The following is a 65,149-nucleotide window of genomic DNA, read 5'->3' as shown; positions in this document are numbered from 1 at the left end:
GTGTCTTGCTCATTCAACCTGTACTGAACACACAGCATAGGAAAAGATGTGGGCAGTGTGATTTTCAGTGAGGTCTTGACAAACAGAAATGGTGTTCCTCTTGGTAAGTGGAATTGCTGCAAGGCTGCTGTAGGGTTTGGTTTGCCAGCAATCTGTTTCCCATGCAAAGAAAGAGACATTTTTTTCATGTTTTCTATGTGAGGAAAAAAAGTTGGAGCCAGGGCAGGTGAACCCTTCTAAAATGAGGTTTGCGATGAGGCTTAAAAATCATGCAGTCATAGAATATCCTGAGTTGAAAGGGACCCATAAGGATCATCAAAATTCATCTCCTGGCTCTGCATCAGACAACCCCAAGAATCACACCATGTGACCAAGAATGTTGTCCAAATTCTTCCTGAGCTCCGTCAGGCTGGTGCTGTGACCACTTCTCTGGGGAGTCTGTTCTAGTGTCCAGCCACCCTCTGGGGGAAGAACCTTTTCCTGATATTCAGCCTAAACCTTCCCTGACACAAATTCAGGCCGTTCCCTCAGGTCCTGTCACTGTCACCACAGAGAAGAGATCAGTGCCTGCCCCTCCTCTTCCCCTCAGGAGGAAGCTGTAACTGCAGTGAGATCTCCTCTCAGTCTCCTTCAGCCTGAACAGACCAAGTGACCTCAGCCACTCCTCACACGGCTTTACCTCAAGGCCCTTCACCATCCTCATGGCCCTCCTTTGGACACTCTCTAACAGCTCAATGTCTTTTTGGTGTTGTGGTGCCCAAAATTGCCCCCAGCACTCGAGGTGAGGCCACACCAGTGCACAGCAGAGCAGATCAATCCCCTCTTTCAGGTATGTTTTATTAACTACCAGAATAATCTTCTTTGTAATTTTACTGTCAACTGAAATGAGTCTGACAGACCTGTAGTTACCAGGGTCAGCCCTTCTTGCTTTTCTAGAAACAGCTAACACTCTCCATGACCAAAGCAACATCTATGCAGTTGGGAATAATCAGAGCTGTTATCTTGTGAAATATAATCTGTTGCTATTTAAGCATTTTTAAGAATGAAACTGGCTACTTTAAAACTGATGGAAGTACCTTATATGCAAGGAACATGTACACTGGGAGTGTAGTAGCCTACAGGGTTGCCCTGTGTGGGGACCAGGAAAGCTTTGAAACCTAAAGTCTGTAATGAAGAACTCGCCCTCACTGGGTCAGGCTTTTCAAAAAACATGCAGTAAGGACATGTTATAGTCCACAATGATTCACAGCTGTCTCTGGCAGTCACTGAAATAGATTGGAAGGACAATCTTGACTATCACAGCCCAAGCAGTGGGTGGGAACCAGGGGACATTCCATCAAAACCCCTTTCTCAGCTGTACTGGATCGCAAGAGCTGAACATTGGAGTTGAGACAAGAGCTACAAAGGTCCTCTTTACACTAAATATGCTATTTAAATCCCCTCACTGCCTGATACACGAACTATTCTGAAAAAAACAGCATGGAGGCTTCTACATGGCTTCAGAAAATGTGAGGGGGAGAGAAGGTAGAGATAGTATATCTTTTTTCATTTTCCACTGATAGGTTTCCAGTCCATGGGAAACCATCAGGATATTATTTTGTGCATGTGTGGTGTGAGAATGAAGACATCTTTCTTCACAAAGAAAATGCTTTTTTTTTTTTGGTACTGGCACAGTAATGGATGTGTCCTCCAATTTACCTCAGTGCTGTAATCTTTTCCTCTGGTGATTTGTGTGTTCATCTGGGTTTTGAATTTATGAAAAACTAGTAACATTGTGCATATTCTACTCATTTTATACAGGGAGGTTAATGAATGTATGCAACATGATAACTACGGCAGAGGACCTTTGTGGGCAGTTGCCAGCTCAAACACCAATTGATCCAGACCAAATAAAGTTGTTCTTTAGCATCTTGAATTATATGATGCACTTAGGAAAAAAAAAATTCCCTTGCAGAAAGGAGTTTACAAAGGGTGTGATATTTCTGGGAGCCATTGGGGACCCCTAAGGCATGGCTGCTGCCTGGGTGCTGAAGCATGGCACAGATGAAGACTGAAAACTTCAGAGCAATGGAGTATTTGGGTCCAAGGCTGCAGCCACAGAGGATACGTCTTGCTTCCTCCGTCTCCACTGAGCAGGGAAGTGGTGGGCTTGTGCTGTGGAAAAAGGTCAGGGCTGTCTTTCTGCCTCTCTGCTGTGCATGCACAGCACTAGGCTCTGAGCACTGCTTTTGGCTCCTCTGAGTTCAGTGAGGAGAGCAGTTTTCAGCTAGTCAAGAGATTAGTTTTTTTTCCCCAAGGTCATTATTACCTTTCATTTCAATAAACCAGTTTTCATTTCAATGTAAGACTACAAACATGAATTAAAGACTCTTTGGTGCAGCTTGGTAAGTGCACAGGATGGTTCTTACGCTTAATATAGCAGTCTTGAAACTCTCTCTAAATGTGGCTTGGACTGCTGCTGAGACACCCTTATGTTCATTATTTCAATGGAGAAAATGAGCTGGAAGTAGCTAAACTTATATAATGTTTTTCTTTCCTTTCCCTGCCCCCATTCTCTCCAAACCTTACATTCTTTTGTGTTGTTCAAGTTCCCCAGTGCTTTATATGACGATTCAGAAGTCTGGTTCTCTGGAAACAATTGTTATGTCAGCTGACATTAACACAGCAAGCACTTTAACTATTTTTCCAACATATCCATCAAGTTCAATGGCCAAAACATTAATTCTCATTAAGCTTCAACAAAGTTTCTCATTTTCCTTTAATTCTGTCACCATACTGCCTACATGCAAGACTGCTTTGCAAATATATGCAGTCATTTAACTAAAAGAACTTATGGAAGCTTTATTTTCAGTGACTTTATATAAGTTACTGAAAATAAAGCCCATATTTTTGTGAGTGTTCTAGGCCATTTGTAACACAAATTTGAGCCCCTCCTGTTCTAAGTTTAAAAAAAGCATATATGTTTTATATCAGCCAAAAAAAAGTGAAATTATATATTGTTGTAACTAGCTTGGAAACTAGGCATAGCCCTCCAGAATTATCAGAAAATATGAACAAAAAGTAGAAATTAACTCAACTGCTGAAACATGGATCAAAATTTTCTTGTTGCCTACAAGCTCAAGGACTACCCCTGAAGATTCATCAGCTGGCTGCAGAAGTCTCAGTTTTGGTTTTGTACTCACTGGACAAAAGACATTGTTCAAGGACATTGAGCAAGGACATTGTTCAAGAGAATATAAAAGATGGAGTATTACTCTTCTTTTAGTCATTATTATACAGCTATAGATATGTATCTCTTAATAATGAAGATGTGCTACTCTAATGATTCAGAGTTGTAACTGGGCTGGTCTAAGGCCATAATCTGTATGAAAATCTATTCACTAATAAATAATGGATATCCACTATAAGATGTTGTAGTTTCACAGTGGACAGAGGCTAAAAAAATACTAATAATATTTCAGCTATTAGTATAACAAATTATAAATGTTCCCATTTTAGAACTATAATGCAGTAAATGTATTAAGCAGTGTCTATGTTTTCTTTTTATATGAAGTATGCAGCTCCATCCCACTCACCAAACCACATTTTTACCTTCAAATATCACGCAAAAATGTGTGTAAGAACTATGGCTGGGGGAAGTAAGATACTGGTCCTGCCCCTAGAGAGAAGAATCACAACAGATTAACTCCCATGTCCTTTCTGGGTGTGCTGAAAATTTATAAAATAAATTCCCACCAACATTAAGAGAGGTTAGTATAGGCAATTGACCTTGTAAATCAAGAATAGAATAGGTCCTATAATGTATAATATTTTGAGGTATTTATCACCTTGCTAAGGCAGACAGGAATCAAGCATGTAAATTGTTTTAATGATAACAGTAATTCTACATCCCAGTGCTTGCACATCAGTGAGAGTGCCCCCAGGGCTGCAGGGACAGTTTTCCCTCTACACCCCCTCATATAGCTCCAGCATGGCTCAGACTCAGGGATGATGGTCCAGAGAGACCAACCAAACAGGACAAAGCTGTACATTGAATTGCATCCTCTTTCTCATTACTTCTGCAGGCGCATCTGTAATTCCCTATGCCTTTTGACCTGCTCATCAGTTTTCTCCAGATTTCTTCCCAGCTCTGCAGGATTTTCTTTCCTAAGGAGAAGGTATATTTAGGTTATTCTCAGTTCAATCCCATATCATGATAGAAAAATGACATGATCCATGGCTGAATATATATTCAAAAATTTCAAAACATTTGAAGTGGGATAAAATAAATAATCCTGAGGCAAATGACATCTTGAAGTCTCCAATTCTTCTAATACATTCCAGAAATGCACATGACTTTAAGAATACATTGCAACCTTCAGATAATTGCTAATGCATGTAAATGTTTTGCAGGAAAAACTACATTTAGTGTTATCTGCAAAAAGCCTTTTGAGTAAGAGTCTGTATCTCCAGGTATTTCTTTTAAAGGGAAACAGTTTAATAAAAATAACAAAGCTAGAAACCAAGAACATTAACTTTCACTTTGCCTAGCTATATGCTAGTACTCTTGCTGTAATTATAACACAGAGGTCATTCCAAAGGAATTACCAGCCTTCAAATCATATGAGACAATTATTCTCCAGGGAGTCGGACAAATTCGTAAGACAAATACAGTTGAAATTTCAGACATCAATCTCTTTTTTAACATAGCATGGGAACAAGGGAGCTGTGAAATGTAATTTTACCCTAAGGTCTAACAAATGATCGCATTAAAATGATTTAAAAAAAAGACTTACCATCTATTATACCTCAGAAGTGAATGTAGTGTTAGATTTTTCTAAGGCTTCCTGTGAATAACAGTATTTAATAGAATCTGTAAAAAACCCTTTACAGATGCCTGTGTTTTTAGCTAGTGGAGCTGTCACAGAAGGCAGCCCCACATGCTGTGGTGCAGCACTGGGAAGTGTGATGCCACCAGCATGCTCCCACTCCCTAGGCACCCCCTGGCTGTGGGGAGCTCACACTGGACCCTGCCACACCACCTCCCAGCTGATACCTACTGCTTGGGGTAGCTCTGCACTAGAGGGGATTCCCCAAAGTAGCTCTTTTTATCCTACCCAAATGTTCCCCAAACAGGAGGAAGCTGAGCCGGTCTCATGAACACCTGTGGCAAGAAGCTGTGCTGGATGGGGCCCTCATTTCCCTGGTCCTGACAACCACAAGCGGAAATTTAAAGGGAAAAGTACTTGCAACCATCTCAAAAGCACCTTGAAGAACTTTCAGTGATCACCCATTGTGAACCCCAAGGACACCCAGTAATGGTAAGCATTGCCTGGGAGTGCAGGAGGGGTGATAGAAACCCAAAAGGTGGCAGCTGTGGATCCACTGCTTTTATATACTTCAGTCCATCAGATTTACATCACTTCCCACAAGCTTGGTTTATCTGGAATCCGGTATAGCTTTTGCCCACCTAGAAGATAAATTTGTGACTGGTATGACTCCCAATATTCATGTGCAGAAAGCAGCAAACCCTTATATTCCTGCTTGTGTGGAGTTTCCTGAGGTATCTTCTACATTTGCACAGGGCTGGTCATGCCAGCATGGATTTGAGGGCTGCTTATGTGAGCTGGGCAGGATTTAGCCCAGTGTGTGTGCCACAGTCAAAGTGTTGAAGTGGAAAAGGGATATTAAGGAACTGCTTTTTGGCTAGGGTTTGATTTACAGAAACCTATAACAGTCTCATTCTTCAGATAAGTGCATTTCTCCAAGCGCTATTACTCAAGAAAACAGGCTCCTCAGAAATCTTTACAGCCGACACATTGCAATGTGACCTTGCACAACTTGGCAGTGAAGCTCTGCATGGTTTTATTGTATTTAAATAGCACTATTAGTTTTATTCATATGAGGAAGTTAAAGTTTAGCTTCAGTGACATTCTAGCACTGCACATGCACTGAGTCCATGTGTAGGGGCAGGGTTTCCCAGGAGCAGAGGAAAGAAAGAGTGTGTGAGGAAGAGTGCATAAGTTTGTGCACACACAAATGTGCATGAGTTTTTTCCAAGGATGTATTCCTGTCCCTGTGACACTATGGTCAACAGCTGCCAGAATTATCCTATTAGCCACAGCCTCTGCAAATATTTGTGAAAGAACGCTTTCCAAATGGAAGCTGACAAATTAATGAGAAATGCAAACGTGTCCTGGATTAAATGAATGCAAAAGTAGGGCAGCACCTGTCTGTTTGATGAGGATGGTTGACAGGAGACCTGTGCTGAGCTTCTGTGTTATTTAGGGTGAGGAAAATGATAAAAACTTCACATTTCCATTTACCAGACCAAAACATTTCATTCTACTCCCACAGCAGTTTTCTAAGGTAAACTTTCCCAAGAGATATAGTGAATTTTAAGGAAAAAATTAGAACACTGGTACAATGAGTGATAGACATCTCCAAGCTGCCATATGATGTCTCACCAGCAAACACTTAGTCCACCTTATTGTGGGAACACTTTGAGTGTCTCGGCAAGTTCCCAGAAGAATACAAAGTTATGAGTCCCTTATGCTACATAGTTTCCTAAATTAGCTTTAAACTAACACGGTATTGTATTATTAGTCAGGCAAAAATGAAGGGAGTAACACACGCCAGTTAAAGAAAAAAAAAAAAATCCAGACATTCATATACATATTTCATACATACATATATCTTACCACATGACAAATCCAGGTGGCAAATCCTCCATCATTTGCCTCCTGTCTGCATTTTATTTAAGGGAACAGAAAGTCCAATGTACTGCCAGTATGCCCAGTAGCCTTGAGAGCTGGGAACAAAGAGTACACCTCTTGTCCATGAGAAGGACGAAATGAAAAGTGAATGTCATTGTATTGCAATAGCAGAACACATGGAAACACAAGAGTGACGTATCACATGAGGCCCACAGATGAAAAAAAAACAAAATTATGTGAAGATTTACTTTTATTAAATCCAAAATGGTTAGTTTATCTCCCCAGGTTCTCTTGCCCGTGACAAGTAAACTGCAAGATCTAAATAAAAAAATCTATCATGCCTCCTTACTGCTGATCTGGAGGAATATAGATGACATCTTTGCTCTTTACTCTTCCCATCTTTATCTGATTCCTAAAGTATGTCTCCATTGCACACTCTCATTTGTTTCCATCACCTTTTGCTCTATTCACATCAAATACTTTTTTGCCATGAGAGGGACTGGGGAAGGGGAATTAACTGAAAGCACTGGAGAAACATCAGGGTTACAACAGTCAGAGCCACATATGTCCATAAGGACCCCAGAATTCAATAGAAAGCAAAGCAGTTTAAATTAACAGCTTTTATTATTTAATCTTATAGAAAAAGAGGAAAAACTGGAAAAAAAAAAAAAAAAAAAAAAAAGATTGAAAGACTGATTTCATTGTAAACCAGTACAAACAGATTCAAAAACTGCTGTACTTGGATCAAGGGTGTATCTAACCCATAGTCAACCCAACAGTTTAATTTTCAAAACTTGGCTTTTAACATTGGAGGCATGAGATCAAGCCAAGATACACTGCCAATAAAAGGCTGGAGCTCAAAGCCAGTGTTGAATTACAGAGCCCAGAAGGTTTACGGAAGTGTTTAGTGAAAATTGTTTGCAAATGGGTTTAGAGAAATTTTCTCCCTCCTGCTGGCTGTTTCAGTATCTGACCCTCTCAGACTTACTGAAGAATTCTCTTCCCATCAACCTGGTAGGGATACATAGGATTTGCATATGGGCAGACAGGATGCTTAGTGCCTAAACCCATGTCCTCAAATTAAGCTAGAGAATGTTTCTGGAAGATATGGTTAAGTCAAAGCAAGTGTTCTCCAGCCAAAGGGACCACTGGGCCCTATCCAAGTATATCTAGATTAAATAGAAGGCCCCTTGATAAACAAAAATTAGGTTGCATCATCTAATGGTCCCTTCTGAACTGAAATATTCCACCAAGACTGGAGTATTTAGGACTTTTTTTCCCATTTATCAAATGATTGTTAATTGGAACACAGAATTTTGCCTTGAGCAAAGAAGATTTGTATTCAATTTCACAACTTTGTTTTTGTACCTGATATCCGTTAAAACAAACAAACAAACAAACAAACAAAAAAAGTCATGGGGCCTGCAGAAATTGTCCTAATCAATGGATAGTAAATTTATACTTTTAAACAGCTTTGTTGTCTCTGTACCCAGTGCAGTCATTGCATACATCAGGACTCGCACAGAAATGCATTTGACAGTACCTCTGCTCTAGAAGAGCCATGGAATGAGCTTGCTGTGGTTAAATGCAGAGTCCCAGTTCTTTTTAGGGCAGATGAGAATACAGACACATAGGAAGATAAGCAGCTCCTAGGGGTCACAGGGACACATATTTTCATCTCACTGAGATGCACTGATTTCTTTCCCTTGGTCGGTAGTTCAGGAAGGTGCCTCTTAGTAAAACTAAATATGTTTGGCTTGTGAAAGCACGTACAGATTAATGATTGCTGCCCTCTGGTTTCTAGTGAGTTTTTTGTTCTGTTTTGTGTTTGTTCTGTTGTTTTGGTTGTTTTGATTGTGTGGAGGTTCTTTCACCGGGAATTTTGGTTTGAGATTTCTTGCTCTTTTTGTACTTACTCATCTCATGTATTTAATTGAAACTTGGAGAAATACACTAAAAAACCCAACCTACTTCTAATGAAAGCCCCAAGTTTGGTGCTGTGTCTAATATTCATAAGAGCCCATTCACCGTGCTGTGAAGATAGAGATCTTATTAACCATGGATGAAGTAGCTCCTGCCAAGAATCCTTAGGGAATCTCTCAGAAGTGCTGACATAGCTCAGATCAAGGGTTGTTGATGAGAATTTCTTAAAATAACTCCGGTGACTCTCCGAAATATTTAGCTGGTTGAGGAGGTATTATTGTTTACTGCTTATTTCTCTGTATTTGTTCTGCTAGGACTGTTAAGCACCCATTTGTTTCTCAACATGAATTCCTTAGGATCCAAATTAATAGAGTAGGATGTTGCTGTATTAATAATGCAATAGGATTTCTAGGTTTATCCTATTAAAGCATGGCTGGTCCCAGACATGCAAAATTCATTCTTATTTGTATCCTTAGAAAAGTATAGGGAGGTGTGTTTCAAGCGCTCTGCCAGTGTGAATTATCAGGGTCTGATCTGACTCCTTCCTCATTTTTTCCTGAAATTCTCCACTTGGCACCAAATGATCTAGGAGTGCCTAAGTTACAGATATTTGTACTTCTTAAACCAGACAAAGTGCTATCTAGGCTGGTAGCACTGAGCAGCCAACCTGGCATCTGTCATCAGCCTGGTCTGCATCACACTGAGGGGTGGAAACCACTGAACACCTTGTTTCATTCTTAGCCAGGTGGGCAAAACAACTTCTGTAAATTCTGTGGTTTTCACCAATGGTGTTATCAAAGTATCTTGGGCTTTTCACACTGACTGCAATCTAAAGGGTCCTCATAGGAACTCAAGAGTTTGGAGGGATGAGAGGTGAGCACTAGAGCTGCAAACTTTTGCTGCAATCCAAGAAAAGTCATATGCCTACCAAATCTCACTGTTCTGTCATAAAAACTTCACCCTCCTCTGACCCTGGACAGGATGAAAAATACATCAGAGAGGAATTGTGCATTATCAACAAGCAACAGTAGTAGGCTTTGAAAAACAAACCTCACCTGGAGCCATACTGCTTAAATACATTCTGGTGATCACTGAATGGTGGCAGCTGTCTCACCACATCCTTCACCTTGCCTATGTGACTCTCAGATCACTTTGGCAGCAGGCTCAGCTTTAGCTGAGTTTTTATGAAGATGCAAATAAGTAAAAATTATTCACCTCCTTCTCCAGGAAACCAGTCCTCACTGAAGAGGAAAAATTCAAGTCAAGAACGCTCTTCCAAGTGAGTAATCAGTTCTGAGTTGTGCCAGGCTGAAACCTTTTGGTCTAACAAAGAGTAAATGAGACTGTCCCAACAATCTGTTCAAAGCCAGCTGTGCACCTAAGTACTTTCCTAAATAATGGATCTTAAGGAGGCTGATAGTTGTTGAAAGAGCCACACACTGATCGCAAGCATGTTCTGCTAATGTAGTATTTCTTCTCTTCTTGACTAAAGGAATGCTTGCTATTAAACGAAAGTTATATTTAAACTTCAGTGATGGGCTGAGCAGCTGCCTGCTGTTTTACACTGCATTGCATGCTTACACATTGCATGCTTACCTGCAGTCCTGTTCTCTCTAATTGATTCTTTCCTAAAGGTATTTCCCACTATTCCACCTCCTTCCTTTGCTCTGATTAACAATTGTAGCATGATCTCACCAGGCCTTGACAAGTATTGATGGGCCACAATATCATGAGGCTAATAAAGTGTGTTACCCAGTATTTTCTGGTGACATATAAAAACTCCCTTATGAAAGACACAGGAGACAGAATTTAATATAAATGCTTTTTTAGTATCAGCAGAGTACTGTGGGCTGTGCAGAGCTGGGCATGAGAATGTTTTTTAATAGAGCTCTATGGCAGGGGCAAGGGTAATAGGGACCCCACTTTGATGCAGCCAGGAAGTGAGCTCTGGCAGGACCCAGAAGACTTTGTGGGAAAGAAAAACTCCCAGGCACCCTCCCCGAGTGCTGCCCCAGCACCTGAACAAAGCCTCTGAGGACAGCAAACCTCTATGATGCTGTGTGCACTATCTCCTCTTATGCTCCTGTTTTCTTTCTTGTGTTGCCCTTTTTATCCACATTGCCCTGTTAATAAAAGAACATCACTAGAGCATGGTATTAAACACTTGCTGTGCAAGACCATTCCTTTAAAAAGGAACATACATCAGCAATTTTGTTACTCCTCCTACTTACAATTATTTCCAGAGCATCTGTCAAACATTAAACAATAAGGGTAAAAAAGGCTAAATTATTTTCCTCTCTCTGCCATGTCATGACACAAATGTCAAGCCCAACAAAGCCACATGACATGAGCACAACTTTGTCAGTTCAAGGCCAAAGTCTTATTCTCACCTCTGTCCTCACCTGCTGACCACTCTGGACTCTCAGCTGCACTGGGGCTGGTGGATGCTGGTCCCAGAGTGGGGAAGGGTGATGGGACAGCCCTCCCAAAGACAGGGTGAGTACCCGGCATCTCTACAGATACTGTGTTTGCTCCAGCCTCCCTGGGGCACTGTGCTTGGCAGCGGTGTACCCATGGAGTCCCAAGGAAAACTGGGCTGAGCACTCTCCCCACACTCCCAGTTCAGGATGAGACTCACAGACACACTTTGCAGGTAACTCCCAGACTCAATTCTCCCTTCTTTTCGTTTGCCAGTGAAATGATGGCTTCTTATTTTTAAAAAAGTGTAGATCTTGAAATTCCCATTGTTGAGTGTAAGGCAGAGGAGTGTCACAAGGTTAGCAAATCTGGGGCTTACCAGGGCCATTCTTTTAATGGAAGAAAAGAGAAAGGAAAAAATCCAGCAAGTGGTGCAGCAACAAAGAAAATCCCTTTTTGATCTATCAAGCCTCTTTCTCCAGCCTCTGTGAATGCCTCACCTCCTGCACAGTCTCTGAATATAAACTTTGCCCGGCACACTCAGGGTAATCTTTTCACATCATAAAACTTATAATCCTCTTAAAGTGGTGTCGTAGAGTTTGAGGTATGATGCACTTATCAAATAACTGAAACAAATAAATCAGCTTATTTAGGCTGTGGTCAGTGTGTGTGTAGTTCTGTACGTGCAGGGAGGAAGCCAGTGCCATACCAGCATTTGTATACATTAGCAACAAAGCTGTCTGTGACAAGCTGTCCTCTGCACAACTAAATATTTAGTTGCATATCATAAGTAACTTCTTAAGTGATTAAAGAGAGAGGGTGCTCTCTTTCCGTGCTGGCGCGGGGCGAGCAGCCGGCAGGAGCGGCTTTGCGAAGGGAGGCTGCCCGCGCACACCCCGCGCTCCCTGCCTGCAGGTTTGCCACGTGGGGACAATCCCGGCTCCGGCCAGGGGTGCACGGCCTCAGACACGCTCTTCTGTCACCCTCCTCTGCCCAGAAACTGGCTCTAAACAGGCTCCAAGTTGATTTTTTACATATTTGTAAACAGTTCAAGTTTTCAAATATTTTTTGTTAGCTTTTGTTGGTGTTAGGGCAGTGTTTATATTTAACGTGCCTGTATTTATAGATTCCCATGCTTGCATATTTTTTGCATGTGCAAAATTAAATTAACAAAATGATTTATGTTGAAGAAGTACAGAATAGATGTGTCCTGTTTGATATAAAGACATTGTGGAAAAGACTAATAAATTCAAAACCTATTCCTTGGTACAATTTAATTTCAATCAACAAGCTAGAAAAGCTACCCTAAATTTGGTCCCAGTATGTTTTCCTGTGTGTACAATAAATGCTTTCTTCAGACATCTCAAGCACCATCACAGCAGCCCTCACTTAAAATGTTGTCGTTGTTGGGATATAGACACATGCTTAACATAACATCTTGAATTTGCTATTTCACCTAGGGAAAAAGAGAAGGAAGTCAGCCTGTCATAGGGACAAGGGCTGAGTTTTTTTATGTGGGAGTCCCTCTTCTTCCTGCTGCTTCCTGTCCCTTCTCTGTTTCTCCTCCCCAGAAGATATTCCAACTTCTACACACTCCTCTACACACTCTTCTACACACTCCTGCCTCTGGAGGAAAACTCCAGAGGCAACTTAAACTATTTTTAGGATTTGGATGCCTCTTCTGTTTCAGTATGTGCCATGTGCAAGAAAAAGGCAGACCAGGATCAGACCATTATCACACGTGGATGAAGTTTGGAGAGGTCTGATAGTGGCAGTGGCTCAGGATATGGGAGTGCCTGATGTGCCCAACACATTATCTTGTCTCCAACTGCTCCTTGTTGTCCCATCCCTTCCTCAGGTGCCTGAGCCACAAAGGATGCTCCAGCTCTGCCAGAGCTGTCCTGGGCACTTGGGCTTTGTGCAAGAGCTGCTGCAGGGTTTGGGAGCAGTTCTTATGGGGAGAGCAGTAGCCCAGCCCTCCCTATTTTTTGTAGAGATGTAATCAGATACTGGAAATACAAAACATTTTTAGCTACCAAAAAAACCTACAAGAGTTTGCTCTGCTGTTGATGGCATGGAGGAATTTTTAAGACCTTGTTTCCACAAAACACTTCTCAGAGATTTTGTTACTTTTCTCTGGGAGAGCAGCGCAAGGACAGTAGCACCATCATCTTCTTTTCTAGTACATGTTGGGTTAATAGGAAAATTAAAGCTCAAACAAATATTCACCAGAAAGTAATTTCAGTCTGTCATGAAAATAATCTACATTTATTAGTTATCTAAAGTAAAGTGAGCCATATTAGCCTCCAGCAGCTCTGAAACCATTATGAATTATTGAATAAGTAATCTTTTTTTTTTATAGTTATTAACATAATAAATATATCTGCTTGAAAACATCCGGAGCTGCATAGGCATAGAAGTATTTATGAGCCTGTGCTCTTTACAGCACTGTTTTACAGGTTGCTGTCAACTGTGGAGGGGAAACAGGAGGAAAAAGGTTTCACCTTGGAAGTACTTGTCAGGAGATACGTGTTTCAATCAGCTCCGTTTCTGCAGGCCCTCATCTTCATAGACCACGAAATAAATAAAAATATCTAGGTGAAAATGGTTTGACTTGATTTTCTTTCTTTTTTTTTTTTTTTTTTTTTTTTTTTATGGTTAATTCTTTAGAGTCTGACAAATAGACCTGTAGTCCTGCAATACTGCAAGAGTAACACGGAGAAGCTTAATTTACATTAATTTAGTAACCGAGAGAACTTAAATTAACATTAATTTTGTAACAGAGAGCAGGCTTTAAATTGCCACCAGATCATCTCTGGAGGAAATGAAAAATTTACAGTTTCAGGCCCAAATGCACTGTCAAAGTGATGGGAGATTTGCCAGGCAGAGTTGAAAATCTTTGCTTGCAGCACCTGGGAAGAGGCACAGTGGCTGCAGTCTCATCAGTAGCTGCCACTGGCAAAGACACTTTGACAAGGGTTGGGTGGGACCTACTGTGCCACAGAACACAGAATCTTCCCCGCTGAGGGAGATCTGCTGCAACGATGCTGAGATGCAAAGCAAAAGGTGCTGTGTTGGGCATTGCAGTGTGCCAGAGCGTGCCCACACTCCATGGGAGGTACACCATTCCTGCTGGGGATGTCATGGCTAAGCCCTGCCCTGGAACCTCATGGCTGCTTGGCCACCCCTGGGGCCAAACACTGGCATCTTTTGGAACACTCCAGGGTGAAAAGTATTTGCAGGAAAAATCTCTTTCTGCAGTAAAAGCTGCATTGTATTTTTCGCCTGTCTCCTTTAGGCAGTAAATGTATCATCAGTGGCTCTTAAATTTCCTGAAGTAAAAAAAATTAGCAATTACTAGCCATGAAATCACAGAAAGTGCTTGCTCCTGTGAGAAAAACAAACCAAAAAAACAGCAGCATACTTTAAAGAGCTCTTATCCCTGGAATGCAAGGCCAGCCAAAGATTTAGCCTCTTTTTTTTTTTTTTTTAATTTAAGTCTGGTGGAACATCATGTCAAACCTCAAACACTCACAACAAATCAGTCTTTATTCAAATGTGAAAATTTAGGCATAAATTGCTGGCTGCTTAGCTCTCAAAACAATGTCACATTACAAGAAATGTGATATTTTGAAGAGAAACAGGAAAAAAATTATCAAAAACTTTTGTTATTATTGCATTATCCTCCCACTTGATCTACTAGCTATAGATACTTGGTGTCTGCTTAAGTGCTTTCCATTCTTCCCATAAGCAAATTCTGGTTGAAGACTATATATCATTTTACTCTTGATCACTGCTAGTCTCAGTACTTCATTACAGCAGACCACTTTTTGAAACTGAGCTATAGCCCAGATAAATGATTGTATAAAGTTTTAAATAAACATACAACATTTATGTTATGTTGTTTCTCAGGGATGATTTATAGTAATTTTCTTCATTCAGTCCTGAGCTCTGGACATAAAAGACACTGAGCTCTCTGCTGTTTATCCAAGCTAAATCCTCTGTTTGTTCTGCATAAGCGTTCTTGATTCTATAATATATTGCAGGCTCTATCTTCAGGTTTATTCCCTCTGGGATGGTGGAATTAGATACATTAACTGACAAAGATAAGGTAGGGACATTGTAGCTTAATAGCCATTAAAATAGATACTGTGATAATAAAAATGGAGTTAGAAAAGGGAGTCAAGGTTGTGATATTTTAAAAATATGTATTGATAAGACTTACATGAATAAATGCAAGATTTGAGAAATCTCTGTAAGGAAACCCCCAAATGATGGTTGGATTTGGTTTAGTTGGTTGTTTTTTTTTGTTTTTGTTTTTTTTTTTTTTTTTTTTTTTTTTTTTTTTGTAAGAGGAGAATTAGAATTGGAAGATATCCATGCCAGGGCACTCCGCAACCCTGGAGTGCCCGCTCACGTGGCGGCTACGGCCTTACAGAGGCAGTGCTAGCCGGGGCTTTTCGACTGCTTGAGGTCGTAGCAAGTAGCAGAAGATATTGTGAGCCAGATTACATGTTGCCTCTTGTGTCCCCAAAGAGAATTTTCTTTTCTTACTAAAATGACTTTATGTATTCTGGCGGCTGAGCCATTGAAGTACTCCGCTGTGCTACAGAAGAACATTCAAAAAAGCTCCATGAGATAAAGCAAGTTTCTCTGCCTTAAAAAACCCCACAACCAGCGTGTATGGATTCTTTTTACTATGTTCCTTCTTTTATCAGCATATTTAAACACACGCACACAGAGACACACACACACACACACACACACATATATACACCTTTGTTCAAACCACATAGGGTAGTCCATTTCCTTCATACTGCTATTTTTCATTACAGTCCTCGTTTCTCTATTAAAAAAGCAGACAACACTAAATGCCTGCTTTCTCCTTTTGTGAGCATAGAAAAAATTTTGAACTAAGTCCACTAAAAGTTGCTTTGTATTTTGTCTCAGTATTCTTACATTTTTGTGTAAAAAAAAAGTGTTAGCATTTAAAGAGCTAATGCCTACAACAGTGGGAAGATTTTAAGAATTATAGTCTTTAATGTGACATACTCTTAATCATCTCTTAGCACAGTATAAAAGTTAACTAAGGTTTTAAAGGCCCTAGATGGACTTTCATTTTTTTCTAAGTCAGGATTGACTGGTGTATAAGTAACAGACTAGGTGCTTTCACTGCCAAAAATTATCTAACTTGAAGTTTGAATCTTGTAGTACAAACAGCAGTTCTGCCTGTACTCATACAAGCTTGTTATTTTGTGGTACACAAGTTAGTATGCTGTCTGTGCTCTGTAAAAAATTGCATTCCATAAAGCATGAAAAGCCTTTTTATCTGAGACTTGAGTGGGAAAATAAGCAGCAATCAAATTAAACACATGGGCAGGCTTTTCTCGCTTTCTTGTTGTTGTTGTTTTATTCTACAAGCATTAATTTTTGTTAAGATATTCTACTCTTGGAGTTGTGAGATACTTCCAGGAATAATGGTGCAGATGACATGAATGACTTACTCAATGAGCATAAAAGGAAGGAAAAAGGAAGGAAAAAATGAAACTCCTGAAACGTAAGTTTTGTGAAAACATTAATTAAAAAAAAAAAACAACTTTGTTAAAAGTTTAATTAATCTTTGTGAACAATTGCTTGAGTAAGCATAAAAATTATCTTTAAAAAGCAAACAAACTTATTTTATCCATATACTGCTCTTCAAAAAATAATTATTTGATCAAGGTTGCTTGATCAAATACAATAATAAAGTAGAACATATTTTTTCTGCATGTTTAATTATCAAACTTTTCTATTATTCACCATAAAGAAACAGTTCAATTAACTTGTTTGCTAGTGAATTCTGCTATTCTTATCATCATAATTACATTTGATAATAGGAAAAGGAGAGAGAAAAAAAATGGGTGTGTGTAAAAGTCCACTCTGGCAAAGAAGTGTGAATTTCTTGCCACACAGGGCAAGGCTAAGGTTTTGTGAGTGGTAGTAAAAGTATCTTTTCCATGTGATGGAAAATGAAGTGATGCAAAGTCACCTCCTCCTTCCACTGTGGTCCAATCTGTGGCCCAGCAGCTCCTGAATGTTTGTACTGACCTCCAGATCGGGATAGAGAGTTTGTGACCATCTCATGGGCACAGTCACATTTGGCATGTGGGCAGTGGCCAGCTGTTTTCACAGCATTTGAGAATTACTTAAATAAGAGTTGGCCTCCTACACCTTCAAGATTAATTTCCAGAAGTATATGCCACCTTTGTTAGGATAATAGGGATTTGCTTTTATTAGTATTTCAATACTAATAAGTCATGAAATGATTTTCCTATAAAAGTTTTCACTAAAATCCTTGTAATTACTTATTTACTCAATAGATGGGATATGGCAAAAAATGCTTGACCTTTTCTTTATCAAATAGCTGTAACAACCAAGCATAAACTAGCTATTCATCAAAGCATCAGTATAATGAGGAATCACCTTCATCTTACCAAGAGAGAAATAGAGTAAGTAGTACTACCCCATAGTAATTAAAAAAATCTTGTTTGGGCCAGACCCAAAACTTCAGATATTTTGCCCTTTTTCCTGTCCTCATCAAATAATTTTATTTAATTAATGTCTTAACAAAAAGACTAATCTAGTGTTTTGTGGAAGGCCTCAGCCTTAGACTCCCTTAACTTCCTTAGAAATTAGAGTTATACATAAGAATTGAAGTAATTTTTGCTTTTTTCTAAAGGTTTCAGGTAATTATCAAGAAGAATGAAAGAATGTACTGATCTATCTACTATAAAACAGCAAAGTAAATAGTTCGAACTCATTCGCTGAAGAAGCATCTCAGTAGAAGCCAGTATCTACCCCTTTAAGGGCATTAAGACAACTGCAAACAACACAAATAGCTGGAGTTTAAAGCAGTTTGTGAACCACTTACACAGAAAAGCTTTTCCCACATTATTCTCATTTTGCTGATAGGAAGTGAAAGCCTAGAGCCCTGTTTAAGATCAGTCAACACCCCTATAACCAAGACGGGCAGAGAAACCACAGACTTGGCATCCAGCCTCAGCCTACCAGTGGGATCACCTTGATGAGCAACTCAGGAGAGATTTTGTTATGTTGCACAAAGTACTACAACACAAGTTATTGGTCAGGATGGCAAACCATTGCTAGCCCCTTACACAGTGTTTGAGAGATAATGGCTTTTAAGATGCCCTCCTGCTTAGCATACCTATTTCTAATTAGGCAGTTACAAGCTGTCTGCATTGATGATGTTATAGGTAAATTAAATGGGATCAGTAGCATAAAAATCTGTATCCTCAGGTAAAACTTTAGGACCATTTTTAATGATTTGCTGTATATATGCAGCAAGACAATAGTCAGAGAGCCCCAAAAAAAAAAAAAAAAGAAAAAAAACAAAATAAAACAAAACAAACAAACAAACAAACAAACAAACAAACAAAAAACCCCCCCATGCATTCTGCAAGATGTGTTAGGATGGGACAGGAGGTAAAACTCGCTTAAGGGACACATAATCATGTTGCTGAGGTACGCAACTTTTTCCACAAATAGCAGTACCTTCTTATAGAGCCGTACCTACAAATTCCCTAGGGTAGTGGTGTGTTCTTGCTTCTGATATTCTATGTTTTTTTTGTTTTTTTTTTCTTTTTACTTTGGGTTATTAGCCTCATTTATACAGTCCAATTTTTTATTATCAGAGAGTCAGGATAAATCAAGTTAATTTAAATACTCTAACCAAGATAAGTTAGAGTACTTGAATCTTTGCATCCACATTCAGGAAAACTGCAGTAAACATGCTATGGAAATATTAAAAATGTTATGTAGATTGAGCATGCCCTGTACCTGGCCTGAAGGGCTCCTGGAGCAGCAGGTAGACTCTGTGCTTTACCCCAAAACCACATGGGTATTCATGGCACCATACCCACAGTCCTGTCTTTAACAGAATACTAAACTGTGTTAATTATTCGGATGAGAAGCATCATGTCCACTTTGTATCTGACATGAATGGGACGCAAATTTGGCTGTGTTCACACTTAATTATAAGGCAAATAGTAGCTCATGGTGCTTTCCACCCCTGATTGGGATGATCTATTGTATTAGAGTATTAACCCTTTTGTTAAAAATAGCCTTTTCAGGCAAACATACTGATGGTCTCATGCCTGTACAATGAACATCTCTTAACATGAGATCAATAAAATTATTTTCTGTACCTCCAGACCAGAAAACCAAAACAAAAAATACTCTCAATTATGCTACCAAGCAAATATACAAATGTTGGAGATTTACCATTACTCCTTAAACTTAAATTTTACAAAAAAATGTATTAGCTTGATTGCCTGCTCCTCAAACCCTGGTGATTTAATTTTGCTGCTCTATTTACATTTGCCTTTGTAACCCAAAATATATGATATTCACAGTACATAACAATTTTCAAATTTTAGGGTTTTTCATTGTACATTTAAAGCTATGAGCAATGTACAGTAACTGCTGAAAGAGTATTAGGCTGTGGACTGTTCTCCTAGACTCCATCTGTCCCAGTAAACCTACTGTAATGTTTGATGCCATATTATTTTGTCAATGCAGTTATGTATCAGTAACTACATTAAAACCTTTTGCTCACTTAGTGCCGCCACACTTCCATAACTATCTACTCGCTATGTATGTTGTTAAACAAAGCTTTTTATAGTAATACATAAATTGTTTATAATGCTGTCAAACTACCACAAGTTTTACACTTGGAAAAAAGGGTACTGGACTACAAAGCAAAGGACATCACTTTTCCAGCAGCATTATTAATGGGGACTATTTTGGTCGTCAGTGATGGGGAACGACAGGCTGTAGCATTTTTTCAAGTTCAGAATAGAAAATAACCATACTTGCAAGAATTCAATTATTCTGCATTAAAGCTGCCATGGGGTTACTGTACATTTATACATCAGAAAGTCAGTAAATTATTTTTCTATAAATTAGTCTCTCAAAGATGATTTTTTTTCCTTTTTGCTCTGAATGCCAAACTCCTGACTGCTTCTCCATTACAGGGACTTCATATCTGGATAGCCGACATCTGTAAAAACATTTCTAATGAAAACACTACTAATACAACCCCCTGGAGAAACAAATGAAATGAGATCTAAGTATGCAGCCGCCTTTCTACAGCTCTGTCTTTAACAATAGCAAGGCTAGTGCTTCCCATCCAAGCCCTGACACAGGTCATGATCATTTAGGCACAGTAGTAGCAAAATAAATAATTGTGTAAATATGTAATAACTGGTATAAATACTCCAGTAGCACTTAGAAGATATGATAAAGGACTTCTGTTTTTAGCTGTGCATTATGGTTTATCTCGGTGGATGGAAGGGAGAAGCATTTAAACTGCAATGAAGGAGAAATGCAGATTGAGTACTTGAAAGCTCTGTGCCAGATATAACAATGCTACTTTTCCACAACAGCAGTTTAGAAAGTGTATTAGTGTTAAAAGTGTTGGATCACTGCTGAAATATTAGAGAAACAGTGGTAAGAGATTCACTCCAAAATAAAAAAATACTATAAAGATCAGCAATGTAACTATATACTTAAATAATTCAGATTCAAAGCAAAATTGCACTATTTTTGAAATAATTGGACATATTTTTTCATATATATAGGAATAAGCATTCCACTGCTTTAGTATGTAAATAAGAATTTAGACACAATTTTTCTGCAAAACAGTCTAACAATTATCAGGGAAAAAAGGTTTATTTCTTTTTAAGATTTCCCAAATTTTAGTGAATGCTTCATATCAATCAAATACTACATCCAGGTTTCCAGCCCTACAGTTAAACATGTAGTAAGTAATTTGAGGCAACAACAAGTCCTCGCCACTGGAAGAAAAATTACCACATAAATACACAGGGAGGGATCATCTGCCTGAAGATCATAATGAAAAAACAACAGTGTTTCTAAATGCCCAAATTTCAAAGTGGTCTAGTGCTTTTGCTAGACTAGACTGTAAAAATACAGGCTATAATCAAAGTTTCCTTATGCAAAGTGAACTGTAAGTTCTGGTTCCAAATCCTAAGACAGATGAAGCTGGAGTTGATTTAACATGGAACTGGGTCACAGAAACATATCGGCAAGGGTACTTGGTTTGAAATAATTCCATCAGCTTCCCTAGAGAAATAGGGAGCAATTCTGCACTTTGCCAGAATTCCTCAAGGGTCTAGCAGTTGCTCCTCTTCCCACCATGTTTTCTCTGCCCTTTGGAACCAGGACTGAACTTCTAAACACAGGTCTCACTTCCAGCAGCCTTTATTTATTGGGTAAATTAAAATGGGCTTCTTATTCCATGCACCTGTTTGAAATGACATGTTTCACCATGCAATGAAGAAAGATTAAGATGCAAATTTTGAGACAGTTCTGATTAAAAAATGGTACTTGGTCTTTCCACTTAATAACTCTAAGCTCTAAAATGGCTTTGAGGTAATAAAAAGGCAAATGGAAACCAACATAAAAATTTTCTTTGAAAGACAGTAATATTGAGTTGATGTCTGCTATACATATCTACTACAAACATATATTTTGCTTCTGGACTACTTCAGACTGAAGCAGAGAAAATTGAGCTGGAAAAAATTAAATTGAAACATACAGCTTAGATTGTCCATAATTTCCTCATTCTAATACAAACTATGAACACTAACAGTAATGATTATAAAACAAAACATATTCCATGTAAGTTGTTTTAATAATCACAAAATTTATGCTTTGCACCTTGCAAGCTGTGATCTTTCAGGTGGCTAAATGGACCCAAATAGCTTAAATGATGAGGTTTATAAATGTTTTTAAAAAACAAGCATTCTGTGTTTCATTTTGCTCAGTACTTTGACTTGCGAGAAAGAAAACTCAAGTTTCTTTTTAAAACATACAGCAACATGACTGCAATATTTTTACATGTCACAGAAGAGATTCAATTAATAAATTAATTATTAAAAAAAGGTGAAATTAACTTTCATTAACAAGTTAATTATTTTATAGATTCAAGCACTAAAGACTGTCATGTGACTGGAAATAGTAAACAAAATTATTTGCTCAAATCCATAGTTAAAAAATAAATGTAAAGTTAAAAAATAGATGTGAAGTCCTTAATATTTACTTAAAATTGAATTTTATTTCATAAAATAACACATCTGAAAAGTCATAAAATACCAGTTCAAAAACCAACCAGTTATGAAAATTTAGTTAACACTGTCTTTGCAATATTTAAGTCTCAGGCACCCTCCAGTGTCAAGGGAAGAAACTACACAAGTGAGTAAGCATTTGAAGAAAAAAAGTAATGAACAAGTTTTCCTGTCAAGATAGAAGCTTCCCACATAATTTACAATAATTGCATATAACCCTGCGTCAGTGGTATCATACTGCATGATGTAAGACGTATTTTAAAACAGCATTTCATGGATTTCTATGGGACTTTAGAGGGTGGTATTTTCTTTGCTAGTGGAGAGGGATCTCTAAGCACACTATTTAGAAAAATACGTTTACAAAAGCATTTCTTACAAAGTCTGGTATTGATAAGTATTCAAATATTCCTCAGGAAATATGATCTCAATGTTTATACAGTTTGTTTATAACTTTTCTAAGGAGTCTAAATGATTTAGTAGGATCTTCACTCATGGTAAGGAGGAGGACAAACAATGCATGGAGAGCTAAATACCCCTTCTCCCATTTTATAATTAATACCACACAAAACAGGAAGGTCGCATGTATACAAGCCTCTCTATGAAAGTTCACTGATTTTATTCAAGAAACCCAAACCAGTATTTTTTCCATTGGTATCTTCTTTCATTCTAAATGTAATAAATAATAAGATGATTTTTGTACTTGACATTCAAATGGAAACAGTTGTGACTACAGGATATGCCTGTTGAATGGACAGTGTTGTATGTTACTGTTACTAGGTAAATCCACAGAAACCTAACAGAAATGGAATGAAAGCTGGAAAAGAAAAAATTTTCAATTGTGCTTATGGACAAACTAACATTAATTATGAATTTCTCCCTTGCATGCTGTTTGCACTTCCATAATCAAACAAAACTTTACATACAATTTAAGTGGTAATGAGTTAACATGTTTTGAAACACGTTAAGTAACTTGACTTAGAAAAGATCTTGTTTTATGTTCAGAAATATGGCTTCAGGTATCTTTCCTCATTAGGGATTGATATAAGAATGCATGTATATTTAAGAAGGTCTTCATCCGCCTGGGTATAGCCTTACCAGGACATGTGCAAAACTGCTAGGGTGATCCTGGACAATCAGGCTAGTTAATAAATGATTCTGCTTCAGTTTCATAAGGTTTGATTTTTCTCCCTCACACTTAAAACTGTCTCTTATTTACTACATAACTTAGTTATTTTAGCTGCAGTCAGAGAAGCAAAAAAATGTATTATTTGACATTTAGTAAAAGAACTAACATTGAGTCACTACTTTAGTTTGGTTCAGAATTAAGAGATTTGTCAGAGAAAACAGCTGAGGTTATCTTCCCCTAGTATAGCTGAAGAGATATTTTTAAAAATTGAATGAAATCATAACAACATTGACTAAAAACCTCTTAGAATCAATATTAAAAATATTACAAATAAACCTAGTAAGGGTGATACAAAAAGAGGTAGGAACCATTTCAGAAGAGGGTACACAAGATAAATATATTTGCACACACACACAATTATATATATACATATGAATATAAAAACATTAAAAACTAGTCATTGCCCCCATAAAACTTACAATTGTGCTTAACTTGACATGTTGCAAGCATTTACATTGACTTTAAAGAGAGCTGACCATAATGTGCAAAACAAAGCATGATGTTACATATTTCACAAAGTACTATAGGCTTATAAAAGTCACTTTATTCAGATTTTGGCTCTAAAACTTTTTGCATGCTTTTAAATAGTGATGTTCCTTTTTGCAATAGCTTCTCTGATTTGACGATCAAGTTCACTTACAATATGGTCTTCATGATTATAGACTCCTGTTCTCAGCAGGGTGTCCCTTTCTTCTATCAGACGAGAGAGGTAATCATCTGTATTCTCATTTAGTTTTCTACAATGAAGACCATCCACTCTACCAGCATCCTGCAATTTCTTTCTCTCCTCTTCTTGTTGTTTTAGCCTGATATAGATAAAATAAAATAATTAGATAATATTAATCCCCACTTTGATTATCTTTGTATTAAGTCTTTAGTTTATCAACTGAACTACTAAGTAAAATAAAGAAATCTGTAAAAGGTAAAAAATTATTCTGTCTCTGGGGAAAACAACTACAAGTAAAAAGAAATATAATACTTAAATATTAACAAAACCTTTTGTATGTGCATATGTAACTATATTTGCTATCAAGGCTTCTGCTTGGTAATGTAAACTGTACTCAAATTAAAACAGTTCAACATACAAAACTAGTGCAGACAGCTTTTGGAGGACAACCTTAGATAAATTTAAAATTTCAATGTATTCAAAATAAGAATCAAATGTGCCTTGTTCTTTTCTTAACACAGCAGCTATGCTTAGAACTGAAGATTTAAAATAGGCAAAAAGCTTGGTGCTGTACATCTGTGACCTTAACAAAAAATAAACCATGTGGTGTTAAACATGGATTTTTCTATACTGCTGTACTGCTCCATTTTACAAATATGCAATCTCTACCTAAGGGACACTAAACTGTGTTCTTTCACTGAACTGACAGTCAATTATAATCTTGATTTAATTGAATCTTCACCTGTTTTGAGACTCTTAGCAAGAAAATAGAAGGAAAGGGGACAGTTAGGGAGGAATCTTACAAATACTTTTTATACCTGTTAAGTTCATTTCTGATATCCTCCAGCTCTTGTCGGCCTGTTCTCCCCAGCTCTTTTTCTTCTGCTGCCAAATAGCGCAATCTCATGTGCTCAAGCTCTTGTTGCTGCTTTTTAAGGTGAGCCATTGCATTTTCTTGTTCACGCTTGTGGGAAAGGGTGAAGACATAACTCAGTTGACTGTGTGATTACATGTAGAAGTGCTAATTATAGCGACAGAGCAGAACTTCAGGAATAAAGTCATGACAATTACATCTCCAGAAATGTAGGAGTTAACAGAATGTCTTAGCTAGTGATATCTATAATGCAGTAAGACCTCTGACTATCACCATCACAGTAAACCTGTCCAGGCTGGATCAACTGCAGCCCCATCACAGATATCTTCCCATTAACAAAATAGTAAAATTATTAACAAACCCTCTTACTAACTCTGGCTTAAAACTTACACTTCTGGAACTGCTCAAGCTAATCAGATTTATTTCTTCACTTTATGGTATAAGAAATAAATATTTTTCAGAAAATAAAAGTTAAATAGCTGCAGGAAACTTCCATCATCAGCCCCATAGTGATTAGTATCAAAGCTTCAAGAACTTCTCTTTGAAATTACAACTTGTGGTTAAAACATAGGCCTTGGAAACAAATTTCTGGCAAGGTGTCCTTTTGCATTTGTATAGTATATTTTGTATTGTATAGTACTGCGTAAAATTTTAGATAATTTTTTGGTTTTAATGAAATCAGTTTATCCATTCTAAAAGTTTGCTCGGCTCTAATTTTTAAGCTCTATACAGATACTAAAAAAACTAAGCTTTGAATCCGTGACCACTTAATGACATTAAAGTGGTTTAGTAAACATGGTCCTCTCTCCACTTCTTTTCCTCACTGTCATTTTCCATATGACCTTGTGCACTAACTGAGTACAGTCAGTCTTACACCCAGAATTAGACAGAAGACCTCAGGTAGTTAAAAAATAAGACAGGAGGTTACAAAACCATCCTGGATCTAGGCATATCTAGTGCAAGTTTATCTTTGCAATTCTGACATTGCTTTCATCTGAAGTGTTTGATTATTAATACAGTCTGTATTATATTTATTATGTGGGTTAAAAAAAGGTAATTTCTTTGTTTGATATGTGTAAGCATATTATTTACACAGTCAATCTCATAATATTTGAAAGATTTTAATAAGGTAGTTTCCTGAATTCCAGCTGCCAGCATTTTAAATACTCCCTGTTGATGATCAATAATAGGCAAGAAAAACTGAATTTCAAAAGGAATTAAATCCTTTTTAATTTCAAAAGGAATTTAAAAAAAGACTTCAACTGTTAATGTGAACAGACAACACAATAGAGAAACAACCAAAAAGCAATCAACCCTAAAGACTCTAAAATCTTTGTTTTTATACTAAATTCAATGCACCAGCCAGCCAAATTAAATGTTAAACTTCAGTGAGACAGGTTATAAATCTTGAAGAACATCTTGCTAAAGAGATACATTCTAATAAAAAAAAACAACAGAAGCAGAAATCCTGCCAAAGAGTCTACAGCTGATTGATGACTGAAGCATAGAAAAAGCACTTGGTGAAGATAAGACCACAGTCCTTCCTTCCCCATCAAGAATTCATTGAAGAAGGACATTCCCATGGTAGAGAAACCCTTTTTTTTTATGTGGGAAAGGGCTGAAGAATACTGTAATAAAACCTATTCTGCTTTAGTCTGAGAATAATCTAAAAATACATACAGTATATGCATGTATTTGTAGATTAAACAAATTACTAAAAACAAGTTTCTACAGACTGCTGATATTTAGAATTTTCAAGAGTTATAAGAAATCCAAACAAAAAGTTGTGACACTGACTGGAGGTTAGTCTTAATCCATCACCAATACTGGTGTTTATACCACAGGAATAACTATTTTTCCAGTTTTTATTTTATTCTTTCTTTAAATAGAGGCCTTAGAAATACCCAGAAAGTACCAGCAGAACTTAACTTCCATAGTGGCCAAATTGGTTGAAACCATAACTAAACCCAAACTTAACAGATTGTAGGGGTACACCACAATCTAGCTTTTTAAATCTAGCTTTTCTATAAAAGTCACTCTTCCCACCAGTCTTAAAAAACCCAACCAAACACCACAGTAAAGAAACCTCCTACCAAACACACACCTAAGCAGTCACAGCAAAAAGCACTCCCAGCTGACTCTGGGTTTAGAACACCAGAGAAAGGATAGCAATTGATCACCTCCACAAGAGCAAGAAGGTGAAAGTGGAATTCCACAAGAATCTACCCTTCAACACAGTCAGGAATGAAGAAATCACTATGGACGTTTTCTGCTGATACAATGTAATTCAGCAGGGAAAAGGTGGATGTGTAAGGAGTGGGATATTATGGAGACAAAAATAAAAAGGAAACAGTTTGAAAAGTAAACAGATAAATAAAGAATACATTCACTTATGTCCATTAAAGACATTAAAGCCTGATTGCAACTGCTGGCTCACAATGTACTTAACTGACTGACTGAGGGCTGCTGGAGGTTATTCAGATATCCAACCTGTGTTTCTAGATCTCGTGCATCTACTGCTGGCCTCTGTGTGGACCAGATGGATATTTCACATCATTTCACTAGTTGGGTTTTTCTCACTCAATGAAAAGTATGGCTGAAACTCAAAACTAGTTATATTTCAACTAGAGACATGACTCAAGTTATTAAAAGAATGGAAATTAGTCACTTAAGTAATATACTTGAGCATGCAAGGAACTTCTTGACCACAGAAAGTTTTGAATGAAGATAGCCATTTATGCTTGAAAAAAAATACTACATATAAAGCAGTAGTGTTGAAGTATTTGAAACAAGAGGCAGAGAGTGGGTTTTGTTTGTTTTTTTTTTTTTTTCTCTTAAGTTCCAGCAAATATCCCAATGGTATTCCTTCATTCCCAAATATGTGGATAGGCAACAGTACCCAGACAGTAAAGCCATATTTCAAGTATAAAACAGGCTAAAAAGAAGAATGGAATAAACAAATTATGAGGAAGAATGGAATTATCGTAAGTATTTTGGTAGTTGAAATAATATGGAGTTGTTTATTTTGCTAAATGTAGGTAGTAAGAAAAAACACTGAGCATGGTCTTGTGTTAAGCAGGTTGCTACAAAACCAGCTCAACTTCAGTTAACAGAGCAAGTACATAAATTGACAGTCAATCTGATTACCTCAATTACATAGCATCTAGAAGTATGAGGACAAGCTAATATTTACTTCTTTTTGAGACCATCAATCCCTATTCTCAGTGTCCCCATTCAATTTCCTAAGCTAAATCCTTTACAAAGTTAAACAAATTAAAACACCACTGTTTCAAAAAAAAAAAAAAAAATTGTGACTTACACCTTAACTCAAACATGAGACCTAAAATTTTGAGTGTGCTATATCTCCTTTGTGAGGTCCTATTTAGTCTCAGGGGAGGAGCTGGTGACCTAGAAATTTCTAGTTATCCGTCTTTACAGGTAAAGAATCCAGTAATTCAGCCTGGTGATTAGCTACATCTTCTGATTTGACAACATGTATAAGAAACTTAATACAGATATCAGTAAAGTAGATACAGTACACCCTGCACATCCAAGTTGTGGTTTTGAAATTAATTTGCCTAGTGCATCCTGGCTTTCCTGTTGACATTATCTAACAGTGGTAAGAGCCTTGAAGGATTCACATTATATAAGAATGTCATTTACAAGAAACTGACTCATCTGTAGGAAAATCATCTTGTTACTGTGGAGGATGAGACTGACACTTTCCTCTTAGGTGATACCAAAAATTTAACTCTTTTACACAAGAGATCATTTCTAATTGCCATTATCTTTTTTATCAGCCTTTCAACTTATGCTGATTTGTAATATGATTAGTTTCAGTTCAAAAAATATTTTTGCAGATCATGAGATAAGGACTAATTTCAGGAAACTCTTTGTTCTGCAATTCAGTTTATTCATGCTCTTGTTGTCCCATTTTAAACAGGGGTACTGTCAGGGGAAGCTGGGGTATTACTCTAAGTCTGTAAAATTGGTGTATCTCAATAATTCTATGAGAAAATTGATTTTGAAGGTACACTGTGCAAAAATTGACCAAAAACTAAATACTGCAAAACTAATGCAAATCAGAGTAGCACTTGTTACTAGGACAGCAATGCTTTCACATAAACAAAAATCATCATATAGCTGATAGACTACACTGAGTAGTAGCCTTATAATCCAGTCCTCCAGTTTTTGAAGTATATTACTCAGATCTACGAGATAAAATTTTGAAAGTGTTCTTCCACCTGCACTGCAGAAGAAACGCATACTGCATGTGGCCAGAAGCAGCATGTGGGACCACAGGTTTCATGACATGCTGATGTGTTACTATTTGAGGCAGGGAAGTTCAATGATCCATACAATTCTGCTGCTCAGCAACAGGCTCACAATGGCAATCTAAGAGCAAAAAAGGCATTTTAGACTAGCTCAAAGAAGAGGTATATGTTAGAAAAAGTACTAGAATAGTTAGAAGTATACTAACTATACTAGTATAGTTAGAAGAAGTATTCTTAAGAAGTATTCTTAAGGTTAATAGAACAATGTCTACAGCTCAATCAGACCAGAAAGAGGACACACTACTCCCAATGCTTTCGTATTAATCAGATCTTATTCAATAGATTGGTCCTTTATGCCCTCACTGAAAGAATTCACTTCAGAATGGTAACTCTTTAAGAAATATCTTTAATAATGTTTAATTAAACCAAGAAAAAGACAGAATGATGAAAATGCCAAGGAGAGATGAAGGAAAAGCAAGGCTTTTCTGCAGAATCCTTTGTTCAGTTCCTGTTCCTTTTGATATTTTTCTCTGGAGAAAAATTCTATCAAAAAACCCAACAAACACAAAACTAACCAAAACCAGTGTCACTAGTGAGCATGCTCTTTGCTAGGGATAATAGTCCTAGATTTGTAGGGAAGCAAAATTCAATATAATGTGTGCTAAATTCTTGTTTACTTAATAAAAGAGATGTTTATCAGTACATTTTGTCTCCAAGCGAATATTGGGTAGGAATTCCTCTCAGATAAATGTGATTTGATCTCCAATTTGATTACTAATAAAATTGTGATGTAAACATGGCAAATATTTGGCACTTACTTATTTGGGGTGTAGAGGGCAAAGTCCAGACTAATTTAAGCCACTGAAAGTCAAGAATTTTAGAGGTGTGTCATACTATGGCCCTGCATAGTAACATTTAAGCAAATTAATATTAAATTAAAAAAATAAAAATCAACACTTGCTGAAGCAGGATTTTCCTCCCATTCAATTCATGACAGTCCAGCTTGGAAAACAGACACTAAAACAAGTGAGAAGGGATTCTTTCATGATTGCAAGAGTGTATAATTTACATTACACACTTCATATTCTGTGATTTCCAAATGTCTTTCCCAACATTAGTCTTTGACTCCTTTGAAAAGTCTGTCATAACAATTTGTAGGGTGCATAACAGAAAACTTGTTCTATTCATAGCAGAGCACGAGAAGCCCATTTCCTAATAATCCATCAATACAAGAAGATGGCAAAGGATTTACAACAGTTTGATAAGAAGGGAGACATGCTCACTTTAAATTAATTTATATACAATTTTGTTATAATATGTTGAGGGACCACAAAAAGACTATTTTGTTATTGTGAGAGAGAAGGAAGGATTTTTTATTCATCTCAGTGATGAAACTGGTGTCACTTTATCAGACACTCAGGTATTAAATCCATGACAATATAAAAATCCATGAGCAACAAGCACTCTTTTAAACAGAGAAGGAACAAACCTCTACCATATAGTAGGACTTGAAATGTAGCAGAATTTATTTTGAGATGTTTCAAAGTAAAAATCCAATATTAATAAAACACCTTTGCACATTTACTTCAAGCATAAAGTTAAGTCCAACATTGCTAAATCCCCCTGTAACATCTTCATTTAATTATGCGTATACTGAAAAGTTGAGTTATAATTGAATACTTGGTATTCTTCAAGTGCATCTCAGTGCACACAAGTTTAAACATACATGCTGCATGCTGAAAATTCTCAGTCAAGACTTTCTGGCCAACTTGCTAAACTTTATTCCTGTAATATATCCTAAAATAAGGAACATTTCAGATTTATTCCCAACTGCTTATTCTAGACCATTAGGCTATTTCAAATCTCAATAAGTAGTACTACAATTTTTGTTTCTAAACATTTTGCATTTTTAAATTTTATCTAAGGGAACACTCCAGAATCATCAGCTGCTGGACTAAAGGCAAGTTTGTGAACAGAATATAAAACCTACCAGAAACTCAAAACACTTGGAAATATATTATACTTGCACCATCACCGAATCATCAGCCACTATCCCACAGTAAGCAGCAACAGGTGAATCAAAAATATCATATGCAAGAACATCAAGAATTATCTCTGCAACATGAAGGTCCAGGTACCTTCTCCTACACTACTTTCTCAGCACTGCTAATCCTGCTATTCCTCTTGCTCCATTTCCTTCAGCCCCCCACCCACCTCCTTAAATGAAACTCATTGACAATATTCCTTTCACTTATTAATTTAATATTTTTCCTTTCTCCTCCACAAACAAATGCATACCAATCAAGTCTGCATTCTAGTTATCAGATAATTTACTTCAAGGTTTTACTAATCTTCTTCACCAGTCTTCATCTCTAATGTATTGCTTGAGAAATGCAATACTGTTTTAGAAGCTTGGACAGTGGAAATCTCAATCACATTTTGAAAGTTACGATACTACAAAAAATTAACTGATAATAATCTGATTATAATTCAATTTTTGATGATTTTTTTAAAGAATCCCTGTATGTCACCAGGTGCTTTAGTTAAGAGGCTCTTCAATCAAGGAAGCACAATCTTTATTTTGCCATAGCTGCCTATAAATCCAAAAGGGAGATGTAAACATACATACACTAGACTAAACAATGGCTAAATAGCAGCCACTATTCACTCTCCCACTCATGCATACCATGCAAGTCTGTGGGAAAAACTTACGATTGAAGCTAAGGAACTCAAGTAAAGTTTTCTGAAAATAACCCAGAGCTGACAAGTCAGTAGGAGAGCCTGGATGGTTTCAAGACACAGTTTTTAACCAAGATTTAGACTTATAACTGTGGGGGTTTTTTGTGTGCATGAGTGTGCCTTTTTTTTTTTTTTTTTTAACAAAGATTTACATCCTACCCTTGGCTAAATTACTTATAAATTAATCAAATTAATTACTGAGTGGATAAGCAAGATACTGGACAAGACAGAATGAATTATCAGCCAGCTAATATGGTCTATGCTCTTTTAAACAAATATCTCAGTGTCGGTTCTAACAGGTCTGTAGGACAAAACACATAAGAAGACTTATAAAAATACTTCTTCCAGAACACTGGATGCATGCACATTTTGAGATTTTGGCTATTTAGAATAAATCTAACTGAGATAATCAACTGCTGAAAATTACATTTCTGCCAATTTTGATTTTTGTTTTGATATAATGTTTCTTACACCCAGACAGGTACTAAATTTGATATCTAAGTTCTGTTTAAGTACAGATGCAATTTCATGTAAATAGTGAGGATTTCTCCGAGAAATAATGCTCACATAAATGAAAAAAAATGTAAATGTCATTTGTGTAGTATTTAGGTCACCTAATCAGCAAACATTGAAAGAGTTTTTGAAATGGTAACATTTACCTGGGTGCACAGATTATGTAACTAATTTGATGGCATTTTTGTCTCCCTAGAAGTTGAACAACTGAACAACTGTTATAGTTGAACAACTATAACAATTGAAGTATTAATAGACTTTTACTGAGTAACAGAAAAGTAAGCCAGGTGAAGTCTATTGTCTCTCAATTGTACTTACTATTTAACTAACTTCTATATTTTCTAAGTACAGGTAAATATGATGTTTGTGTGCCTTCCTGTACTTCAGTAAAACTGGTACTATGTTTAGCATTCAAAGTCCTACCCATGGAGAAGCTTAGATCATATTCTATTAACAGTCCCATACTTTAAGTTATGTGCTGTGTCTCTCATATTCTGCAAAATATAAAACTATCCCAGATGTGTGCTAAGAACTAGTTCCAAAGTAAAAGAAAACTTTTTAATTAAGGAAACATTGACTTTTATGGTTGCAAATCAGAAGAGCATTTTACTAAATGCTTAGTCTGTAGATTATGCTTCTTTAATTCACAAATTGACTGCACCAGGTCACCTTTAAGTAATGGAAATCTCTGTTTAAACATTTTTTTGGCAATGGGCACAAAGCATTAGATCTCATTTCCAAGACTTACCAGCTGGGTTTTGTCATTAACATTTATTAACAATCTAAGATACCGCTTTCAGTGTCTAATCCTCACTACACAAATGTTTTGTATAGTTCTCTAGAGAGCTTTGGTGTGACAAATTACTGGCACAGATTACAGCCCTGTAGCTATTCACCAGAGGCAACACAAAATTAACATGGTACTAATCCAATTCAAACAAAAAATTGGTCAGACTCTGCACAATTGCACAAATCATCTGAACTACAGCAAATCTAGAATTCCTTAAGCTACAGTTTCCAAATCTACATTTAAAACACAGTAAATTTTTTTTATCAGATTTCCTTCAACTTTTATTTGACTCTTTAAAGTCACTTAAAACCTTTATCAGTATACTAAGTATAGATGAAGCACAGGAGTATAAAAACCACAAGAAACTGCTTTGAAAGGGTTTGTTCTGTTGTAGAAGTTTTAGGTAGAATAATTCTCTGTACATGCCAACTTATTTCATGGTTCAGACTTTCATCAAGAGGTTCAGTTGAAACCATCAACATATATTAATGCATTCAGTTCATCAAGCTATGGTGATGAAATTTGTAACAAGAACCTTATAGTAATATACATTAGTGTTCGTGTGGCAAGCGACAATCTTTGCTTTTATTCTACAGGAATTTCAAAACTTGGTAAGGAAAAATTAGGCTGGGTATTCCAAGACTGCTGAAGAAATCTTAATCAAAGGGATAAGATTTATATCCTTCCTACTATCACCTTCTCAAGCATAGATGTTTCACAAACTGGAGATGACTCCTTTTATCACTCAGCAAAAAAGGTACAATTGCAAATGAAGGTTAGTGTTATCTTACTAACTTAAAATCATTGTGGTGTGCGCTCTTCAAACAGAAATACAGATTAAAGAAGCATTATAAATTAGAAGAACATGGGCTTAACTTCTTATTCTCCAAAACCTGAATATTCTATCAGTAGAAATGAAGCAGGTACCACAATCTGTAAGAAAACCCAACATTGTTCCTCAAGCTGGAAGTGGGTGTGAATACAGGCAATAAAAACCTTTTACTAAACTTGAATACTGAAGACTTGTTTTCATGTCAAGGTTTGTTCATGAATCAATTGGGACTAATGATCTACTAATTTGTTTGTCAGGGCCAATGGAAATGCTAGCATTCTTAAGCACATTGTTCAGCTAATGTTTACTGGAATTCATGAAAGACAGATGATGACAAATCGCAACATCAAGATTCAAGATTCAACAAGGATGAAGCTGCTACTACTGCAAGTTTAAACAGAGTAATTTCAAGTCAAAAGTATATAATTGTATCTATATAGATGCTTACAGAGACACAAGAGCTCTGTTAAAACATAGCAGTAAAATAGCATGTCACATTAGTATGAGGTTAGAATTTCCAAAGCAGAGAAAAATTTCACATCCAGTTTAAGATAAGTTTTCTTCATTTCATACATTCATCAAAACTTAAACCTTTATTTCTAAAAGTGAAGATTTATTTCTCACCTTTACCCTTCATTCAGTATACAATTAAAATACAAAACTGTTATTATGTAACTGACAAAGAAGGTTGGGATTATGGCAAAATATTTTCCTGGAAGTGTTGATGCAGAATTATTTGGAATTAAATTAAACCTCTTATTTTTCTAATCACATCTACTTTTAAATAGTTTGGCCTTCTTTACAGGTCTGAGTCTTGGCCTTTCTTGAGTTCAAAGTCAAACAAGCCAGTTCTGCCATTCTCATTTTTGTTAAAAGCATAATTGAGAGCTTTACTTTAAAAAAACCAACACTAATAACATGAAAACAGTAGTTAACAGTAAACCTAGTAGCTTCCAACATGACAATAACTTGGTTGTCTCATATGACCAAAGAAAACCTGCCTACCTGTTTTAATCTTGCAAGTTCTTTCAAAGCCCTTGTCCATTGTTGTTTGTAGTGAAGCTTTGACTTGGTCGCTGACTCTAACTTTCTTTCAAGTTCAACCTAAAAGCAATTAAAATCATATCAGCTCAAGCAGTAACAGCAGTAACAATCACTGAAAGATGTATATATACAAACGGTCTGGTTTAAGAAAAGTGTTTATGTAGTGTAACATACAACATCATCTAAAGCTGTTATACAATATAACATAAATATTATGGCACAAGAACATTTTCTTGTTTAAAATATAACCTTATTTTTATTGGATGGCCGTCTATACAAAAAGAAAAAGATTAGTTTTTAGCACTAAATCTGCTGATGTAACCTTTAAATTTAAGATTCTCAGATCAGCCACTCCCTCATCCCTTTTTTATTCAAAGTAAGGTTATAAACACTAACTTCACAAAAAAGCTGATAGATAAATCTCTCTTAAAAAGGTACATAGATTATTCTTTAGCTTGCTGATGGAAGATATGCCCTACTGAAATTCTATTCCCTGAAATACCCATCTGCTCAAACCATTCTTTAAAATCTGTGTATCTAGTGTGAACCTATGATCTTACTAACTAAATAAGCCTAAGTTTTTACTGTAAAAAATCATTTTAATACAAATTTTTTGCATAGATAATGAAAGACAAAAGAAAATATTTATGAAGCACAAAAAAAACAATAAAAAATTAAGTATTTTTCACATATCGGAGGAAGTGCTTTTTTTGAATCTGACAAAAATTATTTTCATTAAATTTGTGAAGATCTTAGATCACTGATTTGCTTAATTCATCTAACAAAAATAGGAAATCTAAAATATTTAATGTAAGAGCTTAAAAAGTCTGTAGAAACACAAAAATATTTTGCATCAGTCACTTGCATTATTAGAAGTTATTAAAGCATACAGTAACATACAGACTGGCATATTACTGAGTATATTTTGTGCCAAGAAGCCTGGCCTAATTTTTTCAGCTTATTTCACCAACAATTTTACTCAAATCTCACAATAATTCTGAGCAATAAATGCCCATATCTGTGACTTTAATTAAATTCTCTCCTGTGGGAACATATGGCTTTTAAGCATATCAACTTATGACAGCCATTCCATTTTATTGATAAGTGACACAATCTCTTTTGCAGAAATACTTAATTGCAAATATGCAAATAATGGAAAACCAGTTTAAATTAATCCTCATGAAAATCATCATCTTTCTTTATTTTTTTAAACAGAATGTTCATAGACCCCCCATCATAAATTATGATTTAAATATATAGGTCATGTTTTTTCCTGTTTTAGCCTCTAGCATTACTGCTTCCTCTACAGAAATAAGGCCACTGTTCACCTTATTTGTATCTGAATACTTAAACTCTGAAGAAATTACTGGAAAAAGTAAACCAAAATGGACAAATTAAGCACTTCGTCACACAGTGGTGTGGTGAATTAACAAAAACAGTGGTTAATTTTCTACATCCCCTTTATCAGTGAACACACCATTGTGACAATTTGTAAGTACCAGAAAAATCCAATATACCTTTTCTAAAGTGAGAAGATTTATTTCTGATTGTAGCTGGATTTCTGGTTTGCTACTTTGCTGTTCTTTGTATTGCTGAAACTCCTTCTCCAAAGTCTTATGCTTATTTTCTGCTTCATAAAGCTACGTTAAAGAAACCAAAATGCAAGTTAGCAGAAAAGCCCATTCACAGACAAATAATTAGATGACAGAGTTTAAGTTACTTCTTTGGAATAAACATTTTACTGTCAATTACCTGATATAAAACAGACACTGAAAGTTAGACATTCATAATTAATGATTTCTTGATGATGGCACACAGCAATGTTTTAATAGGAAGAGTTTTAAAGAGGATCATTGCTCAGTACTGTAAAGAAAAAACAAGTCTGTCCTCATAAACATAAGATCAAGATTTATGCACATTTGTGTTCACATTTCTAAAACAACTTGCAGAAGAAATACAGAAAGCATAATACTAAGATTTACGCATCTTTTAAAGAAAGCCAGTGTTATCTACTATATGAAGTCTTATTACTTACTCAATTTCAGAGTATAATTTTTTTTAGGAATGTCTGCAAAAGGAAACAACTAATACTTCGTACAGCCAAATTATTTAGAAGAAAGGCTGAAGCAGAAAGGCTTCAGTGACTAATGACTTAATGCTGAGTCCCTCTGCCCTCACAGTGTATTTCCACACTTTCAAGAAGATTTTTATAAAGAGTGCTTTGCTTTTTACACACAACGGGTAGTTTGAAAAATGATGCCAATACACAGTTACTTGCTACAAAGAAAGTAAGGAAGTCAAATGTTTAATAGTGTTTTTTATAATAGGCTAAAAATACTAAGAACTTTCTGTAATGTTTTCGTCTTCTGTCAAATATTTTTCAACTATAAATACCTTAATACAATTGATGGAATTGAAGTATTCCAGACTAGAATATGATCCCATGTGCTGATCTCATATTTTTGTCCAACTAGATAATGCAAGTATTTCCATGAATTCTATCCCACAGTTTAACTACTGGGTGAAAGTGCTTTAGAGAACTAATTTCTGTTTCAAAGCCAACAATTTCTACTAGTACAATAATAGTTTAATTCTTTGGATCTTCTAACTGGGTCAGCTCTATTTTTCTCTCAAATTTCTGCTTTTTGCATTTATAGTTGTTACAGAATGGATGTAAGAAAGTAAAGATGTTTCCTAGGGAGCGATACAAAAACAGGGTTTGCTGTCATTGTTTTTCTCACAGAACTACAATAACCTATTGAACTTGAACACAAGATACTGCTGTTTAACACCTTTAATTTTTACCTATTTATTTTTAAAGCTGACAGAGACCTAATGCCAAACACAGTAACTAATTTCTTTTGCTAATAGAAATATCAGCTCTCCCTAGAACTTCTATAACAATGTTTGATGACTTGTTTGGTTCTGGAAACACTTTCAAAAATTGTATTTCTTATGAGACCTCAGAACTGTGGATATGAGGATATTATAAAAATCCCACAAATAAAGCACAACTTCCTTATTCAGAAATTAAGGGTGATGTTTTTCAAGGTGGATGCTTCAAGGATCTTCTCTTGAACATAGTGGGGCTTACCTCAAAACAGGTTGAAATCTAGAGATCTCTAAGTGTCTAAGTGAGGAAATTGTGTATTGACAAATCGCTTTAAAAGGTATGGAATAAGATTACTTGTCCCAGAACATTCTGTGTTAAAAAACCAAAAAAAGCCACACAAACAAAGAGCTCCACACTCAAAAAGGTCTTAAAACAAGAGACTCATCTGTTAGCAACAGAAACTTTCTGCTGTGCACATTACAAAGAGCAGGGTCCTAGAGAGAAACTCCAAGTAAGCAAACAAAACCTCACTCCCAACAAAGCAAAAGAAAAAAGCCTGTCTCATGCACAATATGTGGCAACAACCATCACATATTGAAGCACAGCAGGAACAGCAAAGAGGAAGACAGCCAGGATGCTCTGATAAAAAATGGCCTTCATACAAAACAAGAGAAAATATAGTGGGGCTTGTGTTTGGAAGAGAAACAGTATGACAGCCACCTATGCAATCAGCAAGAGTATGCTGCACGGCACTAAGGGATTCTTCATAATTAGCAAGAAATGTACTTAAAATTAACAAAAAAGTTTTTAAATGTGAAAGACATAATTAAATTTTAGAACTCCCTGCCACAGAAATGTTGCAATACTAAATACTTTTTAAAAGGAATCATATGAGATCATGAAGAAAACTTTCATTGATGGCTACTAAGTATGAAACTGATTCTGGCGAAGAGTACATATAAACCTTGATGGTATTGCTGGATATACCAAAGCTGCATTTTTTTCTGAGTCTCACTTCCTTGGTCTGACAACTGTATGTCTGTTCTGAACAGGAAAAATAAAGTGATTGTGATGTTTTATTTAGAAAACATCTGTTGAAGCTAAAAATGGTCAGTGGGAGCTGAAAGAATGAATATGAATTAAGAATACTAGCTGGTGGCATTTGGCCACTTGAACAAGAACTACTGGCAGCTGCCAACAACACGTGAAATGCAAAAGTGATCTACTTATGACTTTGAAGAGGACTGCATTCTGCAGTTCATCATGATTCAGTGAGCGCTCAAGTAGAATAGTTGAAATAACTATCTTCAAGGTTAGCAACATTTTTGTATTAACTACATTTTAAAAAAGTTCACTGTACTGTGGTTAACATATGCTAACAAGTAAAGAAGTACGTTAATAACGGTATTTATTACGGAACTAAAAAACTCTCAAAAAACTATCACAACTCTTCCTAAATACAAATATATGGCGTTGGCTGACACAGTTTTTCAAACAGTGAAAGCTTATATTGGATTATCACTATCACATATCAGACATGAAAAACACCAAAGCAAGTAATCTACATAAACAAAATACTTTTCAGAACACTTAGGCATTTGTAAGGTTTAATCTACTTAATAACAAATTAAGTGTCTAATGCTATAATAGCTAAAGAAAAATACGTACTAACCTTTACAGTTTATGTTAACAGTCAGGAAAAATATCAAGACTATCCTTGTTGTTAGTGCCAAAGTTAGCTTACAGGACAACAGAACATAGTCTAAATTTTCTGTTTAGAAAGTACTAGTCTCAGAATAGAAGACTGCAATAAGAGTCTCCCCCCTGTCCCAATAAGGATAACAAAAATAATCTTTTGCAATAGAAGAATAAAATGAACTGCATGGTCAAACTACTTAGATGTTAATTGCCAACAATTTTTTAAGCTACTGAAATGTACACTGATGTTCAGGTTCTTCATGTAATGTATGCTTTCAAATGAAACTTGATTTTCAACGTTGAAAAAATAATCACAAGCACCGCACTGCAAACTGGCCAACTGAGCAAGACTGACACAGACTGATCTCAGCAGAGAGATCGCCAATTTAAATAAAATGTTTGTTACAAAGTTGCCAGAATAGAATTGCCTCCAAACCACTACTGAACTTGGTATTCTTAGAAAAATGCTCATTTTTATGTGTACATACCTGCTGATGTAAGTGGAGCTTGTCTTCTTCCAGTTGTTTGATTTTTGACCTTTCTAGCTCTAGCTGGTGTGCACATTCCTCCCTGGCTCGACGCACAGAGTCCTGAAGCAGCTGCAGATTTCGTTTGTGATCTGCTTGCAGCTCCTTCTTTACTCTTTGAACCTTAAAAAAAGACATATATTTACATTAATCCATAGGAGTGAAAGCTTCACTTGAAAAGTCTTACTTTTTTAGTTACTGCTATTCATGACAGAAAAATGGTTATTAATTTCTGAAATTAGACAATAAAATTCCCATTGACCAAATGTTCACTATATATGTTCTTACTGAATTTCAGTTTAACTAACAATCTGCTGATTATTGTATTTGGGCTACAAATATACCCTTGCTTAGCTACTGTAAAAACAGAGCTCTCTGGAGCTCTTCTATAAAATCTAAATGATTCTACATGATTGCTCGAGGCAGGTTTTACATCCAGCTTCCTACTACAAAGTGAAAAGCTAAATGCTCCATTGCAGAGACTGTGAAAGTCACAGCTACAGCCAAAATGCCTTTAGGTCAGTGAGACTGCACTGTTCAAACTGAGCATATTGAGATGCTTTCTCATCAAGCTAAACAGAAGAACAATCCTTGACATATTTGAACTTTCTAGAAAGATGCTACTGTCCCAAAGAACTGCTAGTTGAATAGAAACTTCTCCAATAGCTCATTTCTCAAACTGTAATTTGCTAACTGAACACTACATCATTATCACCAGATGCTTTTTGAATCCACTGATTTTTATTATCTCTAGCTCTCAGGTCAAAATCTTACTAAACTTAGAGAAAGTTTTTAAAGAAATGTACATGAGATTCAAAATTACTACTTCTACTCAGACTGAAATGCACTTGGTCAAACCTGAGCACCAGATTTTTTTGCACAGATGCTAAAGTCAAAACATTATTTACAGCACAAACTGCATCTTGAGGTTAGCCTGGATACTGAACAGGACACTGGCTCAGCCAGCAAATTCCTGTGTTGGGAGCTCTCAATTTTGTTACAAGTACAGAAGGGAATAGTAGGCTAGAAAAATTAATCTGAGCTACAAAGAGGAAAGATAAAGCTTTTTGGACAGCTAAAACACTGCAGTATTTTACCTACATCATTTTGAGTTTGTTCTGAAATACAAGAATAGGCAGCTTATTTTCTCTTTTCATATGACCAGCACCCCTGAAATCACACCCCACTTGGCCAGACTGGGGGTGTTTGGTACAGTAGTAATTACTGGCTTCTCCTGCATCCTCTTTCAACCTGTCACTATTGAAAAAAATAAACAGAAGTATGAACTCTGAATATGTTGGATAACAAAACTTGAAGTTTCTCCCAGATCTCCCTGTCATCTTCTCCTACTTCAATAATCAACCTAGCAATTATTTTTTGAAGTGAGGCACTCTTGTGTATGCGTACAGCACTCACCTGACAGTGCTAAACTTAAAATTGAGATCTCAATTTTAACAGTTTTTACAGTTACATAAATGTCTGCACTGACATTAATTCTATTAAGAATAGAAGGTTTACAGTTCTGTAATCCTAGCAACCCGTTTAAAAGTTCACTAAATTTTTATTTCAGTAAAGAAGTGTAGCTGTAACAAAACTTGGCTTAACTGCTAGTGTTCCTCTACATTATCACCAGGAATGTGGCTAGTTAGTATCTTATACACTTAAAATACTGCTGTCACAAAACTCAAACCTTATAGAAGTAGCTAATGCAATTACATTGTTTAATACAACCAGTTTTTACCTCCGATTCAGCACTAAAAAGTTGCCGCTCTCGCTTATCCAGATCTCTCAGGGTTTTCTGAAGCTTTTCTTCCAAAACATTATATTCTGCTACCTAAACAAAGGAGGGAAAAAAAGAATAAAATACTGATATTTTTATTTAGAAATTTTCATATAAAACAAATCTCCAGCTCTTAATTAAGAACTTGCAATGGAGGACTTCTAACTCATAGGCCATAGAAGGGTTTTTTGACCAGGCAAGTAAAATGCAATCAAAGAGCTCCCATATGCAGCAAACTAACCTAAAGAAATCTCTAACAAATACTCTATGATTAAAGGCTACTTTTAATTCTTTTGCACTGTTGTAGACTAGATGCATACATATCAGTAGGTGCAAAGCTTCATTACAGACCCTTTGTTACATGTTACCAAATACCTTGTTAGATTTATAACAATTTAGACTTTCTGCAAATATAAGGAGGAATTTCCTTACCTTTTTCTTCACTAACGCTTCTCTCTCTTTGTCTCTTTTCTTCCATTCCTCTGCAAGTGCTTGCATATGGACCATTTCCTTCTTTTTAAGCTTTTAGAGGAAAAAAAAGAAACAAAATCCCTAAACCAGATCAAAATTGTTGGAAGTGCACCTTTTAGAATACTAGCAGACCTAAGTCTTGAAGCAAGAGTTTAGTATGCTGACTTGCATAGCTCAAGATATGATTCTGATAGTGAAAGACATCTTAAACTGAAGTACACAATGCAAAGTAAATGCATGTCTGAGAAAATATCCAAAGAAGTACTAGATTTTCACTACCTTTTAAAAAGAAGTAAACAAAAACACCTAGAATGACCTCAAGAGTAGACAGCAATGGTTTTTGAGATGTAACTAAAAGAAGACAGAATTAATACTTAACATCAATAGTTCGAATCTTGAATCTATTGTACTTTATAAAGAGTAATGGGAAATCGTGAAGATGGTATTCTGCATTTCAAACCCAGTGCCTTCTTCACTTACTTAAGAATTAACCTTCTTCCTTAAGAGCATGGAATTTGTGAATGGAGTAGTTTACATCTGAAGTTTTAATATTATGTATGAGTAAAATTTAGTTCTTACTTGAACCGGTAAAATAAAATACAATTAAAGTTATTCTCTGTACTAATTATGCTAAAACTTCTCTGGAAATCACATAGTTTAGGTAATAAAAAAAAGTAAAAACCTGGTTTTCAAAAATATCCTCTTGCATTTCCTTCCACATTTCTAACTCCAGTGCTGCTTTGTATTCCAGAGTTTCTCGAGGTTCTGGATGTTCTGGATGGTCTTCTGGGGCACAGTGAAGCTGATTGTAAGGGACATGCCGCTGTTGACCAGCACCTACATCCTGATATAGTAAGAGTGGATTTTTCATTGGAACCTCAACTTGTCAAAGACATGTTCAAAGGAAAAAAGAAAAGATTTATATAAAACTTACTTGAGAAGAATCTGACACCATAACCTCTCGCACTTTGACAAGTCCGTAATCTTCCAAGGTGATCGTGTATGAAAGCTCTGCTATTCTGCTGCCTGACCTATAAATAGCATTAGAATGTTATTTTAATTAAAACTGTCTAAAGATACAGAAAAAGAATTGTAACACACAAAACTGCAAAGCTAGTTGTTCTGTGCAAGCTTGGAATCTCTAAACAGTTGCATATGTGAGAGCCCAAACATGCTTTCCTACATATACTGTTAAGATAGGGTCTAGTTTCTCAATCTACAGCAAGCCTTCTGACTTAAACAGGTAACTTGTCATTGGAAACCTATTTAACTAACGGATTACTATAATCAACACATCCTTGCAATGAGGGAATAAGCCAAAATTGTACCTACAGTCCTAAATCTTTCTCATGATGTAACTGCTCATATACAGGCAAATGAGCCTGTACTGTAATGAGTCAGTACTGCTGACTTCAACGTAAGATACTCATTAAATTTCCTTAGCTTTCCTTGTTTAGCCTTTAACAGCAACCTCCTAGTTATCCACAATATAAGTAACTTAGCATATAATTTGTGGTAAAACATCCTTGGATTATTAAAAACCACATTTCTGCAACCTTCAGCATAGGGAACTGGCAACTTTAAATCACAAAGAAGTTAAAATATCTACCTGCCCTTGTACAGTGAAACAATGCCTACATAACAGGTATTTTAATAAATTAATTTGAAAGTAGTTGTGGTTTCCACTTAAGAACAGTTTGTTTCCTACTGCCTTGTCTCTATTCACAGTCAAATTGTAGCAAACAAAGCCATTCTTTTGCACAGAAAGGTACTAAGAGAAGGAACACAAAGTCGTCGCGTACTGGAAATTATCAAAAGTCTCACATGAAAGTACACTGAAGTGTAGACCTTTGTCAAAACAAAACCTCTCATTTCAGTGATAATCACTCTGTAAGGCAAGTTACACAATCAGTTGTCACCTGGAAGCTGCAGAACATATCAAGCAACAAGATGCTGAAGGAATTAACCACGGCTGTAGTTTTCTCAGAAATTCACTTTCAGCAAACATAGAGACGACACTAAAATGCTTTTTACAAGGGTGCAGCCTTCCACAGTTATTTGCAAAGGAAAAAACCCAATAAATGCTTGTACTTCACTCAAGTTAAAAGAAATTGCTGCATTAAATTCTTACAACTTTCCATTGGCTACTGACTAATAAAGAAAACAAGAGTTGTATTAGTTGAAGTCAGAAATCTGAGTAAATGATTCAACAAGTCTGTTGAACATACCAGTGTAAAAAGAAAGCTACACCAACAAGAGCAAGGATAAGAAGGGATCAGCACAGCAAAACACAGACCTGATTACATTTTGAGAATGCCATCTAGTGGTTATGTTTTGTGCAAAACCAGATTTCATTTAACAAGCGGTAAAAGTATGAACCTTAATGTATAGTGAGACCTTAAAGTAACTCTTCACAGAATCAGGACATGCCAGCTTTCCACGTAAGTTTAAGCAAAGCCAGAGGTCAATTTTCTATGAAGCCGGGAGGAGGGGGATACCCATCACTAACATGACATTTCCTGCGAGTTAAATATAAAATGCATTTTTTAAAATCTGTTGCATTATTGGTTTAAAACTGACCTCAGTCTTAATAGCAATTACATTTATTTTTACGGGCATAATCAAGTTCCTGAAAAGATGAAACACTGAAAAGACAAGGGCCTAGACACTGATTGTGAACACTAATCACCTTCAATCAATCCATGAGGACACAGGACAGAAATAACTGCTAATAAAAAAAAAAACAAAACCACACACACATATATATACACAAAACCCCATCACTGCTCTATGTAAATGAATATTTGTCTTCAGACAGAGTATTAGCGAATACTGCTCCTTCTGATGTACACAAGCTGAAATCCCTGCTGAAATCGTGAAACAGGAGACATCTCCATTTTCTGGGTGTATCTGTCTTCCTAACTTTCATTGAAGTCAGTTGAATCTAAAAGCATACTATGGGCAAACAATATATTATGGAATATCAACCCTTTCTGTAATTGAGTAACTTACTTAAGAAAGCACCTCAGTAACATTTTTTTCAATTATTTATTTCTTAATCTGTCTGTGAAGTTTAATTTACCCAAGCTCACTATTATATAAAGGTTTATTACAATGACTTTGGTAGTAGTGTATATATTGCTCAATATGAAGTGGCAATTCAGCTTTTCATCTCTTGGATGTCTATGCCCTCTCTGCATACTGCAGTATGCTGCAGCCTGTTTACCTATTCAAAAAGCTATGCAGGAAAAGCTTGCTGTTTTTCAGAGAAATACTAAATAAACAACTCTAGAAAACTTGCTACAGAGCTAAGTACTTTTTAAATAGCTTTACCCTTGTGCTGCTGTAAAACTGACTGTTTCATTACAAGTCTGACGCCAGCATTGTTCACCATTCCCACCCAAGAAGCGGGTTTTTTCTGAAGCCAGAACACTTGAAAGCTGAAGTCTTGCCACTCCTAGAAGTAAGTCTTTTGCTGTTTTATCCTTGTGCCACAATTCAACCAGCAGAGGCAATCTGAAGTAAAGAAGTGATCTCCATGTCAGGCATCAAAATGAAAGAGGAAGCATTCTTACTCAGAAGCACCTCATGTTCTAAAAGTAACTACTTAAATCAATGGTTACAAAAGTCAGAAATTAATTGGTTTTACTGTCTTTCACTTAGAGGAATGAGACTGACTGACTTTGTATCTTTTCACTTGGTTCAGATAATAATTCCTTTCAATTATTAGGGACTAACAATGCTATAGTGAGTGACTGACAGAACAATGCTAATACAACTTGATTATCTTCATTTATAAATACATACAAATACTGCTATTTTGATGATTTTTTAAATTTTACATATTGATCATTTATTGAAAGCTGGTAGAACTGCTAGGAGAACTGCTTTACAGCCTTCAACACTGCAAGCTGCTTTCAGGTACCTGCTGTATTTAAAAATAACATATAGTTACTGCATATTACAAAGAAAAAAAAATGCATTTTTTGAGAAGTACTTTGTCAAAAATGATGCGATCAAGCTTTACTTTTAAAATTTATGGCAAATATAGTTGTTTCTGTAAGCAACGATACCTATGTATGCAAGAGAGAAAATCAAGAACTGTAGAATTCCTGACTTTAAATGCAATTAATAGAGAAACTGGAAAAGTAAGCTATTAAATATTTACTGACATTAGCCCTTGAATTATTTACTAAATTCTAGAACTGATAATCTTAATGTGACTGCATTTACAACAAAATAGAGAAACGTGTAATTAAGATAAAAAATTGCCAATTGCTACCTGAAGAATGTATCTTGAAGCTGATGAGGTATAGTTGCAAAGTCAAATGCACAATATGACTTTGGAAGAAAGACTTCCATGTTCTTTCTAACTTCTACAGGTGGACTTGTCATAATAGGTGCTGCACTGCCAAAAAATGGGTATGAATACCTAATAAAAAATAACAAAAATAATAATTCTATAAATAGGTAACTTTTTTGATACCTTCTGCAACAAGAAAACCAGTTTAGACATAATTTAGTACACATTGACTTGTATCAAAGCTCAATAAATTTATACTAGTACATTCAGCAACAGAACTTAGCTCTCAAGTATTCATGTCATTTATTTCAGGAACAATCCAGCTTCTTTATATTGGCTGTTGTTTTGACAAAAAACATTTTAATAACCTGTATGTTCACAACCAGTTGAATATGTATTTTACTGTAACTCTACAATTATTATATAAACTGACCAAACAGAAGAAAAATTTATACACACATGTAAATTGTTACTTGAGAACATGTGTAATTGTATTTACAGTTCAGACTAGACTAACTTGCAATAACTGATAACTAGGTATACATATACACAGTGTCAGAACCATTAGAAAACTTAATGAGCTTTTTAATTTCCACAGTTTAATTGACTAAAAGGCAAGTCAAATCATTTTACCAATAGGACTTAAAATATGGCCTGAAACTACTCTACTGGCATATTTCAGTATATGATAAACTGTAGCAAAGGGGAGGTCCTGAGCCTCTTAAACTTCATTTTGTTCAACCTGATGATGCCAGCTGTCAGCCAAGTTCCTAATAAAATCCAAGCTGCATCAAATCATGCCTCTATACATAAAAATTGCATTCTTCACCTTTTGTGAAGAGCTGTTGAAAGAGCTTGTTTAGACTGTAATAAAATAATGCTTCCAATCTACAGTGAATATGCAATTTTTTACCCTGCAACTTTTCTTAACACTTATGTATCTGGATGTTTCTCCTCTCTTCCTGCCATGTTCATCACTGACTATAAAAATTCAAGTGCATAAAACAAAAAAACCTATGTGTTGTTACTGTTCTGAAACTAATTATTGAACTGCTACATAAAAGATTTTATGTGGCAAAATTCCATCCATTGTATGTTGCTTTCTGCATATTATTTAGTAATGTAGCCTATATAGAAAGATATTAATGATGAACTCTATATTAGCTGTATTTAAAAAAATTCCAGCCCTACATATCATCCACACCTTTTTTACCTAGCTCAGACAAAGTCTAGCACAACTAGACTTCCCAGTGGCTAGTTAAAACTGTATGAATCAAGATCTGCCAGAAAAGAAGCAGAGCAAATGCAGAGGCAGCTCCCCAGTCAAATCCTCAATGCTTTCAGACTGAATCACCATTTGAAGACGTATTTCATCACAAACATCAAAGCATGCTGATGGAAATGAGAAGACAAATTGCAAAAACTATTAATTACTCACTTCAAATACACCATCAATAATTAGTTAAAAGTAGAATTTATTTTTTAAACCATCAAAATCATCCCTGTATTTAAAAATCTCTCAGAAATGCATTTAACTACACTGATACTTCATTAAAACTAAAATGTGCTTCCTTCAGGTTCATACACAAACCAGTGATCTGTCTCTTACTAAAACACCATAAACAGTTCCTTGGGAACGTAGGAAACGACCAAAAAAAAAAAAAAAAAAAAAAGAAAGAAAAAAGAAAAACATGAGCTGGAAATGTAGCCAGAAAGTAACATGAAAAGTAATTCTCCTATTCCTTTAAAGATTGATGTTCCTTGTCCAAGCTCATACATTCAAATGAGATTTAATACAAATTACAGTAAAAGGTAAAGTTTTACCCACCAGCTTTAATGCTCATTTTAGTGATAAGCCAGATGAACATTCTAAAGTATTTTGCTACTGAAAATCAGCTATGTAAAAGGCATGAAGAAGCAGAGAGGCACCTGCCACCAGAAATCATTCAGATTATGAAGACTTTGTATTTGCCAAGAATAACAAAAACAAATTGTACCTTAAAATGCACTTTATTGGAAAATCAACTTCCAGACCACGTATACTTCTTAAGTCTATTGAAAAGCAAAAATGGTGACAGGCTGCTGGAATGACAATTTTCTGTGCTGACACAGGCTCAGAAGAACTGGACAGGCCCACAGGGTTAGGCTGAGATATTGCTACTGGACGACTGTCAGCTGAAAACACAAAAGAGAATTCATGTGCATGTTCTGCCCAAAATAACAAAATATATAAAAGATTAGTGTCACATTTTAATACAAGTAGATAGGTTGCATCCCGAAGAGATTTGTCTTTCTTGTAAAATAAATGAATACTGTGAAAAATAACCACTCCTTCTGTAAGTTACTGCTTCCAAAGAAAAAACACCAAAAACCCAACATACTTTAAATCTTCTTACAGAAATGTAGTATTTTTCCTTTCTTTATTAATATTTGAAGTGATATAAGGTTTAACTCACTGAAAAAGTTTTACACTAAGACCAAAGAAATGAAATTCTTCCGAAATAATTTAGCCATTGAAGCAAACTAAAATGTGCAAAGCACATCTGCTTCTGTCACAGAACCCAGATACTGTGACATCCATTTTATAATTTAGAAAGCAGAAGCAACATTGAGTGCCTGCCCAATTGCATCCAGGCTTCTCATATCATACAATGAGACCCAATACTGCCTTCAGAGAGTAAAACATCAAACTATAAGTCCCACAGACAGGTCTCCAAAATGTGTTCTTGAAAAGTGTTCAAGACATTTTGTTTAAGTCTTTAAGAGCTATTTGGGCTATTTTAAGCCCATATAAAAAGAGGGAATGAAAGTATGAGATAAGAACTCAACTGCCTTTTGTAACTGCTAGTTGTTCTGATACTTCCTTCATGATTATTTAAAACATTTCCACTTTTGTAATTTTTAAAGAAATACATCATTACTAGTATTGACTTTCTTCTTTCCTCCTTTTTTCTAAGTGCTTTGCTTGCATTAATATTAACATTACAAAAAAGAAAAATGCTGTAATACTCCAACATCAGTTAGTTAACACAATGTATGAATTTAACAATTTTAAGTGATTCAGGTAAAATAACAGTAGATCACTTGGTGCAAAGAAGTGTCTGAGTGGAATTTTAAGGCCATACAGCTTTTAAGTACATATAGCTTACCGTTAAAATTCATTTAAGTTGGTACTATAGTCAAATTTAATTTAATGTACTAAATTCAATAAATTTTGCCTTACTGGGATTTTGCATATCTGTCAGAGGTGACTTTGCTCTGCTCTGCGATTTCAAAGCTGGAAGTTCTTCAAAACACTGTTTGCTAACCTCTTGAGGGCAGCCAGTGACCACCCCTGAAAGACAAATGTGAAATGACATGTTTTACATCTTAGCAAAATATAATTATAAAATTACTATTAATAAAAAAGCACTATCCTCGATTTCCTAACCTGCTGGGTTCACAATACTTTCTTTTTACATTCCATATAATGGACTTAATCCTTGCTTAGGTAAGATCAGTTAGGATTAAAAGAAAATTTGGCTGAATTAGCAGACAAATCCTGAGAGCCCATTCTAGGACACATAATTTCCTCTATATAGAACTGGGCATCTTTAGGACAAAGCTCAAAAACCAGCAATACAAATATCATTAGAAAAATAATAACTCTGCTTTATTAATAAATCATCTCTTACGAAGATTTATGCTCAGCAACATTTAGCAAGACAACATTTTGAGATTTATTCGGTTATTATGGTATTTCTTATCATTGTTCCTCTTCCGCTTTTCCACTTCCCAGTTCTCATATCAGAAACACGTCTTGCTAGGGCTTGGGCTACCAAGTCCAAACAAAAGGATCATGTAAAAACAAACAAAACAACCCAGTTCCTTGGTTTTGTCCAGAAGTCTACACTATATGAACATTTGTCTTCACAAATTATTACCCACATTCATTAGAAATTTCTTAGAAAACTTAAAATTAAAAAAAAACTTTAAAATTCCTTAGAAAAGTTAAAAAATCTCACATTACCCCTACTTTTCTATTGAATAAATTAACATTAGACCATTTCATCTCATTGAGCAAGTCAGTTTCTTCATAGGCATTGCACTAAACCTTCTCATTCACAACTCCAGGAAATTCCAAAAACTTTGGTTATGATTTTTCAAGCTGATGACCATCCACATCACTTGTAATCTACACACCCTCACATCCCTAATCTGGCTCTTGCAAGTGTATTGAATAATGATCATGTTCAAATCACAACATTTATCCCCCTTCTGTTATTTGTTTTATGCAAATGATTCTGACCTGCCTGAAACTTGTCACCAGAAATAAGTACTACTTCATGAATATACAAGAAAGAAGTAGTACATGATCCAAGCCCACACTTAGCAACTGGGCAAAAAATTATATACCACATACCCCTTTTCCTTGGTTTTGTGCCTTTTTCAAATTTAAGACTTTCCACTTCACTCTCTGTTGCTACATCTTCTTTTGATGAACACTGGTTGGCTTGAGATGGGACATTTTCCGATCTCTGCTGCTGGCTCTCTGTTTTTCCACTAACATGTGGAAGAACTTTCTCCTGTGGCTGTTTGGGTTCAGTTGCAGCATTTAAGGGAATCAAAGGCTGGATGAAATGATAGCTTTCTTATTGACCATAGCTTGCATTGAAAAATTCAGTCTATGACATTTCATAGTATGAGATTATTTTTAATAGCATGAGATTATTTTTTATTATTATACTTACGGAAAAATGCCAATGAAAGGATTATTCATGTAAAGCAGTTCATTCTTCCAGGGTTACACAAAATCCAGTCAAATATGATTAAGAAACACCAATAATTTTTTAACACAAAATTGTGTCTAGACCAACAATGAATGAGTAAGACATACCTGGGTAGTCAAGCTCTCCCTTTGAAGAATTACAGATACCCCAACAGTAGGGGCCAGATCCAAAGGCAGTTGTGGCAGTTTCTGTTTAGCTCTATTTGGTGGAACAAGAACAAATGGTCCTTCTATTGCCACAGGGTGTTGGTCAATCTCCACATTTCCTCTCTTCAGCAGTCCAGACAGGGGAACTTCAGTGCTTCCAAGAGAGTGGTCCCCACAGCAAAGATGGATCTGCACACACACAAAGGTGCTAGAAAGTAAGTGATATGTGTGATTTGCACTGGAACCATCTGTGCACCCTCCACTAAAGGTAGCATAAATACAAGTTATCATCTCTAACCTACTTCATGCATGCTGAGAATAAGAACAGCTATGAAATGTCAGCTTTGAGCAGGTGGGATTTGCTTACTGACAGGGCAGCAGCAAATCACTGCAATGCCCTTCTGAGGATCTGTCGTATCATTCCTTCTGTAGGATAAATTCAGTACTCTGTGGCTTCTAAACACTGCACAGATTCTTGCCCTTCATGCACAGGCATATGAAATGCATGACTGCAAAATAATGAAAAAGGTTACTCAAAGGCTTTGGACATATATTTAGACACCACTTAACTGGCAAGGATTTTTGGGATTAAGTAACTGTGGTTTTAATTCCTGGTACATATAATCATTTGAAAACTTGATTCAACTGTTTATTCCTTATACAGCTTAATATTTATACATACAAGCGAAAGATGGATCTTAAAAAAAAAACCAACACACACTAAAGTAATCTATTTTCCTCAAAGTAACTCTTTGAAAATCAAATACTAACTTGCTTTTTCCCAAATAAGAGTCACTTCAGTTTTGATTTAGCAGACCAGAACACTGTATTCCCACATTTAATATTTATTGCACTTCAGGAAAACTGTCGTGCTGAAAGGTGTGAGCTGCCAGTATACATATCTAGGTGCACATACATACATACAAATACAGTTATACAATACACATATACACACGCTCTAGTCTGGCAACTTACACCTTTTACAACAGAAGTCTTAATTTTTTGAAATATATGTCAAATTAAGAATCAGAGCACAGTGCTCTGATCCTATATCCTAAGATTTAAGATACTGAGTGAGAACTCGAAGAAAACTGTAAATCAAAATGTGGATCTGACTGCACAAGAACTTTTGTTCAAAAAATTGTTCTTTACACATGATGCAAACATGTATAATTCCCTACACAGGTATCATGTGTTATATTAAACACTTTGTTTTGAGACTGTTTTAGAGTAAGGGTAAATTCCAAACACACCAGTGTACATGTTGCTCCAAAAATATTTAAACTTGCGGGGAAAAAAATAAAAAATTTGAAACAATACAAGATTGAAAAAGCATTCTTATACCACCCTGCGTAACAACCCTAGAACAGTCTGTATACTTTCTATAACTAATACTGTCTTATTTACCAGCTACATTAGCAGAAAACCTACAGCAGCCTCACTCAATGAAGCAGACTCTTGTTTTGTAATTAGTTTGAGCGATGCACAGATTGTCATTAATACTTTAAGTACTACCTGATATTTAGAATCATAGATTCATTTAGTTCAGAAAAGACCCTTATGTCTGCTGAGTCCCGCAGTTAACCTAACACTGCCAACTTCACCACTAAACCATGTCCTGCATCTAAAGGCAAGGCTAAAAAAGATAAGCAATATCCCGTAACAGCCTAAAAATGTCTGCAGTGTATTTAGAAACAGTATTTGGCTACAGGGTGGGGAAAAAAAGACAGACCTCACTTATCATTCACAAAGAGTCCTGAAGATAGTGATTTTAATGCTTAGGCAAGAGTGACCTAAGCAGCTGGTATGGGATTACCATAGGTAGCACAAAGCAGGACTCTGGGTTGCAGATGGTCCGACTGCAGTGCAGACCCCAAAGCTCAGAGCTCTTCAGAGAGCCACATTAGCTCTTTGGGAAGATCATATTTCAGCAACAGCTTTTATCATGACATGTAAACCAGCTTGCTGTAATAGCAACTGATTAAAAAGACAGCACTCCACCTGAGATAGGAAACTTGCTGCTATGGTTTCCCTCATATCAGCAAGAGAATCAACTTATATTTGGACCAAAATACTATAATACCATCTTAGTTTTGGAAACAGAAATGCTTCACAGATACAACCTGAGACCTACTCTACTTCTTTAATTATTTATTTTCATTCACATTTGAAATTAAACAGCTTACCTGCAATTTTGACTGTGCACAAAGATAAACTTGAAGAACATCTACTGTACTACGTATTCGAACTGAAGCTCTTTCTGGCTCAAAGTTTGGATTAATTAAATCAGTGAAAGGTTCATTTGTGACATCATTTCCCAGTAATGAGTAGTAGAAAAAAAACTCAGGTTGTCGATCAGGGAGCTTCATAGTACTAGGAACTAACTGAAAGAGATGCAGAAGAGAATTAGGTATCTCTTTCCTTGATGCAGAGTTACAGTAACTCTGAAGGAATTGTTTGAAAATTAGAGCTTAAAGTGACAAGTTGACCTAAATCATAGCTAGCACTCCATACAAAACTTATTATATTAATACTCAAATTAAAAATGTTTTAATTATTTTAAGCAAAAAAAGAGCAAGACTTGTCAACACCAAGGGCTGTAAATGACATGTACTTAATAACATCAAGTATTGCACAAATACTCAGACATAAGCTATGCCTTCATAAAATATTTCCAATATAAATACTGCAGATTAGATACTGTTATATAATTTATTTGATTAAATAAAAGACTGAAACAGACAAACAGCTACTTCATTCTGTAGGCAACTGCAACTGTGACTTCAATGCCTAAAGAGGCACAAGCCACAAGCACGATCACAGTAAATTTTGCTTCTCAAGGTCCTACAATTCTGACATGGAAAATTATTTTTCCTGAAAAAAAGAAACATGACAAGACTGAAAAGAGTTTCACATACCATGAGTTCTAGACCAATTAAACAGTGCTCTCAGTACAGCATAAACACAGCAGCTGAGGTCTAAAGCTGATGCCACTTTATCCAAGCTAGTAAGTCCTTCCCTCAGGCAATATCTGAACTCTGTCTTACATACTTAAAAAGCATTTCACCATGTTTGAACTCCAGTGCATGGGCACCACACTGAAGACTAGTACTATCCATACACAAATGTCTTATGCTATATTGCAGTAGAGAAGTATGCATTTCATAAGAATGCATCATTTGAAGTAAATACAGCTTTAGTGCTTCAGAAGACTTATATTTCATCTGCAGTCTGAAATGTTAAGGACTTCATAAAGTTTTAAAATGAATATAAATTCACTTTGGGACAAGGTTATTTCTTGAAATAAACTCAAAAAAACATTAAAAAACTAATCAGAAATGAGGAATGGGAGGGTGAAAACACTAATGTGGGATAACGCTTCTTAAAAACTACACATAGTAAGGAAACAGACCTGTTCCAACTGTGTGGCAAATGCAATGGTTACAGACAAGACAAAGTGATCTCTACAATAATCTGCTGGTCCAATTTGATGATAGCCCTCTTCTTCATTCAAGACTGGCACAATACTTTTAGGGTCCAGTCCACAAAAAAGGGTTAGTACTAAGAGAGAAGAAATAAACATAAGTAATTAGTGGTCTTTGTAATTGCTGCAGCAATCTGATATATAATTGCAATTTTATTTTTAAGCATTACACATGGAAATTACATGTGGAAAGAAGAATTATAAATAAAGGCCTTGATGCCTGTTACCAAAGTTTTGCAAAAAACAAAGTCCCTAGCTATACTTCAAAACAGCTACAAAAAAATCTGAAATTAACTTTTATTCACAACTGTTACATTGAACACCATGCTAAACAGAATTCCACTTCCTATTTTTATCTTGTGTTACAATGAGAAACAGTACAGTGACTGGAAGTTTATTTCACTAGGCTAGAGTATACCATGCTATTTCTTTACTTTGCTCATTAACAAAAATGCAGAACAGTAACTGCATATTGCAATCTATTGGAACAAATATGGTGTGCCATTCCACAGATCTTTAGAATGCTTTATTTAAAGATTTTTCATCTGAAGTCATCAATGCATAGAACTCTGTATTCTGGTTTGCTAGTTTTTGTTCTATAGTGCCAGTAATTCAACACATTCAGCCCTCAGGTTACACCCAATAGAAATAGTGACATAGCATTTTGTGAACAAAAAAGCTCTGTTTCAAATACGGGAAGCCTTAGACAACTTAAGTCAATAAGGAAAAAAAAGAGTGTATGAATACTAAATGGAAAAGTATCTGACCAGACTAGAACTGGATAATACAGTTTTGTCATACCCAATATCTGGAACATTAGCTTTACAACTGTTTAAACCCAGAAGTTTGTTGTTTTCCCCATCACATAAATAGGATATTGAGTAATTTTGACATGATGAAAAAAAGGAAAAAGCTGGCACACTTGTTTGTAGCAATTATTCCACAGAAAACATGAAATGGGAAACAGTGCTGAGTAAAGGCAAAGGGTCTTCTCTTGGTTTTTTTTGCCAGTGTCATGAGGGATAGGAGAAATGGTTCCTTAGAGTAGTTCTTTGCCTCCTTTACAGATGTTACAATATGGAAGACTCCCTAAGTTTTGCTGTAAATCTGAAAGAATGGAGTACACTATCTTACACAAACTTAAATCCTGTCTTAACCAATCTTGAAATGCAGCCAAGTCAGTAAATTCTGGGCCAGAAGCTTGTAAAACATTTACTGCCACTGACCCTCTACTTCTACAAAAATCACAGCCACAGATCATCAGCAGATAGATGACAGATTTAGAAGTAGGGAAAAGGTACCTTCAGGGCAAGAACACAAAGTATTGTAATGTATGCAGGCGAAAATCCACTAGTTGTACCAAAAGGCTCATTTTCCAAAAGTTAAGTAGATAGGCATTGAGGTGAGAGATCAGGGCAAGATGGAAATATGTTTTTGTTTTTGGACTCTTTAAATCAAGTTTCCAAGACCTTGTTTTTGTTTTTTTTTTTTTTAACAACTACTAACTTGCATTAAAAAAAAACCAAAACAAACAGATGAAAAGTGACTTAAAGGCACAGCACAGAAAGGCACCTACTAATGTTAACATTTGAGTTCCAATAGATTTTTGACATATTTCACTGATTTCCTTCGAGAAAAATAAACAAGAGAATCCAGAATTGGAATGAGTCCCAACATTAAGCAGATGTTACTACAAAAAAAAAAAATTAACAATAGTACATAATTTAAGTACCTAAAGATTAGAAGGACACACCAAAAAATAAGCAAGTCTACCTAACAAATGAGACATCTTACTACTGAAACTTTACCTTCTTTATAGAAGCTCCTTTCCTATTTCTTTTTCCAAAACTTTCCAATAAAAGTTAAATACCCAAGGGAGTTAACTAGGAGCCCCTGATTCTCATTTCAAATACCAGTTGGTTTGCAACTTGTCCACCTAAAAGTCACACAATTATCACAGTAAAGAACCCTTGAAAAATTTACTACCACAAGGTGCATTAATCAGCTGGAACTGCTGTGAAATTAAAATTCTCTTGAGACTTCAAACCACACATTTGCAACAAGTGATACGTCATCTAGCACAGGAAGATTTTTAATTCTAAGTCAGTGATGTCACGTCACTTACCCTTCCCTTCTCTAGGGGGTGCCTCCTTTGCTTTAAAATCATCAACCAGTGCTTTTGAATCTGCCTCCAATGCAACACCAATTTGTATTTCAGGTTTAAACTTAGGATACTTGTTACTAAGCAAAGGATACCATTTAGGTGCCTACAGAGTGAAAAACAAAAGTAAGACCCAAAAGTGTTTAAATACAACAGAAAAAAAATAGTATAATACTATTACAGAAAACTCAGTCTTAATGTAGCACTTCTACTTAATCACCTACAGAAATACACTTTGGTTTTTATTTCTATTTATTTAAAAATTTAGTCTATTTAGTACACTATAGTACTAAAATATTCTATAGAATGATTACTCTATGACTACCTGAACATACTGAGCTTTTCCCACTGACTTGTACAGTGCACAAGTTAGAGAAATATACAATAAATCTTTATTTAGAAAACCTTCAAGTCCTCAACTGCACAATAAGTCATATGCATTGAAAATTCTCTAGGATGACTCCTTGTATGACCCATATCAAAGTAATGTTTTGATCAAGCTTGATAAAAGGGTGTTGGCTAATTAAATTTATAAAAGCAATTATACTGTGCTTACTCTATGCTGCTTTAAGGGGCAAGAAACAAACACCTAACATTTCTTCTTCCATGAAGGTCCAATTAAAAAAACAACACTTGATTTGATGATGGAGACTCAATTCAATTGCTCCATATCTATTGCTTAGACAAAATTTTCCAGTTGATTAAATAATGAGATTGTGTAGATTAATTAGTTGCTAGTGATCCTATTATTCAATTCAGAAGTAAGCAAGATTAGTACCAACTGTGTTTTTCATTTGTGCATGTTTTCAGAGTCAAGATGTCTCTCCTCTTAAGAAAAGCAACAAAATCCCCCATATATGGGGATTTGACGATCAGTTGTACTCCAAAACAAGACTCAAAAGTTTAGCCTATGCTTTAAATCAAATTATATTATCTGTAAAGGCACTGTTGTCAAAACAAAGTTTTAAATATTTATATCCTGTAACATACCTGTTTCTTTTCTGGTGCAGCCCTTAGATCCAGTACAATATAGCCTATAGTCTCTTTAGCTGAAGATACAGGATCCAATGCAAAACATTGGAGTTTGATAGGTGTACGCTGCAGTCTGAAAAAGTAACTCAGTTGAAATATTAAATATAAAATGTAACTCTGCAATTAGTTCTCAGACAGTTCGTAAGTTTCCAGCAAGCCAATGATACTAAATTTGTTATATAACTAGTTTCATTAGGTTGGAAACTGAATTTATATTGAACACACAAAAGTCATGCCTAAGTGAGAGAATGAAAAGTGGTTTAATTTTTTAAGAAGACTGTGTTGGAGTCTCAAACACTATTAAAAACAACTATTAGCAACAAATAAATACCTCACACACCTAAAAGAAATAAGCACAGCGCCTCACACAAAATTTGAATATCACTTGGAAGGGCATCTTAAAAACAGGACTTGTGCACAAGATTTTTGGGTAAAGCACCTGACTATTTCAAGGCACAGATAAGACATCTAGCACATGGTAAATGCAGGCATCTTTCTCTGTCAAATAAAAATGATACAGCTTTTTTAACTTCTTTGATAATATTGTCATAATATTACAACCTGTAAGTTGTAAGACCCGTGAAACAAAATAACAGTAATGGAAACATTCAATTTCTCAGCTTATCTCTTTGAAATTTCAAAAACTATTTACACAGGCTTTTCAGACTTAATTTTGTGCCACAGTATACATAAGGAAGCTTGACTGCAATGTTTGAATTACAGAATTATTACTTTGCTCTAAGAGACTGTGAGGTGCTTTTTTAGTAGTGTGAAAATATACTCTTTAGAATTTTTAAACATCACTTATCTTGCCACACTACCTTTTTTTGTACATTAGTACATTTTTCCACAACATTATTGTATATAAAAGTAAAAGAAAGTTTCCAGAAAACGATTCAGATGACAGTAAACCAAAAAGGCAAGAAAGTTAAATTTTATCTGCAAATTAGACTTCACTTTTTAATATTACCTGTGCTGATGAAGTGCTTTCCTGTCAAGTTCCCAGGCCAATTCTGTAGCAAATTCTGGCTGATCAGTATGCTCCACAGGGTCAGTAGCCAACTGTTCACCATCTAACTTGGCTTCAACTATAAGCACGTGCTTGGGTCGTTTTGGGAAACAGCGCCCTGTAAAAGAGTGGCATTGCATGCGCCATGACTAAAAGAGATGCAAGAGCTCAGACTGATGCCATATATCAGTTATGTGAAATTGATTTCCCATGTCACCTTCCTTGCTCTGATCTTTAAAGAAAAAGCGTTTGCACTACGCAGAAATATGAAGGAACATAACATGAAACAGACTATTTGTGAAGAAACAGGAAATTAAGTAACAAAGCAAAGTAGGAATCAATTAGAGTTATTTGGGAAATCTATGATTGGTAATAGGTAAGAGAATAGGAATGAGAAATAGAGTGAATGTTTTACTTTACGTGAACATGTTATGACTGTCCGACATCAAAATAGAAAAACATGATCTTATAAAAGTGAATGGTGTTCCTCCTGCCACTTGCTGAAAAAAAAAATCATTACCAGATTAGGAGAGTGCCCAAAACTGTATAGGATTGGTCCTGGGCTCAGGATCATCCAATATTCTTATTTGAAATGACAAAAAGAAGTAAAAGTTTACTTATATCATAGTGTGGGGAGACGATACTACAAGCATATCAGATGACAGGATCTCATTTGTAAGCTCCTCTGGCAAATTACATAAACGGACAGAGAGATAATAGGATTTACTTGACAAAGAGAAAGCATTCAGCCAAAACAACCCAAACCCCCAGTAATCCCCAAAACAGCCCAAAAGAGAAAAAGACATCCTAACAAATAACTCACGCACACACACGCTGTAATTAGACTACAGAAACTAAAACCTGTAGAAATACAAGAAGACCAACTAGATATACGTTTGAATCAACACTACCAAAATAAGCTTAAGGCTGATTGCTACGAAGGGACGCAAATACCAGAATACTACTTAAAAAACAAAAACCAAAAACCAAAAAACAAACAAAAAAAAACCCCAAACAAAAAAAAAAAAACCAAAAAAACAACCAACAACAACAAAAAAAACCAAAAAAACCAAAAGAAACTCCAAAAAACCCAAACGAACAAAATCCAAATCCTCAGGGAACGATTGTTACTTTTCTCATTCATTTGAAACAATACATTGCGTAAATACCTCCAAAACCTAACAGAGGGTAGGCAACCCTGGCCTTAAGATACGTACGTCCAAACCTTTCTTAATAACATCCGTTTACTCAACGCTGCTCGGCTCACCCAGCTCACGGCACCAGAGAAAACACCTCAGAGGCAGAACCAGCCCTCATCTTCCTCTCGGGACACAGGGGACGCGCAGCAGCCGGGAGGCCGCGACCCTCCTGCCCCTCTCGCTTACCTTCCAGCACGGAGACGACGATCAGCAGCCGATCGGCGGCCCTGGAGACCATCTCCCCGCTCCGCCCGGGCGCTGCGGGGCCCGGGAAGCGCGGCCGTTCCCGAGGCGGAGCGGAGAGACCCGAAAGCTCTCGGGCCACTCTGATGCCTTGCTACCACTCGCTGCCCTTTTGCCGCCGCGGAGCCTTTAAACAAACACCAACCGCCGCCGCTTCCGCCCGGCAATGCCGGCCCCACCGCTTCCGCCGCCGGCTCCGCCCCGCCCCGCCACTCCCGGGCCCCGGCACCGCCCCGGCACCGCCACCTTCTCGACCCTGGCACCGCTTCTGGACCGCCCTGCACCGCTCCCGCACCGCCCCATGGCCTGAGGGTGAGCGGCCGTGCTGTGGCGCGGAAAGTCGGACGGGGCCGTGGAACTGTAATCGAAAACCTCACAAATAAAAGTATAAAAAGGTTTTTCACAAGCAGCCTGCATTGCCAGTGGAGGAATGCCAGCTGCTTCAAAGACGTGCCTTCTATTAAAGCAGGGAAGTTTCTTTACTTTTTTTCCCCCGCCACTGTGATGAGCGTCAGAGCAGGAGAATTTGAATCCACTTGTAGTGAAATGCAGCTTTGTCCTTCTTAGCTATTTTTTTAGCGTGTTCCATACGAAGCAATAATCAGTTAAGCAGCAGTATCATGAAATAGTGTGTTCCTGCACCTGGCATCCCAAGTTAAAAACATATATCTTGACTGTGAGGAAAACACCCCATTTTTAAGTTTACAGTATTTTTTAGTAAATGGTGTAGCAAAATGTTTGTGTAGACATAAAATCCTTGAGTTTTAGTAACGTATGTACCCTGTAAAGGTGCTGAGTCATTATTTGCGAATACCAGGAGAGGAAGAACCTGTTTCCCTTCTGCAAGAATTTTATTCTGGTTCTGAAACGCTTCTCAAAGAGACACTTTCTTGTATCTGAGTTGAATCTGCCCAAGTTCAATTCTGGCTGCTCCTTTTTGTTGTGTCATCAGGTGTATAACACTGCACGTGGCACAGCAACTCTCTACAGTCTGAGTTCTTAAATTTCTATCACTGTCACCTTCTGCAAGCCAGGTTGTAGGTACCTTCTATAGATACTTTTTATACAAAACCTGGAGGCAGACCTCTGAAAAATAAGTGATTTGGGCTAGTGATGGAACGTGATCCCCGATGATAACAAAAATAGACAGTTTATCTGTGCAGCTTTTTAATTTGAAAATTGATTTCTCTTAGTGTGATTCAAGAAAATAATATTCTTGTGAACCACTGTTGAATAAACAATCACTTCTTGTAACTGTTCATGGATTTGCATTTTGCCTGTTTAGTATGCTGGACTGGTTCAGCACAGGGTCAGAAAAATACCAGAGCCAGCACAAAAGACTTAGAGCATGTGACTAACAATGCTGGTTTATGGGTGTTTGTTTCTACACATGGCAAAGCATCTCTCCTTTTGGTAACAGCAAGCCTTTAAATCAGGAACTCATGGAACTTTATCCTTCGACATCTCTTCTGCCTCTAACCTGACTTTTATCTTCATGTTGCAGGTGTTAACTGTGCCAAGAGCCTCATTGCTAAGAACTTTTCAGTAAAGACTTTTTTTTTTTTTTTAATAAAATAAAAGGAGGAGATAGAAGGAGAGAAAAAAGACATTAAAAAGACAATGGGACCTTCTTGGTATTATCATCTACGTTTACTTTGCAGTACACCGAGTCTTTCTCTATTCATCCGAGAACCACCAAAGATTGTTTTCTTATTATGCTATCATAGTCTTGCTAACTTGTATCTCACCTTGTGCATTTGCCTGCCTAGGTGTCAGATGTAGGATGTGCCCTATGCAGGAACACTGGCAGTAAGCACACCTGTGGGAGGTCTGCCCAGGTACAGGAACACCTCCACTTAGTGACAGAATTGTGGGAGCAGATGAGTAGATGAAGCAGCATCAGAGAGTCTGAGTGAGACTACTTGAAGAACTCTCTACCCTCTCAGGGACAAAACTGTCAGGCAGATAGGGTGCATGATACAGGGGATTCCCTATCCTATCTTTAATCTGCAGAACATAATGACTTAAGAGATAGGGGGAGATGGTGACAATTTCCTGCTTTGCACAGTGGAGCATCCCCTCCATTACTACCCCATCTTCCCAAGTGCCATGGTATACAACAGGTATAAGGCTCTGCAAGTGCAGCTAAACAGCAACGAGAAGGATTGTTCATCTAGGTCAGAGATGTCACTGAGGTTAAATCAGCTTAAGTCACTCCCTGTGTCAAGACTGCTTCCACACAGAAAAAAGAAAAAAAAGACGTTTTATTGTCATAGGAGACTTTCTTCTGAGAGGAACAAAAAACCCAGTATGCACACTGGGTAAGAAAAACTTCTTAAAGAAAGTCTGCTGCCCCTCAAAGCCTGTGTTAAAGACATTAGGAGGAAATTTTCTACTCTGGTACAGCCCTCAGATTAACTATTAATACTTTTTCAAGCAGGCAGTGATGAAATTGCAGTAAGAAGTCTAAGGGCAATCAAAAAGGGAATTTAGCATCTTGAGACTAACTGATTAAGGGATCAGGAGCACATATAAAATTCTCATCTATTGTTCCAGTTGCAAGGAATGATGAAGGAAGAAACAGGAAGCAGATCAAGGGAATAACAGAGCAGTATCTGAATCTGAGACTGATCAGACTGGTCCCTGGCAGAATTTTGTGGGTTTTGAACATCATGGTGCTCCCAGGCTTATTTCTAGTGAGCCTGTTTTCGTCCCCTTTCCTCTTCAAATCTAGTTTAAAACTCCTTTAATGAGGCCTGTTAACTCCTGAGTGAAGATCCTTTTCTCACTTTAAGACAGATACACCCCATTTGTCAGCAGGCCTGATGATCAAAAATATTTAAGGACGGTATGTAAGTGGACACTAGCAGATTTCAGCTGGCCCTGTACTAATTTGCAGCAGGGGTGGGTTTTGAAGAGTTAGAAATCGTGGAAGCACCTGAGAACAGTCACACAGGAATTAGGTTTTCTTCTAAAAAGGTGGTAGGATTGATAGCCCAACTAAAATGCATCTACACCAATGGAAAACATTGTGAAGCCCAAAACTACAGTGTAAGCAATCATGGAAAAATGGTGGGATAACTTGCACTTCTGGAATGCTGCAACAAGTGGCTATAAACTATTCAGAATCAGCAGAGGAAAGAGCCCTCTTTAGGAAGTGAAGGGGTTAGGGAGTGTTTTGGCTATCTAGGGGTTAGTGATGAAAGAGTAAAACATGCTTTATTGAAATCTGTTTTGCTCTTTTCTAAACGCATTTATTGGCTTCAAACTAAGGAAAACTCTGAACTAAGGATAACTCCAAACAATAGGGACAACCTAATGACTCTCACACTTCAGTAACTGTACCAGATTTGAAAAGGTATCTAAATGAAACAATATAAAGACAATGCTAGTATTAAAAAGATTTTATATATTATTTCTATTCAGCACACTTCTTTCTAATAATTTGTGACACTGTTTTAATCTATCTGAAATTATATAGACTTAAAAACCCCCAAGATAGAACTGTAAAAAAACCCAATCCACTGAGAACAAGTCATAAAGCGGCCTGTTTCAACTACAGTCAGTTTCTATTACATTTTATTAATGTTTTTCCATTTTATTAGTTGGATCTTTTAATTCAACTTCAACAAATTAATGTTATTGTGCTTCTCTTTTAGCAACAGAATTAGAACTGTAGCACTTAAAGTATTCATTTGTCAATTTGTACTCAAATTTCTGTGAAGAAGATAAAGACTGTCCAGTATCTTTTGCTTCATTACTATCTTCACGTAACCCACATGTCTAAGCAAACAACATAATTAAATTCAGGTGAATACATATTATAAGTTAGCTCATAAAATCAAATCAAGTAGTGAATTCTAGGTACAATTCTTAAGCTAGCATTGGTTACAAAATTTTTTTCATATAGACAATGGTTAACTATTGAGTTAATAATTTATGAGTGCAATTATTAAATGCTTTAATCAACACTTTTTGTATTTATCTCCTTATTTAGAACCTATTAAGTTTTAATTATTAATTTTTTTTTTGGCATGGTTATTTTTTTTCAATCACATGTTCACTTCCCGTGGACGTGGCATGTCAATTTTTTCTCTGTATCATTTCTTGTACCTAACTCTACAAAGTTATTAATTCTGCCTTCTTTACTTCATTCTCTTAAATAAAAATTTTAAAATATATTTCTATTGGCATTGAAAGATTTTTCTTGCTGCTTTTCTAATTGGCTTAGGATCATTTATTTATTTCTTATTTAACCTGTCTTGAAACTCCTTTTACACTTGAGGATTGTTCATGCAGAAAAAATAATAAATAGCTGTACCCCTTTGTAGAGGGGATTTAAATTGCATGTAAGTGGAATATGTGTTCTAAAAATAGTCTTCTTATGGTTGT

The 65,149-nt window shown here is 36.2% G+C and overlaps 1 protein-coding gene across 2 annotated transcripts; it reads right to left on the bottom strand.

Moving 5' to 3' along the window:
• Positions 1–21,516: 21,516 nt before the first annotated feature.
• Positions 21,517–60,893, bottom strand: CEP120 (centrosomal protein 120). Of its 2 annotated transcripts, XM_054003756.1 has the most exons (21): positions 60,701–60,893; positions 59,277–59,433; positions 58,265–58,379; positions 57,239–57,380; positions 55,042–55,190; positions 53,816–54,013; positions 51,591–51,818; positions 51,117–51,324; positions 49,938–50,048; positions 48,712–48,889; positions 46,694–46,843; positions 45,745–45,927; positions 43,346–43,442; positions 43,094–43,255; positions 42,373–42,462; positions 41,902–41,994; positions 40,122–40,283; positions 36,620–36,742; positions 35,064–35,162; positions 24,855–25,000; positions 21,517–24,175 (listed from the first exon to the last, which is right to left on the bottom strand). In XM_054003756.1, the coding sequence occupies exons 1-21, from the start codon at positions 60,750–60,752 to the stop codon at positions 23,950–23,952; spliced, it is 3,069 nt and encodes a 1,022-aa protein (XP_053859731.1). In that variant the 5' UTR covers positions 60,753–60,893; the 3' UTR covers positions 21,517–23,949. The 2 variants fall into 2 exon arrangements, with proteins under 2 accessions (XP_053859731.1, XP_053859732.1); XM_054003757.1 differs by lacking the exons at positions 45,745–45,927; positions 46,694–46,843.
• Between the last annotated feature and the right edge of the window lie 4,256 nt (positions 60,894–65,149).

Source organism: Vidua macroura, chromosome Z (assembly GCF_024509145.1).
Source record: "Vidua macroura isolate BioBank_ID:100142 chromosome Z, ASM2450914v1, whole genome shotgun sequence".
Taxonomy (NCBI): Eukaryota; Metazoa; Chordata; class Aves; order Passeriformes; family Viduidae; genus Vidua; species Vidua macroura.
The sequence above is the reverse complement of the archived record's forward strand: the minus strand, read 5'-3'. Positions and strand labels throughout refer to the sequence as shown.

What these genes read in the sequence shown, in the direction of transcription:
- CEP120 (XM_054003756.1), bottom strand. Translation starts at nt 60,752, where the DNA reads ATGGTCTCCAGGGCCGCCGATCGGCTGCTGATCGTCGTCTCCGTGCTG. An exon ending in AGGATATTTTTGAAAACCAG is followed by an intron (nt 42,463 to 43,093) that starts GTTTTTACTTTT and finishes TTCCTCTAAAAG; the next exon opens with CTTAAAAAGAAGGAAATGGT. An exon ending in AAGCGTTAGTGAAGAAAAAG is followed by an intron (nt 41,995 to 42,372) that starts GTAAGGAAATTC and finishes TCCTTTGTTTAG; the next exon opens with GTAGCAGAATATAATGTTTT.